Source organism: Centruroides vittatus, unplaced genomic scaffold, assembly GCF_030686945.1.
Source record: "Centruroides vittatus isolate TY-2023 unplaced genomic scaffold, ASM3068694v2 contig_724, whole genome shotgun sequence".
Lineage (NCBI taxonomy): Eukaryota > Metazoa > Arthropoda > Arachnida > Scorpiones > Buthidae > Centruroides > Centruroides vittatus.
Genome location: NW_027122462.1, coordinates 1 through 69,519, shown reverse-complemented (window position 1 = coordinate 69,519; position 69,519 = coordinate 1). Strand labels below are relative to the sequence as shown.

At 31.3% G+C, this 69,519-nt stretch overlaps 2 protein-coding genes across 2 annotated transcripts; both read left to right on the top strand.

Moving 5' to 3' along the window:
• Positions 1-23,418: 23,418 nt before the first annotated feature.
• On the top strand, positions 23,419-31,165 carry LOC136980786 (cytochrome P450 4c3-like). Its single transcript, XM_067276980.1, has 11 exons — positions 23,419-23,536; positions 23,653-23,766; positions 23,833-23,918; positions 23,985-24,175; positions 24,764-24,833; positions 26,484-26,610; positions 26,672-26,869; positions 26,940-27,113; positions 30,619-30,685; positions 30,765-30,944; positions 31,008-31,165. The coding sequence occupies exons 3-11, from the start codon at positions 23,872-23,874 to the stop codon at positions 31,163-31,165; spliced, it is 1,212 nt and encodes a 403-aa protein (XP_067133081.1). The 5' UTR covers positions 23,419-23,536; positions 23,653-23,766; positions 23,833-23,871.
• Positions 31,166-43,767: 12,602 nt separating this feature from the next.
• Positions 43,768-44,865, top strand: LOC136980793 (general transcription factor II-I repeat domain-containing protein 2-like). The gene is made up of 2 exons (XM_067276988.1): positions 43,768-43,990; positions 44,084-44,865. The coding sequence occupies exons 1-2, from the start codon at positions 43,768-43,770 to the stop codon at positions 44,863-44,865; spliced, it is 1,005 nt and encodes a 334-aa protein (XP_067133089.1).
• The last annotated feature ends 24,654 nt before the right edge of the window (positions 44,866-69,519 follow it).

Here is a 69,519-nt window from a genome sequence, read left to right as displayed (position 1 = left end):
ATCAGTGGCTGAATGGATAACAACACTGACCACTGGTAGCCGTTTCTAGACAAATAGATAACATACTGTCTAATTGTGATACGAATTAGATCAAAATATAAAAAATGACAGTAGAATTAACAATGTAAAAAAATAAAAACTGTTCTCAAATCAAACGGTATGAATAAGTACAAAATATTATAGTAATCGAATTGTGTAAAATTTGTTAGTTTTGAACTAACCTTGCTTATTTCTGCTTTGTTATAGGAAAGCTGGACACTAATCCAGCATTTTCTATAACAAATAGTCTTCAAAACACAGATCAATTATAACGGGCACGAAAATAACATTCATATTTTAACAAGATGTGAATTTTCAAAAAGATGCAATTATAAAATATGTATCTTATTTTTGTTGTCAACATTACGCTCTACTCAGTAAAAGAAAGTATTTACACGTTTCCTGATAGCAACTATCGTTCACTACAGCTTAAAGTCACGTTAATGAAAAAAAAGCAGCAGAACGATGGCATGCCTTCAAAGCAAAAATTTTCGTAATATATTAACCTAAGTTTCCTACATTACTCATAATAAATTTTACGAACTCTATAAAATCATTAGAACATAATCACTAATACATAACGTAATACTATTTCGGTACTTTACAATTGTCACGTCTTTTTAATATTAGTAGTACAGAGCAGCAAGCATCTAGTGTAAAAACGTTCGTCGCTGTATAAGTGACATAAAAGAGGCGTATAAAAAATTTAATGACGAGTGTTTACTATATGCACACTGTCTAAACCCCTAGACCAGAGACATTAAAAAGAATGCGTATAAAACGCAATTATAGCTGGAGACACATTCCTACATTTGTGATGGTGGTAGTATAGAGCAGCCAGCATCTAGGATAAAACCGTTCGTCGCTGTATAAAAACATAAAAGAAGCGTAAAAAGACTTTAATGACGAGTGTGTACTATACACACACTGTTTAAACCCCTAGACAAGAGACATTGAAAAAGAATGCGTATAAAACGCAATTATAGCTGGAGACCTTTTCCTTTACTTGTGATGGTGGTAGTACAGAGCAGCCAGCATCTAGGATAAAACCGTTCGTCGCTGTATAAAAACATAAAAGAAGCGTAAAAAGGATTTAATGACGAGTGTGTACAATGCACACACTGTTTAAACCCCTAGACGAAAGACATTAAAAAAGAATGCGTATAGAACACAATTATAGGTAGAGACCTTTTCCTTCATTTGTGATGGTGGTAGTACATAGCAGCAAGAAACTAGGGTAATAGCGTTCGTCGCTGTATAAGTGACATAAAAGAGACGTAGGAAGGCTTTAATGACAAGTCTGTACTATATGCATACATTAACATATAAGGGCACTATACTATGGCACCATCCAGTGTGTAGCACAAACAGAAAGTTTGGTTCTTGAATGAAATTAGACTAAAATTGTTATACCTGTGCGCTTACTGTTTTTAGCAGTGACTGTAGAAACGTTTAAAATATATAGACCCGGTCTTACTGGCAAATGTTTTAACCGCAAAGATGCCACAGAATTATCATAGGCATAAAAATGTTTGATCAATAATAACGCAGTAAAATATAAAACGTAACGCGCACTTTGTTCGTGTAATTAGGTATATTGTATATTTCAGAATACACAAATAGGTATATAGTGTTAATATATTTGTATTTTATTTTACTTTATTCAATTTATTCTAATTGGTTCAATTTATAGTTAAAAAAAAACAAAAGTGTAGAAAAACATCTTTCTCTGTTTTCTAGATGACAAAACTGAAATTATTTAAAATCATTTAAAATCATTGATTCATCCTAACCTAGATCAGGTAATAAAAATTGTTAAATGTTTTGGTAGTAGAATCAGCATTTCAAAACTTTTTACAATATGTTTGTAAATCTAATCTCGAGTATGTTGATCTGACCATTCTTCCCCCTGACATATAAAATTTGAATTTTTTAATATAATTACAGATTTTGAAAAGGATTGTAGAGTTTGATTTGTTATTAGTCTTAAAGTAATAATGTATAAATGTATAGATAGAGAAGATAAATATGAGTTTAAACATTTTTTTTTACAAGTTATGTTAAATGAATTTTATTTTCATCTCTAGCTTGGAGAAATATTGAGAATGCCATAAAAAAATTCTAGGAGATATATCAATCGCTTTTATATTAGGTAGCAGATGGATAATTTATAAATTAGATTTTATAGATGTTCTTAGATTGGGATATGATGGATATAACGGAGGCCGTAGGTCTATAATTTTACCCAGAAAATTAGTAAACAAAAAATGTCTTTTAAATATTAAATGTAAAGACGATAAATGTTTTTCGTTTATTGCATTCTTGCATCTATTTTTCTATTAGCAAATAATAAAAATAATGTATCTAATTATAAAAAATATTTACAATTTACTAATTGTTTGAATTAAAATTTTTTCCTGTTTCATTATATCAAATATTTGTGTGAGATGAGCAGGGGGTCAGGGGCTAATCCCTTCCTGACCACTTGATCTGCACGGAATGGTGAAGCTTGATCTCGGAGTAGTTGAATTGCTAGGAGGGCAAAAAGTGAGTGGGGAGTGCGGCAGTAAGTTGACAGGTGTCCTTAGAGTGACAGGAAACAGGTTAACAAATAAAACATTTACTGATTGACTAAAATAATATACAAAGGCAGTTACAAGACTATTCTAAAACTAGTAAGTTCTATGCGATTATATGCGGTTAAATATGACAAAATGTACGGCTTTACAAATTTTACAAACAGGCGGCTATGAACTACGCCTAACGCCATTCTAGGGAAAAGAGAGTTCACAAAGTTCTAATAAAATAGATCTTGGTGTGAGATTGAACGATATAACTCGAAGTAGGGCGGTCGCCGACGATATAGAAGAGTCGCTGAAGGTCTTCTCCGGCGGGATTCTGGTCTTGGACGTGGAGAATGGTAGACACAAATATAGAAACAACTTTCTAGTGCAAGCGTACTAAGTTTCTGGTGGCACAAGCTTTTATAGCATTAGTGTGGGAAAGCAGTCTATTGTTGATGATGACTGGCACTTCTTGACAGCTAAGTGTCAATTTTCCCACCTAACTGTTGATTGTTAATGGAGACCGCTGCTTCAATTCTCTCCGAGGAGTTTTTTTTTCAACCAGGGATGATTAAAACAATTTCCGAATGAAAAATGAAAGTTTACTTTTATTTACAAAATTTTCCCACTAAAATTTGTGGTCTGACAATTCGTTTTTCAGAAATCAAATGCTGTTTGTATTAATGTATATGGTAATAAAGATATTGTTTTTCCTTATTATACAGTATAAGTAAATTTGAATTTGATAATAATGTAAATTTATTTTTATATCGAAATTATTACTTTTAATTTGAAATTTCAACAGGCTCTTACACGAAAAAACAATTCTCTTTACTACTATTGTAAAAATCGCTTAAACGGTTTTCAACGCGAATTGAATTTAAATTTACATAGAGAAATATGTACAAATTTCAAATTTCAGAGACTGTTAGTTCCTAAAGTCGAAAAATTCTATTTTTAAATTTAGTGATTTTCATAAAATTCTTAAACACCTATTTAGCATACTGTAAGCTTGCCGAGATGGGGGGGGTTTATTCTCAACCGTCGGGATGGCTAAAGGCTATACGTATGCGGGTAGCAGTTTTGAGGAGACAGAAAAGAGTAGCGTCTCACAAAGAAACCGTTTATTTTTGTCAAAAAGTGCATACATAAGTGATTGACAATGTTCTAGATGTCATCCTTCTGGTTGGAGGTCTCTAGGAGTTTTTGTTTTGCAATGATGGAGCCCTGGGGTGATGACGAGATGGAGTTCGCAAAGAGAAGAAACACAAAATATCAGTGAGTTGAAGCACAAAAAAATTTGAAGAGAACGACGATCATAGCAGAAGTATTTTAGCAAGGAAGCTCTCTCTATCCTTGAAGTCAGGGACTTTATAAGTTTTTCGAGAGATCACACTGTTGCTAATCGGGCAGAGTTTTCTTCAGCGTTTTCTAATTAGTCTCCCACCTGCCTCCAGGTGAAATGGCACTTTGTATAGGTTCCGGGAAAGGTCGGCAAGAGATGGTTTACCCGACACCATCTTCTAGTCTCTGCTCACATTTAATCGTTGACTATGACACCTAAGCTCATTTCGATATTTTTTTTTCTAGTTTCGTTTTGCTTTCTAAACTGCGCCTTGAAATTTTAATATTTACCTTTCTAAATTTTCTTTACCTAAAATTCTGTTTCTTCCGTTGCTCTTTATGAGCGTTGACGTCAAAGTCCAGTGTTTACGACTTGATACTTACACAATTTGTTTTCTTTACTGTTGTCCTTAACAAATTCGTACAAATCCTTTTTTGAGGGATATTTCCGGGTTTCACAATACTTTGTGACTTCGAATGTTTAACAGAAATAGTTTCTAATGTGATGCAATTAACGGATACTAGTTTTAGTACTGTTATGCAAATTTATAAACCTATTTGTTATGCGATGATCGTATTAGATAAAAACGAAACAATTATTTATTCTAAATTTTACCGTGGAAAATATGTAATAGATTATTTTCTAAAAACATTAAAACAACAATCAGAACATCTTATTAAAGTAGTAAAACTGAATATTTCATTAGATCGTTGGACAATTCCAAATTCTATTCATCGAGGCAAATGTAATATTTGTAGTAGAAAGTTTTCCCCTAATGATGTAAGCGTAATTAACCATAATCATTTATTATATAGAACGTGCTCAGCAAAATATTAAATAATAATTTAACACCTTTATCGTTGCCGAGAAAGTTTAATTTAAAACAAACGTTTTCGACCTATTCCATAAGCCATCATCAGGTTAAATACGTTATGTTCCATTTGTTGGTTTATTTAACCTGATGATGGCCTATGAAATAGGTCGAAAACGTTTGTTTTAAATTAAACTTTCTCGGCAACGATAAAGGTGTTAGATTATTACATAATCATTTAGATGGGGGTTGAATCGACAGATAGCGCGTCAAAGATATAATTTAAATTTAAAACCCTTTATTTCCGTTGTTCTTCATAATTTTTGTGGTTACGATTCACATCTGATTTTAAAAGATATTTCTAAAAAGTATATAGCTTTTCTTAGAATTATTCCCATCAATATGTTAAAATACACTACATATACTTTAGATTGTTTTAAATATTTAGATAGCTATTACTGTTTAAATTTGTCGTTATCGAGTCTAACTGACAATTTAGTAAATTCAAAGTATGACTTTCCGACGTGATCATAGAAGGGTAAATAACATTAATGCCTATGTAAGTCGGCCGGGATCACAAATACGTGACTACGTAACCGACGAGTGTTGTGTTATCCGGGTGTCGACTTATGCGGACTCGACTGTATTAGTTAGAGAGCTGAAAAATATCTGAAATTCTTTACCTACTTTAAATTCATAAACACTTTCTATTTTGAATAGGACCATTTTCACCAGCATATGTTTTCGATAATAAATTCGCTATAATATATCCGATTCATATTCTGTAGATACTGGAAGGGAAAACAGAAGGGAGGAAATGGAGAAACAAAGAATTTCGTTGAATAAAAAATATAAAATCATGGACTAGTGTTATCATGGTAGATCTGATAAGAACATTTTGGAACAGAAAATCGTTTGCTGTGATTATAGCTGTATGGCAAAGAAAACAGGATTATACGAGGAAGTTGTTATTACACGTTTTTTGATTATTTCTTTGAAATAAATGTAGTTTCATATAAAACATATGCTAGTTTTATTCTTCGTGATGTACAGTACTGTACATACATAATATTCAAATTTTATATTTGAATATTATGTATGTACAGGTTATTATCAAGTATGTTAATTTTCCATTATTATGAAAAATTTTTTCATTTTTTAAAATTTTCTCCATTATTTAATTTTTTAGGTTGGTCAAATAAAAAATCTTTTTAAATACTAAACATTTATTTAGTTAAAATTCAATAATGATTTTAATCATTTTTCTATTAGATATTCGGTAAATATAATAGTAAAAACGAATTTTTCATTAATTTGATTTTAATCTTATAATACAGGCATGGGCAAATGCGGCTCTTTTCGAGTTACATGCGGCTCTTGCTGAAAGTGTTAATTTCTGTTTTTATGATTATTTTTACAATTTTATTTTTGTAGTTTTGTGAAAATATGTTTATTAAAAAATTCAATATTTGTCTTATATTATATTTATATTATATAATAAAATCGCGCGCCTTATCATACTATCATCCATGACAGTACAGAACTGCGGCTTTCATGCATTTTGCAAAACCTACATTTCGGCCTCACTGAACTCTTAATTTCCCACCCCTGTTATAATATAATCAAGAAGGGATGATAATAAAAATCATAATACTAACTGCAGAGCCCAAATAGTTGGGAGTGGATTGTTGAAATTTGGTACACAGTTAGGGTACCTTATAAGAATGTACACTAAGAAGAAATTTTTCAAAATTTCCCCCGCGGGGCCTGAATCCTGAAAAACTCAGCTTCTACTGTATTATTTTAGAAATCGAACATATTTTTAGACCCATCTAAAAATTTTCTAATCAGTCTCGGAAGAGAGTGAACCTAATTCTTGCACCCAGTGAAAACAGGTAAGATCGGCTATAATCTAATTATCTTCATCTAAGCCAGAGGTTTCAAAAGCGTGCGCCGTGGCTTCCTCACAGGAGCGCCAGGAAATATTGTGAAGTTTTCATAATTTACTTCTACTTTCAATTGAATGTGAGAAAACATCTAGCAGACATGCTGCAAAGCATTAACTCAGTAAAAAAATTGACATATAGAATCGCTAAATTTAAAAAGCCTCATACCATTGCTGCAAAACTCGCTCTACCGCTGCGTAGATATGGTGAACATTACGATCGGTGAGTCGACTGGAAAGCAGCTTTCAAAAGTGCCTTTGTCTAATAACACCATGAGTCGTAGAATACAGGACATAGCGAAAAGTCCTCCAATGTTTACTTAACTGAAAAAATAAAAGGCATGGAACTTGGGTTGCAGCTGGATGATGACCATAATAATAATAATGCTCACTTGATTTGTTATGTACTGTAATACAATTTATAGATAGCATTAACATTGTAAAAGACCTTCTCTTCTGTAAAACTATCAATGCTGGTGCTAAGACTCACGACTTGTTCGTGATCCAAATTATTTTCGGACATTTTTATATCCGAAAATAATTTAAAGTGGACCGGATGCTATTGTATCTGTACTGATGGTGTTCGTTCTATGTCCGGGTGTTATGGAAGATCGCAAGTACTTTACCGGAGCAAAGACCCTGATGAACTGCGGACCCATTGCATTATTCACAGGGAAGCACTCGCATGAAAATGTGAAAATTCGAACCCGCCAGAACAAAAATCTAGCAATAAAAATGTTTTATTGTATGTTTCCCACGAAGTCAGGAATGAATCACAAGGAACTACATCCAAAATGTGGTAGTTGGTAAAGAAGAGTAACGTGACCAAGAAGATAAAAGGGGGAACAGAGAGGGAACGAGGCCGGCTACACAGTGTCCGTCTATTCCTATCAAGTCCCGTTACCCAGTGTTCATCCCGAAGAAAGCCGACGCCGGAGACAAAGACCGAGCCGAGAATACTCTTCCGAATTTCATACGAGGACCCATCCACTCGAAAGACGAGGTATGATTCCCCAATCCTTGTGAACTCTCTCTTCGGGTACCCTAGAAATAGGAGAAGGGATGTAGATGATTGTAGATGTAAATTCTAGTCTGTTAATAAATTGTTTATGTCTATTCAATCGATGTCAATTATTCGAATATCGCTGTCGCTCTATTGTCAGACCCATCCTCTTCCTCCACTCTCGTAACAACCCCAAACCGCCATCTTGACCTTGGGCAGGTCTCACCGACCTCTTAGCCGAAAAAAAAGGAGGTACGACTCCGTCCACCTCCCGGTGAACTCACAAAAATATTTGAGTCCTACATTGAACTAGGCCTTAGAATATGTAATAAATGTAGTAAACTTTATAAAACTTGGCCGTTGAAAGCAAGATTTTTCAAAAATCTATACGAGGATATGGAATTCGAGCACACGTACTGTACTACAGCACTTCGAGAATGTTTGAAACATTAGCAAGAGAGAGCGATGACTCTTTCGAGGTAAAGTTTTGTCTCTTACGTTTGATCTGCGACAAAAAATTTGTATTTTTCTTGAAGAGAAAGACCACAGGTATGCCGAAAATTTTGTAAATGAAGAATGTTTTGTGAAACTAGCAGTTATTTGAGTAAATGTGCACTGATCAACAGGCCCATCCATCTCACTAATTATAATCAATTGAATTTGTTCAATTACATTTTTCCGTTTTAAATACGTTTTTTATTTATTCTTTACTCAACGTCCTAACTCTTTAATTTAGAAAATATTGGCTATTTTTCTATTTCGCAAATTCTACTTGTCAGAATTTGAACCATGGGGAAATCTGGATGTAGCAAAGGCAACAAAAATCAAAACACTTTGGGAACAACTGATCTAACAACTGATATCGTTACTGTTTGTCCGAGCAACGCCGGGCTTATCTGCTAGTAAAAAAATACAACCTTTAAACATTGACTTACCTGCAGAAACACAGAATTGTCTCCTTGTGTGATCGAAGACCAATCATTTTCCTGCTGCTTCCTTCTATTTTTCCATTTTTTACAAGAGACTATATCAATACAAGAAAAATAATAATTAAATTTGAAAGAATTTGGAATAATTTAGTACATAAGACATTGAGATTTTAAAAACAGAGCAATCAATTGTTAATAATATTTATGATTGATGCTATTTGTATGGTTTTTGTGCAATTACTGTCCAATTTCTTCAATTTCAAATATAATCCATACATCAGGAAATCAAAATATTTAAACATTTTTGTGTTTACACAAAAGTAAAATTTTACAAAACAGCCGATAACAGTCCGTGTTATTCGTAGAAAAACACAGTGAATAACAATTTTAAAATAATTTTAATGTGAATTCGTTTTAAGAGAAATACTTATTAAACTGGAAAGAAGTTGACAGGAACATGATTCATATTTTTTTTGCTCAGCTATTTGCAAGAGGGTATGAAATAACTACAATATTTATTTGTGCATATATATCTGTGAAAGAATTAGCATGGAACGTACCAATCACAATCGGATCCTTTATACAAATGTACATTCCGAATACTGCCAAGTGAATAGGCGCCGTTATTTGCTTATTAATTTATTTTCAAATTCGATAAGAAAACTTTTTTCACAATTACCGCGACGTTTGTCTCCATAGAGTGAATTTTTTGAAGTCAGCAATTGAAAAGGAACATTAAGGCCGAAATGCATTTTGGATAAGTTAATTAAATACGCTAGGTGTGTAATGAACCGTGTAATGAACCTGTTTGTTAGTCATAAGTAACGAAGTAATTTATAAGATAAGCAAAAGTTTGAAATAAAAATGATGAAACTGGAAGAACCAATCAAGAAGTACAAATGAGATTTACTCTAAAGAGTTAATAAATAAGTCGTGGAAACGGAACTTGGTCCTTTTGTGAGCGCCTGTAATCATTTCTATCGGATTGCTATTATTTTCGCTTTGACAACTTTCTAATTCATTCAATTCGAAATAAAACTAATATCTCAGATAAAAACATTTAATATTGTGAATTATTAAAACGGTATAATCGTTATAAATAACCAATAAGAATACGTTTTATGCATAGGAAAATATAGCGAATAATACTCAAAAAATAATAATACAAAAATATTTTTCATTTAGATATGTCTCGGATGCGTTGCAATCATTAAAAGAGAATTGTCAACTGTGCATTTCAAATTATAATTTTAAGCCGAAAGGGTTTGGAGTTAAATTCATTTTCTTCGTTTTAATATTAGTTAATGTTGCATAAAAAACCAATCAAAATTTAGTTAATCGAAGATTGTTATGAAGTCCTTTTTGTGTTAAATTAACGATACTTTCAAACAATTACTTATTTCCAGATACAAACGAAGACGAATAATTTTCCTGTTGTTTTCTTCCGTTTCTCCATTTTTCCCCAATGAATATATCACTAGAAGAAATATAATAATTAAACTTAACAGAATTTGGAAAGTCGACAGAAACATGGTCAATAATCTTTTTGCTCTGCACTTTCTAGTGTGTACGTCATAATTTTCTGCGTATATATATATATAAAATAATAAGCTTGTAAAAATGCCAATTAAAATAAGGTGTTTTTACGACACGTGATCTACACTTGCAAATTTTTTACGTGTAAACTCGCCACACAAAAAAACCCAGAAGTGCTGTCAAGATTTTTTGGCGGGTGTATAATATAACCTAGAATTTGAAGTATTTACAGAATATTTTCATTAAAAGGTCATCGTAATCTAAGTATATTTTTATAGCAGTTACGTTATTGGGAAATATTTTAAATACGGTAGGTATATTGTTATTTGAGAAGAAAACGACACTTACAACACACCCACTCCGTACCGAGCATCGTGGTTTGGAGAATATCCTGTTTGTTTCTCGGACAGACCCTGTATACATTAGCGGTGCTTTCACGGATGACTGGTACGTAACACGAATTGTCGGGCCAATAGTGCAAAGCAGAGCATACACTGTGTTCTGGCAGAGAATGCCTTACCGCACCTAACACTGCAGGCTCTCACCAGCGCTAATAAATGATAATCTTCGTTCGAAGAAGACAGACAAATAACATTGCCCTGTCTCTTGCCAAGTTCACTGGAATAACAAGATACATTAGGTATTTTTGAGCATCACTCATTTAAAGAAATGATATTATACCTGCTAAACCATTAATACGATATGGAGTACATGTGTAAGGTACTGCACCCAACTACGCATTTAACCACCTACAAGTGGAAAAAAATCGTTACATTCGAGCCATCCGTAACCTATATTTTAGAGTTTCGTTGTCAAAAAATTATTAACATACATAACTGACAGAATTTGTACATTATATATAAAACGAGTTTTGCTGGCGAGCCAAAGATTCGTAGTCGGTAATAAGGATAATAGCTTGGAAATATAATAAGAAAATATCGTAACGTTTCTATCCGAAATATCCTAAGAAATTGCGGTTACTCTCTCCTGTAACTAAGCTTACGGTGGAAAAATCACCATCGATATTTCTGACGAGTATTTCCTAAACTATAGATTGCGATCCTAAATGGGGTGGCAAAGCGAAATGCTGTGGTCACAAAAATTAAATTTAAACTGTTGAATTTCAAACAAAATTAATCGATTTTTTCATTATCGCTAATTAAAACTTTTATATCTATTGTACAATTGAGTTATTAAATCATAATACTAGCCATGTCACCTAGTAAATTGTATTCAGATATTTAAAAATACACCCAAGCGCATGGAAATTGCAAGTTCGCATTGTAATTAGAAGTATAATTTATTTAACAAAGGCAAATGCGTAACTTGAAGCTTTCTGGAAATAAATTCACATGTACGCACAGCTCTAATTGACATTTATAATATTAATCATTTGTCACATAAAGTCCAAGACGAATTTCGCTGAGCTGTCAACTGACTTTATCTTAAACTATAATTTCGATCAAAATCTTTTACTCAATTCTGGATCAATGGTAGAGTTGAATTTCCTACAATTTCCGAAATGGCGTTAAATGTTCTTTTTTGATTCAGTGTTAAATAGCTATGTGAAACGACATTTTTACCATTAACTCTTACTAAATCCGAATATCGTTCAACGTTGAAAAATGTTGTAGTTGCCTAAGTTTCAGCAGTGTCAAATATTGCAGCTACGCTTAAATTGTTATGCTGCAAATAAAACAAGCACATCCGTCTCATTAAACCGCAATTTACTATATAAATAAAAATAAGAAAAAAAAATATCTGAGCGATGCACTTAATTACTTTATTAAATAAAGTTTAAAATAAAATTTGCTTTAAAGTAAATAACTTATTATATTACGATTTCGCTCTAGTATTTTACCTTTAATTGTCATGTATTCGTGAAATGTCAAATGTGATGTTAAAATTATTTTCTGTCAGACATAAATATCAAAACAATTACGAGGAAAGTTACGAACATAAACTGATTTTTTAAGTAAAGCTGATGTCACGTTTATGATTTCAATAACAATTTGTCAAATACAAAACTTATCAATAAGATCTTAAAATAAAAGAAAAGAAAAAAAGAAAATGACAAGAAATTAATGTGCAATTGTCTCGGATTTAATCCATTTAGTTGAGATTTAATTCTGCATTGTTCAAATCGAACAATCAACCATTAACTCCAAATCGATTATTAGCATTCTCTGTAAAGGAAATTTCTGTAATTATGTGTTTTTGTAAATTACTGGTTAAAATTTTTAAATAAATTTATATATAAATTTCGAATACTGAACTCTGTCATGCATTTTCAGTTTTGTAGTTTCGGGAAAATTTTGCATTAATTGCATGTTAAACAATACAACATACTCAGAACACTTTGTAAATTTGTAGCTGTGTTTATTAATAGAATATCTTTTAAAAACGTTCCAAACGCTTGTTCGTTACTGCAAATGTTTTAAGTGTTCGATTTTTTGCTGTTATTTTTTGCTGAAGAAGGTCGTTAAATACGACCGAAAACGTTAGTATCTAATAAACACGGCTGGAAATTTACAAGGTGTTCTGAGTACGCTGTATTGATAAGTAATGCAATCTACGATGAACACGTTAAACATTTTAAGTGGTTCAGAATTCACAGACATAACCGTAAAAATTTCATTCAGAAATTAAACGACGGTAAGTCAAAAATTATACTCGCTAATGCTCTAAAATTTACTTCAATCAATTTTCCGTAATATCAAATAGACTATTTCTCGACACAATCGCCCAGCTGTTCAATACACTTTGTTCATCTTTCAACAAACATTCCTACTCTCTCGTTAATAATGGTATCGGGTGAAGAATAAACTCATCTCGTTGTCACATGAATTTCCTTGCTGGTAAAGCTTCAGTGATGGGAACAAACACTTGATAGTCAGATAGGGCCTGAACAGGACTATAAAGAAGTTACTTTAACATCGAAGTATCCACATTGATATCGAACGTGTGCGGATCACATTATCATTAAACAAAACAATCTTGTTATATATTATTTCTTTAAATTGAATTTTTGTATAAAAGATATAAATTATTAAATCCGAGTAGTTTTCGATTGGTACAGAAAATCCTATTCCTGCATGAGTCTTGCCCAAAAATTTTCATACAGTCTTAGTAGAATTATTACAAAAGTGATTTCCCATATTAAAAAAAAAATAGTAAATAAAATGAATATAATTGTACAAAAGTTATACAACTCGAATAAAATTGAAATAATTTTTAAATTAAAACACATTCAACCCAATTTGCTTTGTATATGATCGGGACAGAATATTTATATAAATTACTGTATTGTTTGTGAGTAAAATGAGGAAAGATACGAAGCTAACTTTCATTTTTTTTCTTTTTTTTTAAAGGGCAGCTAAAATCAAAGTTTTGAATTTAGTAGGGATTTATTTGACGATTAAAAATTTATCAAAAGTTTCAAGGAAGAAGAACAAAACTGAGGAAATTAATCGTTCGAGTTTCTTATTTTCTTTTGATTTCGTGAAGTTGCCAGCAAATTATTCATTTCCTGCTTGTATTTTGACTTCTACTACATTTAATACGAACAATTATCAATAGAAAAGGAAACTTCCACTCAGTAATAATTATTTTTCTAACTTAATATTCAGAAAATGAATTTAATATTACTAAAATAAACTGATTACATTTCGAACTTTATTGCTGTTGTTTTACATTTGCGGTAAATTTATTAGAAAACATGTAAAACGAATTAATTCAGTTAAAATATGGAGCGAAGCAAATAAAAATAATATTTTTTCTTTTTTTTAAATGTGTCATTTGAAATGATATGAAAACATTTTAATGCATATGATTATAAACAAGTGTTAATTGCAATTGTCCCTATTTATAGAACTTATTACTATATCGTTTATGCAGGGTATTTCATTTAACTTGAGACTGAAATATATCGAAAAATACGTATTTTACGAAAAATGTTTGTAGCATCCATCAGTATTTTGGAAGGAGCAGTTAAAAACCGCAGAATTTAGCCCATTTTCCTAAGGTAGGGTGAAAGGCAAATAGATAACGCAGATGCGTGAGCTTCGTTTCTTTTTATTGGGAAACATATTTTTTCCAACATAATGATTTTACGTCGAAGAAAAGTGTTTCCATGCATCTCACCCTCAAAGTGACCTATTGCAGCGCCATATACGTTGATTAAAAACTATATTTAGCCATCGAAGTTTTTTCCCTCTAGTCCAAAATCATTATGCAATAATACACGGGAAAAAACTTAACTAATTTTGACTGATGGCAGCAATATATACAACGGTTCGAAAGAATGTTTCAGAAAAATTCTACATAATTTCAGATTTAGACTTAAAATCTGTTATGAAAAATTGGATTTCCTTTTCGAATTTACAAATTTGTCTTCCACTCTACGTCCGTAGAAATAAGCGAAATTCTGCGGTGTTGAACCCCCTCCAAAATACTGAGCATTTTTTTCGTACGATACGTATTTCTCGAGATATTTCAATCCGAATTTAACTGAAACACCCTGTATAAAAATATAGTAATAACTTCTGTAAGTAGAGAAAAGTGCAATTAATATTTGTTTATAATCGCACGCATTGAAAACTATAATAATTAATTTCGAAATTTATTCACTTTATTTTAGTAATATTAAGTTAGATTTATTTTCTAAATTAAGTTAAAAAAGTAATTATTACCGAGTGGAAATTTCCTTTTCTATTGATAATTGTTCGTATTAAATGAAGTAGAAGTTAAAATAGCAGCACGCAATATATAAATTGCTGGCAACCCACCAAGTCAAAAACACGAATACACGAAAGTTACTTATTTTCCGTTTTCTTAGTTTTCCTTGATCGTTCTGATAAATTTTTAATCGCCAAGCAAATTCCTCCTAAATTTCTAATACCTTGATTTCAGCTTTACTTTAAAAAAAAACGAAAGTTAGATTCGTGAATTTCCTTATTTTATTCACTAACAAGACAGTAATTTCTATAATTTTTTTACCTCAATTAAATACGAATCAAATTCAAATAAAATAAGTTTAGAAAATAATCGAAACATAATCAGTTAGGTTGAACATATTAAGTTTAAAAAATTATTTCAACTTTATTAGAGTTGTTCAACTTTTGTACAATTTGATTTTATTTATCAAATTCTTTAAATACGACAAATAACTTTTATATTAATCACAGTAAGACTCTAAAATGTTTTTGGGCAAGACTCATGCAGGTAGGAAAGTTTCTGTACAAATACAGATCTAATAAATTATATATTTTATACAAAAATTCAATTTAAAGAAATAATATGTAACAACACCTAAAACAACGTTGTGTTGTTTCATGATAACGTGCATCCGCTGTCGATATTTCTCGAAAAATTATCTTTCAGATGTTAAAGTAACTTCTATATAGTCCTGTTTACGCAAAATCGGACTATCGTGTGTTTGTTCCCATCACCGAAGCACCACCACGAGGAAGATTCACGTCTGACGACGAAATGAAAAAAAAATAGTTTATTCTTGGCTCGCAGCTCAGCCGAAAACATTATTAATGAGAGTATGGAAGTTTGTTGACAGATGAAGAAAATAAATTAAACAGCCGTGCGATGGTGTCGAGAAATAGTCTATTTTACTTTTTTGAAAATTGATTAAAATAAATTCTAGAGCATGAGTACGGATAATTTTTGACTCACCCTCGTTTAATTTCTGAATAATTTTTTTCTGTTATGTCTGTGAATTCAGAACCATTTAAAATATTTAACGTGCATTTAATGCAAAATTCTCCCGAAACTACAAAACTGAAAATATGTGATAGAGTTCAGTATTAGAAATTTATATATACAGTAGAGCATCGTTTGTCCGAAACGTCGGTTGACCGAACGCTTTCCAGTCGGACTGTGTCGTACTGAATCGAACGTTTTTGATACTAGATTAACTTCTAAAGTATCATTTTTTTGTTTTTGTATTTTTAAATATATTTATTTTGTTTGTAAAAATAAAGAAATAATTTTTAATGATACAATAGCCTCGATTATTATTATAAAAATTTTTGTTAGACTTAAAATCGACGAAAATTCATGACGAAGCGACACGCAACGGAAAAAAATTTCAACATCGGATAGGTTAATATAATTATGTTTTCGTACACAATCGGTTATCCGAACAACCCATTCCCCAATTGATTCAGATAAACGATGCTCTACTGTATATTTATTTAAAGATCTTAATCTATAATCTGTAGAAATACAGATAATTACAAAAATTACCTTGCAGTGAATGGTAAGTATTGCTTTGGTGTTAATAATCGATTGTCGGATTTGAACAAAGCCAAATGGAATGATTAAATTCGAGACAATTGCACATTAATTTTCCTCAATTTTTTTTGTTTACGTTCGAGACGTAGAGATAAGATTTCTATGTGACAAATAAATTGTTATTGAAATCAAAACCGTGACATCAGTTTTATTGTAAAAAACAATTCGATTTCATAACTTTTCTTAGTAACTTTTCATTGTTTCGAGTTTAATGTCTAAAAAATAGTAATTTCGACAGCAAATTCGACATTTGTCAAACACAATTCAATCAATAGTAAAAAGTCTAGAGCGAAATCGTGATATAACAAGGTATTTAATTCATACATTTTATTTTGAACTTTATTTTACTTGAATTAATTAATGAAGAGCTTCGCTCAAATATTTTATATTTTTATTTATATTCACAAAGAAGACACTGTGGCCATTACTACTTATTCAGGTATCTAAATGTAAACAAGAAACAAAGACAAGAAAATAAAATCACCAAGTATTAAACGGAAAGTAATTAACAAAGCCACCACAAACAAAATTCTTGACATTATTTTTTAAAACCCTGTAACTCGATAGTTCCTTGGATTCGTTACTCAAGTTGATCCACTGTACTGTCATCTGGAACAGTGTTTCCTAAGCTTATTTTTTTCGTGATTCCATTTTATTGTGAGCATTTCTTCGCGACTCCGGGCCGCGTGTTATATTTAAACTGAAGACAAAGAAATATTGCCCGTAACTACTTTATTTATTTGCAAGCAGAAAAATAATAGGTTAATGTTACCTTAGGTAGCCAAGATGACAGCTCGTCTCTAATTCCAGCAAGGAAACAGTGGGACGCACGTTCTAACCTAACCTATTCTAATAATTTAATTGCTAATAATTATGGTAATTTATTAGAATAGGTTAAGTTAGGTTGGGTTAGAACGTGCATCCCACTGTTTCCTTGCTGGAATTAGAGGTGAGCCACCATCTTGGCTACCTAAGGTAACATTAACCGAATAATATACATACATACATAAATAAAAAACCAGTTCTAGGATTTGAATTAAGTATGCAAATATTAATGAAAGTAAATTGCGGTTTAATGAGACGGATGTGCTTATTTTATTTGCAGCATAACAAATTAAGCGTAGCTGCAATATTTGACACTGCTGAAACTTAGGCAACTACAACATTTTTCAACGTTGAACAATATTCGGATTTAGTAAGAGTTAATGGTAAAAATGTCGTTTCACATAGCTATTTGACACTGAATCAAAAAAGAACATTTAACGCCATTTCGGAAATTGTAAGAAATTCAACTCTACCACTGATCCAGAATTGAGTAAAAGATATTGATCGAAATTATAGTTTAAGTTAGAGTCAGTGGACAGCTCAGCGAAATTCGTCTTGGACTTTATGTGACAAATGATTAATATTATAAATGTCAATTAGAGCTGTGCGTACATGTGAATTTATTTCCAGAAAGCTTCAAGTTACGCATTTGCCTTTGTTAAATAAATTATACTTCTAATTACAATGCGAACTTGCAATTTCCATGCGCTTGGGTGTATTTTTAAATATCTGAATACAATTTACTAGGTGACATGGCTAGTATTATGATTTAATAACTCAATTGTACAAAAGATATAAAAGTTTTAATTAGCGATAATGAAAAAATCGATTAATTTTGTTTGAAATTCAACAGTTTAAATTTAATTTTTGTGACCACAGCATTTCGCTTTGCCACCCCATTTAGGATCGCAATCTATAGTTTAGGAAATACTCGTCAGAAATATCGATGGTGATTTTTCCACCGTAAGCTTAGTTACAGGAGAGAGTAACCGCAAGTTCTTCTGGTATTTCGGTTAGAAACATTATTATCCTTAACGAATCTGTGTCTTGCCAGCAAAACTCGTCTTATATACAAGCTACAAACTGTGTTAATTATATTAAGTCGAGAATATTCTGACGCCGAATTTCTAAAATGTATGTTATGGGTGGCTCGAATAAAACGATTTGTACTACTTTTGGTTTGCTTTCTGCGTAACTGGATTCAGTACTCGAAACATATATTCCATAACTTATTTTTGCTCAGCACATGTATATCATTTTTTATATGAATGATGCACAAAAACACCTAATGTATCTTCTTATTCTTCTCAATTTGGCAGGAGACAGGGCAATGTTATTTGTTTGACCGTCACAACGACAGATTACCATCCATTCGCGCTAGTGATATTTCGCGGTGCACCTGCGGTCAAGAAATGTGTCGCCGAAACACCGTGTCGGGTGTAGCTTGCATCACTGCCCTCACAATTAGTGGCCTGTACTGGTTTTCCGTCAGAGCAACGAAAATGTGTATCGGGTTTGACCGCTGATGGAACAACATGCCCCCCGAAATCGCCGTGCCTGGTGTGTCATGAATGGGTAGTAAGTATCGTTTTCATGTTAAATAACAATAAACTTAACTGTATTAAAATAAAATATTTATCTAATTATATAACTCACAGAAAAATATTCTTAGACTATGATTATCTTTTAATCGAAATATTTTGTAAATTATTCAAATTTAAAGTTAAATTATAGACCAGCGAGAAGGAAGTCATGGCTGCTCTTCTGGTTTGCTGTATGGCGAGTTTAAGCGTCAAAGATTGGTGTTTGTAGATCACGTGTCATAAAAACTCTGATTTTAATTGGCATTTTTACAAGCTTATTATTTTACAGAAATATATATAAACGCAGAAAATTATTACGTACACACTAGAAAGTGCAGAGCAAAAAGATTATTGACCATGTTTCTGTCGACTTTCCAAATTCTGTTAAGTTTAATTATTATATTTCTTCTAGTGATATATTCATTGGGGAAAAAATGGAGAAACGGAAGAAAACAACAGGAAAATCATTCGTCTTCGTCTGCATCTGGAGGTAAGTAATTGTTTGAAAGTATCGTTAATTTAACACAAAAAGGACTTAATAACAATCTTCGATTAACTAAATTTTGCTTGGTTTTTTATGCAACATTAACTAATATTAAAACGAGGAAAATGAATTTAACTCCAAACCTTTTCGGCTTAAAATTATAATTTGAAATGCACAGTTCACAATTCTCTTTTAATGATTGCAGCGCATCCGAGACATATCTAAATGAAAAATATTTTGTATTAATATTTTTGAAGTATTACTAGCTTTGTTTTCCTAGAAATAAAACGAATACTTATTGGTTTATTTATAAAAATGAAGATCTGGTCAGGGCAGTAACTGCATTCATTATTACTTTTGATTTTTCGGATGTAGAGGAAGTGATTAATAAGTAAAGAATTGATCTTGGCCTAGTCGATTAAAACGTTAATATAACGATCGGAAATGGTGGCAATGGGCTGTCGTTAAACCAATGTTAGTTATTGTGGTTTGGGTAGTGGCTGCAGATGTTTACTATGTTGTGTTAGTGATCGGAAGTAATGATAGCAGATCTTCGGGGTTTATAAAATTGGTGTTAACTGTGTAAAGAGAATTACTTTTAGCGAGGGCTTTTGTCGTTGATGTCGATAAAAAGGTGGGCAGAAGTCCAGTCAAAGTGCATATGCTTGTTGTGGCTATAGTGGATGTGTTGTTTGTTATGGATGCTGCTGATGATAGTAGAGTATTTGTCATTGTAGTTGTTTATGGAGGAAATGATGAATTTGGAATCGGTGCAAAGAACAGCACTGGTACCTTTGTCGGTAACATATGTGATGGCCTGCGAGATGGCATAGTCCTCGGCGGTGAAGATGATGAAATCCAGCAACTAGTTGCTTAACATTTCTGGCAACATTTGGAGGCACCACCTGTTATCATATTTCATTTTCAAAATTTTATATTTTTAGCTATTATAAAATGGCAAAAAGTTCAATTATAAAAGTGAAGAGGTATTTGAATTCGTTTCAAATTTTTAAAATTCGAAATATTGAATTTTAAATATAATGTTGCATACAAGATTTTTAGTTTTAGATTTAAAAATTAATTATTTTATTAAAGAAACGTTGTCATCAAGTAATTAATTTTTCATTATAATGAAATTATTTCTTATTTTATTTATTTTATAGGTTATTTTATTTTTTATTTTTTCGGTTATTTAAATAAAATACTTTTTTACACAGTAAGAATTCATTTAGATAAAATTCAATAATGATTTTAATCATTTTTTTCATTAGATAATCTGATAAATAAAACAGTGAAAACGAAATTTATCATAAATTTATACCTAATATTATAGTATAATCGAGATGGGTTGATACAAGACCGGATTATCCAATAGACAAATTAGACAAATGTCTAGGGCCCGTAATTCGGAAGGGCCCGGCTTCATTGAAGAATCTTTATCTGTTTTAAAACGAGTTAAAAATTGTTTAAGAAATCTAATAGCACAAGAAAGGGTCAATGCTTACTAACGAAACAATGGTTACTAAAGAAACAGAAACCTTAAATCAGCTTGATCAATTTTCTGAAATGAAAATCTAAAAACGAAAAATTTAAATATTTGAAAGGCTAGTCAATGGCTAAAATTATATACAGTAAGACTTCGCTTATCGCTGATTCGATATAACGCGGTCTGCTTGACGCCGAAAAAACACTCAAAATTTATGCTGATTCACGCGGTATTTCATTGATTCGTATATAATACGATTATTTTGAAACACGAATCAATCAGCAAAAGGTGGAAATTTGTCTTAGCGCTGTACTATGTTTGTTTTGTTCAATTTTGGAAAAAAGATAACATCATAGATGCCATAGGAAATACCGACTTTTCTTGGCAAGAATTAACTGATAAATGCATGAAGGGAATGTGGAAGAAGTTATGGCTGCAGGTATCCAAGAATTTTCATCGAGAAGAGTCTATCGCTGTATCGTTAGGTTGACAAAATTGTCAACTTAATCGATACATATGTAGACGAGCAGGATATTCGGGAGTTACTACAGGTTTCTGGTAAGAGCCTTACCAACGTCTTCAAGAACTGGCAGAACAAAAAATTCGTGTGGAACTGGAAAATAGAGGTTCTGAAGACGAAGAACCAAAGAACTTGCTACATATTTCCTTAGGAAAAGTTTGGTAACGATAACCGAAATCGTTGATCAAATTGTAGCGAATGATCCAGATTTTGATAGGAGTGCCAAAGCAAAACGAGGCATTCTTCATGCGATCTTTTGTAACCGACATTTGCTTAAGGAAAGAAAAAGAAAGCGACCAATGAAACTACAGGACTTCATCGCAAAAAAACAAGTTTGTGTGTTATTTAACATATATTATTATGCGAAAATTTATATAACAATAACTTAAAATTACTTATTTTTTGGTCGCGTGTTCCCCTATCCCTATTTACTCTATATTATAATGGTCTCGTTTAACACTGTTTCGCTTAGCGCTTTGTCGTCTAGGAACGCATTCCCCCGCGTTAAGCGGGGTCTTACTGTACATTTCTCATTGTAGCAGAAACTCTTTTGTTGTACAATTATTATTGTATTAGTGTTTGTATTCTCTATTATTAATAAAAATTTTAAGTGATATTATTTAAGATTTGTTTACAAGAAACTTATTTATATGGAACCCCAATTTAAATTTTGTCTAAAACCCGCTAGAAACTTAATCCGGCGCTGAGTTGATAGTAATAAAAATAGTAAAATTTCGGTTAAAAGTTAAAAATTAAAATTTAGTACACAGGGTATGTCATGAGAATATAGACAAAGAATAAATTTTTCGAAATCCCTCCTTGGGGGAGAAGGAGAAAGTTAAGTATTACCCTGAATTCGGATTTTACTGTACTATTTTCGATGTGATTTTTTTTTTAGCGGAAAATTAAACATATTTTAAATGTATTTAAAAATTCTCAAATTAGTGTCAGAAGAGGGTAAACCTAATTCTTGCACTTGGTAAAAACAGGTAAGATCAGCTATAATCTGATCATCTTAATCTTAGCTATCGTTATTTTGGCCGAGCAACGTCGGGCTCATCTGCTATATTACATTTTAATAAAATCATTCAAATGAATATTTTACTCATTAAATTCGTCAAACCAGTAGTCAGTTATCGGAATTCTTAATAAAGTTATCACAAACTTTCAGAGGGGCAAGTGAAGAAGAGGTTCGAGAAGAAATAATAATACAATACATGTGAAGTAGATGTCACAAATGAATTTTTCTAGAAGAATCTCTTTAATGTTATCCGCTTTTACGTTTCCTTTGTTCTTCACAAATATCACGACAGCTTCATCAATGTGTATTCATTTTCTGTTCCACTTCCGTAAACCGTTTTATAAATGTACCGATCCGTATCTTCTAGTTCTAATATAGCGACTAATTGAATTTGCATAGTGCTAAGTGAGGAGTCGCAACATATTCATTGTTAACAAGTAATGTTTCAAGATTATAAAACATTTCAGATTATTTTGCTTACTTAGACTTTTATAGTTTCTGTTACAAACATTAAACAGATCTTTTAATTTATTAATAAGATCTAGAGCAAAATTGCAAAACGAAAACAACATTTATTTATAGTCAAATTTGAATAATGCATTATGTATGTACATCAAGAAGAATAAAAGGAGTACATGTTTCATTTAAAACTACATTTATGTGAAAAAAATTAATTAAGAAACATAAAATAATAACTTCCTCTTATAATGTTGTTTCAATTTAGCATATAACGATCACCTCGGCAAACGATTTTCTGTTCCAAACTTCTTATCGGCTCTTTAATAATAACACCTGTTCATGATTTTATATTTTCATTCAACGATATTTTTAGTCTCCTGTTTTCCATCTTTCTATTTTTTGCTTCAGTCTCAACCGAAAAACATGAATTTGTTAAATTAAGGCGAATTTGTTATCGTAAACTTAAGACGGTGAAAATGGCCGTATTAAAAATAGAAAGTGTCGATGAATGTAAAGTTTCTAAAGGATTTGAGGTATTTTTTCAGGTCTTTATATATGGAAGAAAATCAGCGAAATCAAATGGAAAAATAAAATACCGAAATATTCCACTTTGCCTATTCTCTGGAATCTGATTTTCTGTCCAGTAAAAGCGCAAGATTATCGAAAACTTTGTGGCACCTGTAAGTATGATTTTATAGTATTAAATTGTATGTTACGATATAAAGTTATTATTTACGAATTTGTTTTCGAATAACGATCAACGAAAGTTAATGCCTTGTTTATTAAATTTTTCTAGATGTAATTCAACTATTGAGTGGTCTATCTATGATATTCGCTGAAGAGAAACTAGTGAAATGTTTCTTGGGGTGGCTATAATTATATTATATTATCTCACCCCGACGTGGCTCAGGTATAATTGCTTTATCACATACTGTTTAAATGTTTTGTAACGTTAACAATTGACTTTTTAATACAGGAAGTACTGAAGAGTTACGCTGTGATCAACAAAGATTGGATGTATAACATTTTTCATCCGTGGCTAGGGACAGGTCTTCTAACAAGGTAAAACTATCATTGCATATTTCACATTGATAAGAGTATTAATTTATTCGTTTACAATGAAAACAGTTCGAACGATAAGTGGAGACATCGAAGGAAATTGTTAACTCCAGCATTTCACTTTCGAATTCTCGAAGACTTTCAAGAAATTTTCAACAACCACTCAAACATCTTAATTGAAAAGTTGAAGAACAAAAAGCAGTGCGAAGAATTTCTTATGGACAATCTAATAAATCTGTGCACTTTAGATATTATTGGAGGTAAGAATTAATTTAGCAATGTTTACTTGTAAGAAAAAATACCTTTTTATAAGCAGAAAAAATGTTTTTAACAATTTTTACGTTTAAAAAATACGGTTAGAAAATGTACTGAAAAATGAAGGAGCAGTTGAAAGTATTTTTTTATCTTGACTCTTCATTACGCTAATTTGAAAATGTTATTTTAAATTAAAATTTTTTTCTTATTTCGAAATGTTTGTTTTTTCTTTTTATTTTGCGAATAACACCATCTGATTTAATCATACACAGTGTATTGTCAACCACTCGGTCAATAGCAAAAGCAAAAATAATTAGGCACAGAGCCGACAGATTCTAAATTAGAGCTAAAGATAACTTCTGATTGCAAGTTCAAATGCGAAATTTCGTAGCGATATGCTGATGAATTGGAATGTGTCATATTCATAATCATGAAAAGAAGGAAAATGTTTCTAATTTGTTTAAACGGTTTCTTTTTCTCAGTACTTTTTGATCTTTATTTTCGAAATTTTTACTGTTAATACGCGCAACTTTACTAAGAAAATTATACAAATTTAATATGTTATTTCATAAATATACTATAATTATTCACAGGTTCAGCAATGGGAGTTCAATTCAACAGTCAAAACAGAGCTGGCAATGATTATGTCGTTGCCACACACGAGTAAGTTGAAAAAAAATATTTAATGACGAATCTGAATAAAACTTATCTGTTCAAAACTATTTATAACTTGCTTTTAAATAACACTAACGATGTTCTAGCTATTTTTTCAATGCCTATGTAATGACTATTTTCGTTGATCTCTGTGTCTATCGATTATTGTACAATAATCTCAGCTTTTTTATTACGAGTAGTTATAATTGCAATAGGTGACAATGAATCAAAGGTGATAAAAAACCTTGTAATTTTAACTGACTGTGAAAAAATCTCATAGCATGGATAAAATTCTTTTCCAGACCACTGATAGTTTCGTGCTATTACACACTTTCGCATAGAATACAAATTAGTTTGTGTGTCCTGTAAATCTATGAAAGAAACGAAATAGTTTCCATTTACGCATACAATCTAATCCTTGCTGCTTCTTCCATAAGATAAAAATACACTAATTATCTTTTAAATACAAGTTTACATTCAACGACGCAATTAAGCATATGAGTGTAACAGTATCAAACTATCTGACTATAAGGTAGTTTTGCAATAAGTAGAAAATAATTTGTTGTTATTTATTGTCACACTTTCATTATTAAGTATTTATTAGAAACCTTCTATTCGTCAAAACATACAAGCAATGATGCTAGTTCCGAATGGTGAAATCTTTTGACTACACTATAAGAAAATCTTAGCGTAAATCTTAGCATTAATTTTACAGGGATTGGACTAATAAAACCGCTTCATTTTTTTCCAAGTAGAGTTAATATTCCAAGTTTTGCCTCTTGCTCAATGGCTCTGAATAACCCTCAAATCAATGGGCGTATTCGAAATCTCACACATACGTTACCGGAAGTGACTCAACTGCTTTCATTCAGAAGAGAAGACAAATGTTGTCCGGTTAAATGTGGAATGAAAAAATGGCAAGAAGGGATAAAGTTATAAATTTTATAAATTTTCGTAAAAGCTATAAATAAATAAATCAATCTTACAATTACACTTTAACAACTAGAACTAATTATGTGAAATTTTACATAACAATACTAGTACAGTATATTAAAGTATTCTATTCATGTACTAACAAATGTAGTCTTAATTTATTCAGGTACATTTAACAAATTAAAGTCGAAATTGTTAACACTGAGTAGAGATTTTACGAGTGTTATTGTGTCTGCCATCTTGTTTGCTGGCATATCGAGCCCCGAAAATCACGTTTGCAGCATTCTGGAAGCAACCAGAAGTTGCTGTTATTTTGGACAGCAGTGATGACAGGTGCTGCCAACAACTGTCGTTAACATATCGTTTTACGAATGAAAATTATAACAATGTACTTGTTTAAAACATAATTTTTTAAACTTTAAAGAATACCGTTTAAAAAACGTATGATTTCGACGATGGCTTCAATGATAGCTAAAAACGTTAGACTAGTAAAAAATAATTGCTGAAATAACCTGTTTATCTATGCATTGTAACAATGAGTAACAAAACTAAGTTCAACTTCTAAAATCATTTTTTTTCTTAGTTTAATGACAAAAGTGTTTTACGAAGTTTAAAAAAAAAAGAAATTTTGATTAAAGATAAAATTTTAAAAAATTTTAAAAATATGAAAAATAATTTAGTTACTTGAAGTATTTATAATATACCACACTGTGTTTCATAATTCAGAATAACATCGGCACTTGTTCAATGGTTCACAAAGCCTTGGTATTGGTTCAGTCCCATTTTCAACTTGAGTCCATTAGGAAAAAAATTTCACAAAGACATCGAAACTGTTCAGGAATTCGACAGAAAGGCAAGTTTATTTGCTTTTATTGTTAAACCATTAAAGTAATTAAAAAATGGAAACAATTTAGGTAATTAGAGAAAAGAAACAGAAACTGATCGAAGAGCTGGAAGACAATCAAACAATCGACAACTTTCAAGAAGAGAAAAAAGTTATAGGGGTGAAGAAGAGGCGAGCATTTCTTGATTTACTACTTAATCATCATTTATCGAATGGAAGTCTCGACGAAAAGGATATCATAGAAGAAGTTAACACTTTCATGTTCGCAGTAAGATCAATTTTATTTCTAAATTCAGAAATGAGAGAATGAGATTGTGTAATAATTCTATTATTTTTAGGGGCACGACACGACTGCGATGGGAATTAGTTGGACTCTTTATTTGCTCGGATTGCATCACGATATACAGGAGAGAGTGTACCAGGAGCTGGAGAAAATTTTTGGTGACGATATAAATAAATCTATTATGTCGGAAGACCTTAGAAAAATGAAGTATCTCGAATGTGTTGTGAAGGTAATGTGGGGGCAGGGGCAGTACAAATTAACTTAATCAATTTTAGGGTAGGACCCTGCCACCAGGTGTGTTTTGTTGGACACACCTCCGATTCAAACCCCACCTCTAAAAAAACGAATAGTTAAGTCGCGAGGATGGTAAGAGCATTCCGATATCCAAGAATGAGCCTCTTATGCGAACGAATACCGAGTTTGTGAACAGAAACAAAGTTCTAAACAAAATTATAAAATCCGAATCAGGAAATTGGCCTACTTCTATCTATAAAACGAGGGGGTACAGTACCTAACGGGGGTATCGAAACTGCGCGAATCGCAACATACATATCAGGAAAAGAGATTTCTTTTTTTTTTCTTCTTTTTTTTTACATAATGTCATTGTTTTCTTCCTTTTTCGTCTGGTAAGTCCACTGTTGGTCAGTCAGTCAGTTCACTTAGATACATATTTCGCTAAACATAAAAAGAAAATGCACAAATTGTAAAGTAAAAGGAACAGAATTAAATGTTTGAAATCATAAATTCAAACACAGAATTAATATATAGCAGGGGTGGCCAACAAGTTGATCGCGATCGACCGGTCGATCACGATGCCAATTTTGGTCGATCGCTCGCGATGTCTTGACTTAATGTGTTACACTTGTAACTGAACGCAACTTGTGAACGTAACGCGCAAAAGCAACAATATGCATGCAGTTATCACTGGACTCGTAGAAAACACAGCTATTTAGCTTGAATATTTGATACTGTCATGCGGTAGCTTTTTTTCTTTAGTATTAACAATATTATTATTATTAATCAATATTATTTATCCACGGTGACAACGTTGAGTTTCAATTTTTCATTTGTTTAAAATGTAAGTACCTGTTCTTTATGTTTTAAATTAAATTATGGCTTTTCTTACCTATCTATTTACTTGATAAGCGAGCGTTTTCGGCAACAGACCTCTATATTTTTAGATTTTTGGAAATGCGTCAATTGAGAAAAATATCCCAGTATCATCAAATGTAGCAAATATATTTATTCCTGTTTCGGAACTACATACTTGTGTGAATTGGCATTTTCATACTTAAAGTTAACGAAAACTAAACATTCTGTCCTGACTGATTCCCATACTGAAGAATCATTATTATTATCTTCGTCAGGATATACACCTAATTATGTTTCCTTGGTAAGAGACTTGAAAACTCAGTCCTCCCATTAATGTAACGTAATAAATAAATTCTAAATCTGTCTTTATCAGTAGCTAATTTAAATTAATAAATATTGTTAATAATTACTCGTGTTGTTTTAATTCCCCTGGACGTGAGTTTTTTTGGCCCGTTAAATAATTACGTTGTTTTTTACGTAGGTAGATATACAGGGTGTTTCAGTACAAAGAGCACTCCCGCCAGCTATTAATAGATTAGCAAAAAATAAGTCTAAAAATCTTATATCATTCTTCCATGATAAATTTTCCTCGCCCAAAAACAAATCGCAAAAGTAAAATCTTATTATCAAATTATCAGCCGTACTGTGCAGTTTTATAAAAACTTTTTCAAGTTTACGAACAAATAGTACCACAATTTATACATTGTAATTGATTAAAAAAAATTAAATTATATTTTAAGTTAATAAAAATCTATCTTAAAAGTGTGGAAAAATCGATTTTTTTTAGATGCCGCCTGTACTGAATGAACTCGTGAATGCAAATATCAAAAGTTGGGTCTGGATATTGATATTCTTTATGAGCTTATATCTTGAAAACTTAATAAGTGACTTAAAAAATAAAAAATAGTTTTGAACATAAATTTTCCTTATCTACCCATAGCTCGCGAAAGTGCACTTCGTACTGAAGCACAGTGTATAAACATAGTATTTCACACTCCCCTCGCCACTTAGACTATGCCTACGACAACAAGTCGATCGCGACACATTTTTAAGATAAAAAGTAGATCTTATGTACACAAAAGTTGGCCACCCCTGATATATAGAATAAGTAAGACAATATTGCTATTGATCTGTAACACGTGTATAAGTTTCATGCTTCTCGATAAATTTCTTTTTCACTTAAATGATCGATATTACAAGTTTTCTTTAAGACATTAAGGTTTTCTAACTTTTTTTCATGCCATGGTTTAATAGGTAGTAGTTATATAAATATGCTGGTATAACCAAATACACTAAAGATAATACAAGCACCGAAAACACACGAACGTTACATAATATGTACTTTTTATACCGAGAGAAATACGAACTCGGGCAGTAAGCAGTGGGCGTTGCAGCTGCAAGCGCATATTTTCACTGCTCGCGCAGTTCGAAAGTAGAAGCTAGTTCGATCTATAGATCTGATATCTTTTCAATTCGAGCGTTTCAACTCGAAAACGTTTAAAGTTCGAGGTATTATTGTAGATTGTTGTTATTAAGTATTCAGAAAACAAAGTAAATTGATACAGTTCAATAAGATTAGAATCAGGAAGTGTATTTACAATAATAATGAACATTAAAGTTAATACATATAAAAGTAAATTAGCACTAATAGCGAACATGAAATACTGGAGTGCAAGCAAATTGTATAATATTTATAAATAATATAGAACATTGAAGAGGTGACAATGAGAGTGTTACTAGAAAAATCATTATTATGAGGCACGATAATTCAACTTGATGAAGACAGCGAATGAGTTTATTCTGTAGCAAGTGTTTCCATGCATTTCTAGACAAAAATACTTATGTAGTTAAATCTATATGTTGCACCGGGTCGATTTGCAATTCGGATACTTCTCTGCAATCAACAGATGACCGATAATTTCAGTTTTTTTCGGCTGTTTACTGATTGGAAGTCAACAATTTCTTAAAATTTTTCCCCATTAAACTCTTTTTGCATGTGAAGAATGGCAACTATTCAACACTGACTTTTAAGTGTAAACAAATAAAACCTTTACATTCGATAGGCTATATATACCCCCTCAGCTTAGTCATTCGTAACAATATGCAGTATATATACTATATGTTTTCGATTTCATCACGTACTGTACACTTAGGCTAATTTTACAGACTTTTACACTTATAACACCAGCGCTACAAAGCAGAAGTTAATGTTTTTTGTTTGTTTGTTTAACCCCCCAATATATTCGGTACAGGACTAAAACAAAAATGTATCAAAATATTGTATAAGTTTATCTCCACATACCTATATATGAATAAAATTTATTTTTTTTTCTATTAATACGAACTTCTTGTACCTTAACAAAAAGTATATAAGAACATCAAACATATTTTTATATTTTGTGAATTCTGTTTAAAAATACAAAAGGTTGAGTGCAGATCGACGTCAAGAATGACTCAGCAATCAGCCGATTGACTCAAATGATTTGATTATCCGAAGCATGAGCCAATCCAGTGTGTTGAAGAAGGTTATGTTGCCCTTTAACTATCAGGATTTTCGTTTCTGGCATGCAAGCCTAGAAGGGGAAATTTAATTAATATCTAAAATATTTGACAATCATTTTGAAATATTGGATTCATTTCAGGAGACACTCAGGATCTATCCTCCGGCTTTCGTCATAGTAAGAAAAAATCCATCCGATTTGAAAGTGGGTATGTACCGCAATTTGAGATTAAATACGCTTTACAGCAACGGCGTAAATTTCATTAAAAACAATTAAATTTCTTTCAGGAAATTATATCTTGCCGGCAAAATCATCCCTTGTAATTAACATTTATGGGATTCATCATAATCCCACCGTCTTCGTAAATCCTGAAATGTTCGATCCGGATCGATTTTTACCTGAAAACTGCCAGAAACGTCACCCCTTTGCCTTTCTACCGTTTTCTGCCGGTCCACGCAATTGCATAGGTGAGTAATTGCGACACCAGACAAAGACTTTCCTGTGTTTTTTATGTATTCACCTTTCTATAGGTCAAAAGTTCGCCATGGCGAAGATGAAGACAGTCTTAGCTAATGTCATTCGACAATTTCGAGTAAAGTCTTTGGACCATAGAGATAAAATTTTCGAATCCGGTGACGTCATTCTTCGCCCGAAATTCGGTATAAGAATGACTATCGAGAAACGATAAAAAAAAAAATATATTGTTTCAGAAAATATAAAATTACTAAATTGCAAAACAAACGTTCATATTACAGTGTTTCTTGTATTTCAGATTATTATCAATATGATAGTCCGCGCAGGAAAAAGATAGACATGATCAGCCTGAGAGTAAGGGTCTATGTTAAATAAAAGGAATGGAAGACAGTCTGTGAACGTTGACATGTATTTCTGATCTCTTTTAGCTCTTTTGTTTTTTACATTGTTAAAACGCTTTTACGCGCCATTTTTCATAAATAATTTATTTTTTTTTTTGTAAATTCTATTACTGTGAATTCTCACTGTGGTCTCACATCCTTGTCATATGGCATAGTTTCTTTTCGTATAGACCGATTAAAGTCAATGTGCCGAGTGTAGTATAATAAATTTCAGTAATAAATTCTTTAAAATTATAATTAAAAACGTTTACTGTATCAATTTACCTTACACAGAGCAGTTGAAATGCTTTTCACCAATTTTGATTTTGGATTTAATGGTATAAAATTTTACACCTCATCTAAGATCGGTATTTTTAAATACTTAAAATTTATAAAAATTATTTATCCCGATTAAAAGTCATTCTTACACGTGATTCTGTATTATAGTATTGTTTGTGAACTTGGCGCATTCACACTTTGTGAGCTACTACTCCAGTTTTAAAACAGATGACAAGAAGAAGTAACACACATCTGCAACACAAACGTAACACTTGTTGTTCATTTTCACACATTAAAAATTGCAGTAACTTATTAAATTAAAGAGTAAATACGAGTAATTATTATATTGTGGCATCATCATAATCAGAGTTGCAATTTTTAAGGCTGTACTATAGATTACCGCCTATGGAATTTCGGGACTTTGAGTATATATTTGAACTCGGGGGACCGAGTCGAGTTCATCGGTACCCTACTTTCGGACCAGAGACAAAAAATAAAAAGTCATGAAAGTTTTTAAGTTATACTTTTTTAATGCTATCATACAGACCGCAACGTAGTTGCTAGCACCGTCATGTTGCGGTAAATTCTGCAAACTATGACGTCGAACTACGGTCATCTCCCGGAGGAATAGGTTAGGTTTGTTGGACAAGCCGCGAAAGCGGCGCGTAGTACTAGTCGACCTGGAGCGATAGCGAGCGTGTCGGCGGCTGAGGAGCCTTCGGCCCCGATATTGAAAAGCGCGAGGGTGTGCGAAAAAAACTTAACTCTAACTGCAGATGATCGGTGTGCTCATGGATTGACATCTACCCCTGTTGAAGGTATATATGGCTGACTTGCCAGACTGCCTGTTAAACATGCGATCGGCTTAGCGGAGAGAGCGACGCTTTTACCGATCATCGCACGATCGCCGCAGAAAGTAGGATAACGTTTTTATTTTTTGTCTCCGGTCCAAAAGTAGAATATCGTTGAACTCGACTTGGTCTCCTCAGTTCAGATATATACTCAAAGTCTCGAAATTACCTGGTGGTAATCTATAGTATTTCCATTTTTAATTATATTTTGAATTTATTTAGCTTAAAATTTGTTCTCTACCTGAAATTAGTAGTGTCTTCCAATGTTTATTATACACTTTCTGTAGGAAACACTGCCGTGCCGTTCATCTATTTAATTTGTATGAGGGTAAACATTTTAATCACATTAACGTAACTTACGTCGCAAATCCGAAGATACTATCATTTTTTGGAATATAGGTATTGTTTATCGAAAGTTAGTACATATGAAATACAGAACTGATTCACTGTACATTTAAAAAACATGTACAGTGAATTATTTTATCGTTTAATTGTTTTAACAGTAATTATATTTATTATTTTATTGTTTTAGCAGTGTCTTTTATTACATATACTGTTCGTTTTATCGTTTTGTTTTAATTACACTGCTGTAATCGTCGAATCAGCACGTTAAATCAGACACCTGTAACCATAATCTGTAATCAATGACTGGAGGGTCGGAGTCTCCTTGACCCCTCTTCAGGATGAGACACCACCGAAGCTCTCAGGACTTGGAAATCGCGACAGGAGGTTATTACGTTAAGGAAGCGGTCGCGGGTGACCGGTTAAGTTCGGAATAGAGATGAGTCGAGAGAAACGGGAAAGTAATTCACTCAAGATCCTTTCTGACTAGTAACAATGATTTAATATTAACAGAAGTAAATATAGTATACATGGAACCGGTCGTAATTAGGTCAATCGGAGAGAGTTTACAAACGAATCGCGGGTTAATAAGTACATAAACAATAATCAAACACCTTTATCGTTGCCGAGAAAGTTTAATTTAAAAGGAATGTTTTTGATCTATTCCATAGTCTATGGAATAGATCGACAACGTTACTTTTAAATTAAACTATCTCGACAACGATAAAAGTGTTTGATTATTGTTTAATATTTCGCTAAGCACGTTCTATATGATGATAAATACCTGGTAACGACTCTTGCTACGATGCCGCCGGATAAATCAAACAGGAGAAAGTTTTCTGTTCTTGGCAGTCCTTCGTTCAGATGCACTACAGGCGAAATGGCTAATCCGTAAGGAAGAACTTGACAAAAGTACAGGCACAGGTAATAATATCGGAAGATAAATCCACAGGTATTGAGTGAAGGACTCGATCTCGGGATTGGCTGCGACTTTCAAGGATCTGCAACTTTTGGAATAGGAAACTGGTGATGACTCTCTGCATTTGTCATCGCCTTCTTTTTATTTGCACCTTCTCGTGAGTTTTCTCCATGAAGCGAGGAGAAGGTGGTTGAGGGTCTGGCGTCCAATAGATGAAGTTTGTATAGAAGGCTCTGGGCATTACACTGGGTGTGTCATTTCTTTAACAAGGCAACAAGTTTGTGAAAATTAATCTTTTTGAGTTTAACTTTGCCTTTTGATGAAATAAGGGTTGAAATTTACGGTAAAATTTACAGTGGTTAAAATTTAAGATGAAATTTTCGTCTCTTTGCCTTTCACAATTTCATAGATGCGGTAGTATCGATTTTATAAATGTTTATATTTTTAAAAAATCTTGATGCGGGGAGAGGTCTGAAATGTATACTTCTTCAAAAAATAGTTATTTTCTAAGGCTTACCTGTGTCCAATGACGGTGTAATAAGTCCAGCAATATAGAAGGCAAACATAGTGCTCACACTTATATCACGACTAGAAAAGAAGCGTGTCTTAGTACAAAAGTACATGCTAATTCATATAATTAGATTTCATTAACTAATACATTCGAGTCTGCATAAGTCAACTCCCAAATAACACGACACTCGTCGGTTACGTAGTCACTTTTTTGTGATTCCGGCCGACTTACATAAGCATTAATGTTATTAACCTTTCTATGATCACGTTGAAAAGTCATAGTTTGAATTTACAAAATTGTCAGTCAGACTGGATAACGACAAATGTAAAAAGTGATAGCTATCTATAAATTTAAAACAATCTAAAGTATATGTAGTGTATCTTCCATATTGATGGGAATAATTCTAATAGAAGCTATATACTTTTTAAAAATATCTTTTAAAATCAAATGTGAATCGTAACCACAAAAATTATGAAGAACAACAAGAGTAAAGGGTTTTTGATTTAAATTTAAATTACATCTTTGACACGCTATTTGTCGATTCAACTTCCATCTAAATGATTATGGTTAATTACGCTCAAATCATTAGGGGAAAACTTTCTACCACAAATATTACATTTTCCTCGATGAATAGAATTTGGAATTGTCCAACGATCTAATGAAATATTCAGTTCTATTTCTTTAATAAGATGTTCTGATTGTTAATTTAACGTTTTTAGAAAATAATCTATTACATATTTTCCCCAGTAAAATTTAGAATAAATAATTGTTCGTTTTTATCTAATACGATCATCGCATAACAAATAGGTTTATAAATTTGCATAACAGTACTAAAACTAGTTTGTACTAAACAGTACTAAACTATCCGTTGGTTGCATCACATTAAAAACTATTTCTGGTAAACATTCGAAGTCACAAAGTATTGTGAAACCCGCAAATATTCCTCAAAAAGAAATATGTACGAATTTGTTAAGGATAACAGTAAAGAAAACAAACTGTGTAAGTATCAAGTCGCCAACACTGGACTTTGACGTCAACGCTCGTAATGAACAACGGGATAAACGAAATTTTTGGTAAAAAAAATTTAGAACGGAAAATATTAAAAATTTAAGGTGCCGTTTAGAAAGCAGAAAGAAACTAGAGAAAAAAATATCGAAATGAGCTTAGATGTCATAGTCAACAATTAAATGTGAGCAGAGTCTAGAATATGGTGTTGGGTAAACTATCTCTAGCCGACCTTTCCCGCAACCTATACAAAGCTCCATTCACACCTGGAGACAAGTAGGAGACCAATTAGAAAGCGCTGAAGAAAAATCTGCCCAATTAGCAACAGTGTGATCTCTCGAAAAACTTATAAAATTACTGACTTCAAGGACAGAGAGAGGTTCTTGCTAACATACTTTTGCTGTAATCGTCGTTCTCTTCAAATTTTTTTTGTGCTTCAACTCACTGATATTTTTTGTTTCTTCACTTTGCAAACTTCATCTCGTCATCACCCCAGGGCTCCATCATTGCAAAACAAAAACTTCTAGAGACCTCCAACCAGAAGAATGACATCCGGAACATTGTCAATCACTTATGTAAGCATTTTTCGACAAAAATAAACGGTTTCTTTGTGAAACGCTTCTCTTTTCTGTTTCATCAAAACTGCTACCCGCGTACGTATAGCCCTTAGTTATCCCGACGGTTAAGAATAAACTTTCCCATCTCGGCAAGCTCACAGTAGGCAAGTTGAGTGTTTAAGAATCTTATGATAATCACTAAATTAAAGAATAGAATTTTTCGACTTTAGGAACTAACAGTCTCTGAAATTTGAAATTTGTACATATTTATCTATGTAAATTTAAATTCAATTCGAGTTAAAAATCGTTTAAGCAATTTTTACAATAGTAGTAAAGAGACTTGTTTTTTTGTGTAAAAGCCTGTTGAAATTTCAAATTAAAAAATAATAATTTCGATATAATAATAAATTTACATTATTATCAAATTCAAATTGACTTATACTGTATAATAAGGAAAAACAATATCTTTATTACCATATACATTAATACAAACAGCATTTGATTTCTGAAAAACGAATTGTGAGACCACAAATTTTAGTAGGAAAATTTTGTAAATAAAAGTAAACTTTTATTTTCATTCGGAAATCGTTTTAAACATCCCTGGTTAGAAAAAACTCCTTGGAGAAAATCGAAGCAGAGGTCTCCATTAACTATCAACAGTTAAGTGGAAAAATTGACACTTAGCTGTCAAGAAGTGCCAGTCATCATCAAGAATAGACTGCTTTCCCACAATAATGCTATAAAAGCTTGTGCCATTAGAAACATAGCACGCTTGCGCTAGGAAGTAGTTTTTATATTTGGGTCTATCATTCTCCATGTTCAAGACCAGAATCCCGCCAAAAAAGACCTTCAGCGACTTTTCTATATCGCGTCGGCAATCGTTCTACTTCGAGTTATATCGTTCAATCTCACACCAAGAGGAATTTTATAAGAACTTTGTGAACTCTCTTCTCACTAGAATGGCATTAGGCGTAGTTTATAGCCGCCTGTTTGTAAAATTTGTAAGGCCGTACATTTAGTATATTTAACCGCATATAATTGAATAGCACTTACTTGAATAGTCTTGTAATTGCCTTTGTATATCATTTTAGTCAATCAGTAAATGTTTTATTTGTTAACCTGTTTCCTGTCACTCTAAGGACACCTGTCAACTTACTGCCACACTCCCCACTCACTTTTTGCCCTCCTAGCCATTCAACAACTCTGAGATCGGGCTTCACCATCCTGTGCAGTTCAAGTCGTCAGGAAGAAATTAGCCCCTGACTCCCTGCTCATTTCACACAAATATTTGATATAATGAAACAAGAAAAATTTAAATTCAAACAATTAATAAATTTTAAATATTGTATATAATTAGATACATTATTTTTATTATTTGCTAATAGAAAAATAGATGAAAAAATGCGATAAACGAAAAACATTTATCGTCTTTACATTTAATATTTAAAAGACATTTTTTGTTTACTAATTTTTTAGGTTAAATTATAAACCTACAGCCTCTGTTATACTTATCATATCCCAATCTAAGAACATCTATGAAATCTAATTTATAAATTACCGATCCACTACCTAATATAACAGCAATTGATATATTTCCTAGAATTTTTTTTATGGCATTCTCAATATTTCTTCAAGCTAGAGATAAAAAATAAAATTCATTTAACATAACTTGTAAAAAAAATGTTCAGACTCATATTTATCTTTTCTATCTATACATTTATACATTATTACTTTAAGACTAATAACAAATCAAACTCTACAATCCTTTTCAAAATCTGTAATTATATTAAAAAATTCAAATTTTATATGTCAGGGGGGAAGAATGGTCAGATCAACATACTCGAGATTAGATTTACAATAATATTGTAAAAAGTTTTGAAATGCTGATTCTACTACCAAAACGTTTAACAATTTTTATTACCTGATCTAGGTTAGGATGAATCAATGATTTTAAATGATTTTAAATAATTTCAGTTTTGTCTTGTTCAAAACATAGAAACATGTTTTTCTACACTTTTTTTTAACTATCAATTAAATTAAATCATTTTTCAAAAAAATTATGTTACAAAAATAGTAAGAATTTACTTACATCTAAGCTTCCAATTTTTTATATGTAGTTCTCTGAATATTTTTGAACAGCATTTCAGACCTAAAAAAATGAATTTTTTTCACTGGAATATTAAATTTATTTTGGATCTTTCCTTTAGTACTAGTTTTTGATAAACTAAAATAATTCTGCTGTCTAAATTTTTTGATTTCTAACTTATAACCATGGGATACATAGACAGAGTATGGTAAGATTGTTTTAAATATTAATTCATCTTTCGAGATTACTAAATCCAATTTTTTCTTTTTTTTCTTGTCACATCGTGGATTTCAGCCAATTTTCGTTTACGAATAGTGATTGTAAATCTATAAAAAAGATGAATAACTATAAAAAATTAATAATTTAATTTTCTTATTTAAAATCAAATCTAGAGAGATTCCAACTTATCTTCCATAGACATCTTTTTTCTTATTTTTAATTCTTAAATGAAAATGTTATATTTTTAATTATTATTGTAACCCATATTTTACATGTTCTTTAGTTTTAATAAAAGAGAGAGAGAAAAAAAATGTTGTTTATTTAATTACTGTCAAAACAAAAAATTAAGAACTGTTTTAATTAAACACAACATATGTCTATATATAGCGTAAAAAATCAATAAGAAAGCAAATAGCAGATTGCATGTTCCAATTAGTGACAGTACATGTTATTTGTTATTTTTTTATTTCGAAGCTAAAAATAATATATTTTAAATATAAAAAATGTTATATATTATTTTTGTCGACAGATGGCGCCACTATGATCTCTTGTATAAGTTTTAAATTATAAAAAATATGTTTTTTTTTGTTAAAGATGATGACTTGTATAAAATATATTAAAAATATGATTATGAGTTCTTTTATATGAAAAATATATTAAAAGCTATATAAAGATATTAGTTTTCTTATATAAATATTTAAATGAATATGAGTTTTTAGAAATCTTCTTTTAATTAAATACATATAACAGTTAAAAAAATAGTCTTTTTATTCCAACAACGCTTATTTAAATCATGTGAAAAAGTATGACCGAAGGAGCATAAAAAAAAGTGTTGTTTCGACGTATATGAGAGTTTTTGAGATAGGAATTATCTCAGAATTACTAGAGTGATTTTACAATTATGCCAGAAACCATTGTATTTTTGTTCCTGCTGCGATGTCTTTACTTTGAAATAATGAACGACTCTGGCATAAGAGTTATAAAATGTTAAACTTTTAACAAATTATTCCAGAATCTCTCATATATATACCACTAGCAGGCAATAAATAAATTGCTACTGACTCCACCAAGTCAAAAACACAAACACATAAAAGTTAAATCTCATACAGACAGATATAATTTTTAGATATCATGTCTTCAAGCATTCATATAGAATGTGACATCAACACACTTTAACAAAGGTGTCGTTTTCAAACAGAAGCGACAAGCAGTTATCCAGTTGTTGAATAGTAAAATTATTGGTGAGAAACCAGGGCTCACTATTTTTAGTGAGCAAGCAAAGAATGGCAACTTTCTACTCACAGAACCAAAAACATTTCACACTACTTTTTCAAGTGTCAAGGTAAAGCTAATGCATTTTTGACATCATAAGAGTTCTATTATAAAACGTTATGTGCTCAGGATATTATCGAATAATAGTGTTACATATTGTGATTATCTTCAAAATTATTTCAAATCTAAAATATGGTTCCAAACGTTGTGTATTGCACACTTCTGGTATAATATTACAGCATTACAATGCGCAATTAAACACACACACCTATTATGACTGTTCAAAGAATTTTGGATCTATATATAAAGTGTATTTTTCATCCTCTTATTCGAATAACCTAGTGCAGAGTGGTTATATCTTTGAAGCACTCAAAAACATTGTTAGTGGACAACAATTCAGTACAGTTAAGCTGAGAACAGTTATGCATGAGCTTTCATGCAAATACTTAAAAGAATGTTTTCTGTGCAATCAAAGCACAACAGACAGCCCTTGATTAACGTGGTTAATTAATTGTAAACTCGTGTGAGCGACATACACCGTAGGTTAATCAGGCCGCTTTATAGCGTTACTTCCCATATATATCGTGTGTTACGTAGTTTTTTGTTTTTTGGATATTTTCGATTTTAGTTATAATAAACTCTCGTTATATATTGTCGTTACTCGAAATAACAGACCCTATCGAAGTCCTCGCGACTTCTCCAATCGATTGTATTAAGTCTCTCCTATTTTAAAGACATCCAGAGATATCGTGAAGCGGGTCTCGCAACCCGTTGCCGACTAAACGGTCTAAAAAGAACCCCCCTTTGCCTAGGGTATCTCACATCAATAATCATTATTATAATACTATGACAACACACACACACACACTTTATGTCTCTGAGAACCAATACTTATTATTTTACAAACATTTTTAACTTGATCTACAGACCATCGTCATGTATTTTCAATTGTCTGGAATATTTTTTTTGTATTGGTTTCAGGTTCGAACGATTATGTGTAAAGAAATTCAAATTTTGATAACTGTTCGAACATGTCGTTGAAACATCAAATATACCAAAAATGTAACAAATAGTATAAATATGTTAAATTGAACCAATTAGAATAAATTGAATAAAGTAAAATAAAATACAAATATATTAACACTATATACCTATTTGTGTATTCTGAAATATACAATATACCTAATTACAAAAACAAAGTGCGCGTTACGTTTTATATTTTACTGCGTTATTATTGTTGAAACATTTTTATGCTTATGGTAATTTTGTGGCATCTTTGCGGTTCAAACATTTGCCAGTAAGACTGGGTCTATATATTTTAAACGTTTCTACAGTCACTGCTAAAAACAGTGGGCGCACAGGTATAAAAATTTTAGTCTCATTTCATTCAAGAACCAAACTTTCTGTTTGTGCTACACTCTGGATAGTGCCATAGTATAGTGCCCTTATATGTAAATGTATGCATATAGTACAGTCTTGTCATTAAAGCCTTCCTACGCCTCTTTTATGTCACTTATACAGCGACAAATGCTTTTACCTTAGATGATGGCTGCTCTGTACTACTAATATTAAAAAGACATGACAATTTTAAAGTACAAAAATAGTATTACGTTATATATGAGTGATTATGTTTTAATGATTTTATAGAGTTCGTAAAATTTATTATGAGTAATGTAGTAAACTTAAGTTAATATATTACGAAAATGTTTGCGTTCAAGGCATGCCAACATTCTGCTGCTTCTTTTATAATGTGACTTTGAGTTGTAGTGAGCGATAGTTGCTATCAGGAAACGTGTAAATACTTTCTTACGCTGAGTAGAGCATAATGTTGACACAAAAACGATATACAAATTTTATAATTGCATTTCTTCCAAAATTCACATCTTGTGAAAATAAGAATGTTGTTTTTCGTTCCAGTTAGAATCGATCTGTGTTTTGAAGACTATTTTTATAGAAAATGCTGGATCAGTGTCCAGCATTCTTTATAACAAAGCAGAAATAAGCAAGGTTAGTTCAAAACTAACAGATTCTACACAATTCGATTACAGTAGAGCGTCGATAAGTGGAACGTCGGTAAGTGGAATGGCCGGAAAATGGAACGATTTTCAGTCAGACTGTGTCGTGCTGAATCGAATGTTTTTGATACTAAATTCACTTCTAAAGTATAATTTTCATGTTTTTTATATTCTTTAATATATTTATTTTGTTTGTAGAAAATGCAGGAATAATTTTTAACGATACGATAGCCTCGATGATTATTATAAAAATTTTCGTTAGGCTTAAAATCGACGAAAATTTAACACAAAGCGACACGCAACGGAGAAAAATTCAACAGGAAGCGATACGCAATGCAGAAAAATTTGAACATCGGACAGGTTAATGTATTTTTTCGTACAAAGTCGGATACTAGAACAAATCATTAACTGGAAGGATTCCAGTCTTCAATTGGTTCCACTTATCGACGCTCTACTGTACTATAATGTTTTGTACTTATTCAAACCGTTTGATTTGAGAACAGTTTTTATTATTTTACATCATGGATGCACAGACCGCGGCCCGCGGGCCGCATGCGGCCCGACGGTCGAATATTGGTGGCCTGTCGACAGCAAAAATAATACTTTCGTACATTCGAAGAATATTTAATTTTATTCCAGAATAAAACCAAAAAAATCTAAAAACTTTATATAAAGTTCAAAATAGTAGAGAAATCAAGAATTTTTTAGTGCGGTGTGAGCAAGCGAGATAGCAATAATCCCGAATTCTTGATTGCTCGCGTAGGTACGAGTAGATACACGAAGCGTAGGAGAATAAGTGCAGTTTAATAGTGTTTTGGGGAGGCAATAGTTCTAGTGTAGATTTTAACTCGACTAGTCGGTGTCATATATTTTGATCCACATTCAACGTAGATTTCCTGTTAACCCGTCAAGTGCCGTATATAATTGTGTTATGAAATCGTAAGTAAAACTCTGTTATTAATAAGTGTTTCCCTACCTATTTAATCAATTTTAATCAAATTTAGCTTTAATGTTGGCCAAATATTAAAATAAAACAAAGAAATTACTATTTTTATCAGAATTTCTCTAACTGTAATAATTACGTCATTATTTCAGATATAAAATGTAGGGATCGCAAAAACGCGTAAAAATGGTGAATAATTATAAAGTTCCGAAGTCGGAAAGTTTCGAGAGTCAAATCGTGTCAGGAACATGTGTTGGTGATGTAAACCAGACACGAAAGAAACTCTCCCAAACTTATCCTAAAACAAACGCGACACGATAATGAACGACCGAGGGGATGTCAACCGAGAGAGAGGGAGCTTTGTCCAGGTGCTCGTGTACGAGTGTCGGAAACGGGAAACAGAGGGGGGTAAATGGCCACCGAAGCATCTGGCGGACCGCGTGAGGTCAAAAACGTCAAAGAGAGGGCCATAACGGCCGGAATATACGAGCACGAAACAAAGACTCCGTCAACACCTCTCGGAACTCTCCCGACCCAGATCGGTCTCCAGTTTCGCCTAGAAACAAAAGAAATGACCAATCGGGGTAAGGGAGAGGAAGAATAGAACCAATCAAAACGGTGAAATTCAGGGGGGAAACTCCTATAAAACTCCCGAGTCGCAAGGTCAAGGTGTGGACCCTCCTTCCGTCGTTCTTGGAAGAAGTGCGGCAGTTCTCCTCTGGACCAGTGTTACCTCATAGACGCCAGAACCTACGTCCGCCAGCTGGTGACCCCCGTCCAAGCCACACGTCCAGTGCAATAGACAGTTCGTCATCCCAGCCCCGGGCACGCATCTTCGGAAGACGGACCGCATCCGACTACCGACAACTGGAGATCTCTATCACCACAAGAGTCGATCTAGATCGCAATTTGTACCAATAATATGTAAGTTAACTTAGTAGTTAGAATAAACGGTTTTGTGTAAGACACTTGTCATCTTTGTCTCCTACCGCCACCACCCACATACGTTTTCGACCCTAGGTTTTCCTGACGCGTGATTAACTGTTTTCCCCTGGAAGTCGGCGGTCTTACAAAAATCTGTATAAAAATCTTAAAATTTCTGAGGAATTTAATCAATTATTTTTGATAATTTAAAAAAGAATGGGTAATTTAAGTAGGTACTGTAATTGTTTTTAGGTGCTGTGTTAATCCTAGCCAAGATTAGAACGCAACATGGAGAAGCCAGGACCTAGTAAAAAACGTAAGGTTTAAGATGAAAATCGGCAGTTTCAAGAAATTTGGACTGAGAAATACTTTTTTGTATGGTCGCATAACAAAGTCGTTTGTTTAATTTGCAAGAATTCTGTTGCGATTGCAAAGGAATATAATGTAAAAAGGCATTATGAAACGCAGCATCCTTTTTTTACCAAGTTTACAGGCGAATTAAGAAAACAAAAAATGTTGTCTTTAAAACGGGAGATTATTGGTCAGCAAGCTATGTTTACAAAACCCATTCAAGATTCAGAAACAGCTACAGAAGTTAGTTATGAAATTTCTCGAATGATAGCAAAGCGAAGTCGCCCCTTCAATGATGGCGATTTTGTAAAAGAATGCATAGAAATTGCCGCTAAGAAAATGTGTCCAGAAGCAGCAAAAAAGTTTGAGAAAATTCAACTGAATCGTATGACTATCCAAAGATGAATTATGTCTTTGTCAGGTAATATTGCGGAACAATTAATTGAAAAAACTAAGATCATTGAATTTTTTTCATTAGCACTCGACGAATCCACTGATATTAGTTCCACAGCTCAACTTCTCATATTCATACGAGGTGTTACTCAAGATTTTGAAGTCTTAGAAGAGTTATTCGGAATGTGTTCATTGAAAGGTCAAACCAAAGGAGTTGATATACTCAATGTACTTTTGGATGAGTGTTCAAAAACTGATTTGGACTTATCAAAATTATCGGGAGTTGCGACTGACGGTGCTCCTTCGATGATTGGTGTCAATTCCGGGCTAGTTACTTTGCTGAAAAAGCATCTGCAAGGAAAAAACATAAACGCTGAAGATCTCATGCAGTTTCACTGCATTATACACCAAGAAACCCTCTGTTCTAAAAAAATTGAATTTCAAAATGTCATGAAAGTGGTAGTTTCGACTGTAAATTTCATAAAATCACGAGGACTCAATCACAGACAATTCAAACAATTCCTTGATGACATCGAAAGCGAATACGGAGATTTACTGTATTATACAGAAGTAAGGTGGCTAAGCCGTGGATTGACACTGGAACGATTTCTAAATTTAATAGAAGAAATTGAAATATTTCTGGCGGAAAAGCAAAGGGATGTCCCGGAACTTAAAAATCCTGATTGGTTGTGTGATTTGGCTTTTTTAGTTGACATTACAAATCATTTGAATGTCTTGAACACATGGCTTCAAGGCAAAAATCAACTGATATCCCAGCTCTACGCTCATGTATCATCCTTTCAATGCAAGCTAACACTTTTCAGATCACAATTGAATTCTGGAAATTACAATCATTTTTTGAATTAAAAGAAAATGGCTGAAAAATTCAACAAAACTGCGATTAATTTCAGTTATGTAGAAAAGCTAGATATTTTGATTCAATCTTTTCAAGACAGATTTTCGAATTTTAAAAAAGTGAAACCTCTGTTGGACATATTCAGCAATCCTTTCACGATTTCAGTTGAAAATGCGCCAGAGTCAATGCAGTTAAAAATTATCGACATTCAAAACGATCAAGATTTACGCAACAAATTCAACGAAGGAGACTTGCTGAACTTTTACCGCTGCATTGATAAAAATATGTACGAAAAGTTGCGCATAAACGCTCTGAAATGTGCCAGCTTATTTAATTCTACCTATATATGTGAACAAACTTTTTCAATACTAAATAATAATAAAACAAAAAATCGAAACCGCCTTGCAAATGAAAGTTTGGAAGCAGTTTTACGTGTTGCTACAAGTAAATTTAAGCCAAATATAAATAAGATTGTAAGCACTATGCAGTGCCACGCTTCAAATTAATAAATTCTTTTTGAATTTTAATAAATTATTATCAATTCTTTATTGTCTTTAATTACCTATACTTCTGGCGGCCGGCCCGCCATTAGTTCATGATTTGCCCGAGTGGCCGCTAGTCTTCATAAGTCTGTGCAACCATGTTTTACATTGTAAATTCTACTGTCATTTTTCATATTTTGATTTAATTCGTATCACAATTAGACAGAACATTATTTCCGAACAGTTAGACAGTGTGTTATCTAATTGTCCAGAAACGGCTGCCGGTGGTCACTTTCGTTATCCTTTCAGCTACTGATAGAGCCAAGTTAATAATAACTTATTTATTGCATACTTTATAATTTTGAATCACCTAAAGTTAGAAGTAACTTGGTTAAATAAGTTAAAATCTACCTCCCATAGTTTATTGTAATTTATTAATAAGTTTAAGTGCAGGCTGCACATAATATAGAAAAAATAACCACAAAAACTTTCAAATGAAGACTTATTTGCCATACACATTTTCAGTCTTTCTAGTTCGTAATGAGATGTCATTAGTTTAACAGATAATTACAACTTCTAGTTTGAACAGAATACTACAAAGTTCTTAAACTTTTAAACTCTGATATTTTATTATTAAAAATGGAAGCCAGAACCAAAAATTTACACATCAATATTTTCTTTCATTAAATAATCATGTTACATTTCATTTTTTTAAAAGTGTACATATTGATATATCTAATAAATTTCAGTAATTTCATTTTATTTTATTTCTTGTAATTTCAGCAAGTGATTATCTATTAAATCTTTTTATGAAGATGTAGAGTTTTCCATTAAGTTTGTTAATATTTACGACAAAGTTGCAAGATCTCACTAGATCGTGTCGAAATTCTTAATGTAAAATTTTGTTACAAAAATATCCCACAAGTCAATAATTTTAACTTTTATTTAAAAAATATTTACTTCTTCTTAAACAACTTTATTTTATCTACAGTACACAACTTGATAATATTTGAATAAATGCAATATGATGAGAACTTTATTAAATATAGTAAATGTTCTACAATATAACGAAGTTTATTTAAAATACTTTACCATTTATAATTTTGTTTTATATCATAAATATCTGTCGCTTTGAAAAATGTCCAAACAGCAGAACTTATTTGCTGTTTTAAACATTAGAAGAGACTTTAATCTCACAGTTACTGTTCTGAATTGTAAAAAACATCATTACCCAGAAGTGAATCCAATTGAATATCCACATAAACACTATCAATATTTTATTAAATTACTTAATACATCAGTTAATGTTACACAAACAATCTACATATAAATAGAAGTTATTTATACATATCATATACATACTGCGAATATGTTGCACAAAAAATCTAGTGTACTATTTCGGGTTAGCTTCTCCTATACAGTATAAGAAAAAATGGAATAACGGTGACTCACTGCTATTAAGCTAATTCGCTTGTGCGTTTCCTGACGATAAAGTTAGGTGTTTTGAAATATTTTAGAGAAACTTGTTAATAAAGTGAACTTTAGTAAAGCAGCTTATTATTTCATTATATTTACTAAACTATATAATCTATCAGAATAAATCAATTTGCTCTAATGCTAAAGAGGAAAAAGTTCTGTTTGTGGGTTTAAATTCGTGTGGGTTTTAAGTACTGAAAGAATGGGACTATAATGCTGTTGATATAATACTACTCTAACTGGCGTATGCTCTGCAAATGCATCATTCGCCAACTGCAGAAAGTCGCCTCTAAAAGTTTCAGATAGTTCTTCTGGATTATTTACTGTTTTTAAAAACATACCTTTACTAGACCTCATCTCTAAATATATGTAAATTGGTCGATCTAATGCTATTGCGCAACTATAAATAGATATAGAATTAGCCCAAATATCTGTGTGCGAAATCGATGGATAATGCTCTTTTGCCATATTAAAAAGTCTATTGCTAACAGTTATTCCGCGGACCATATGATCCAAACTTACCTGCATTTAATTATTTTCAATCAGTGAATGCATGCTGCTTTTATATTTAATGAAATAATATAGGGTGCATAATCTTATTAATTCAACAAAAGTATTATCGCTGAATTTTTATTCTTCCGTGTCAGATAGAGAAACTGACACGGATGAATAAAAACAATCACCGTCACCTAAAACGGAAACAGGATGAAATTCACTTAAAAATAAAAAGTGCAGTATCATATAACTAAGATAATCTATTTTATATTTTACCTTATCAAAAGCACTAATCCGTGTTTACTTTTCTATCGTATTTTTTTGGCTGTCGAAAGAAAACCAAAAAAATACGATACAAACGTACACACGAAGGATATAAAACATGTATATAATACAATTATATAAAACTTTACTGTATATAATTCAAGGTTTATATAAAAAACTTAATTATTTATTATTCTTTCTGCCTTCCAGGTAATAATGACCTCGATAAATTACGCGATTAATATAAACAAATATAAAAATGTAGAACAAAAATGCTGTTTAACGAGTGTAGTAATAAATTCAGAATAAAAAAACGTATTTGATAAAGAAATGATAAACTTCTTTCCTGTATAAAAACATTTTAAATTATTTATTTTATACGAAAACTTATAGCTTTACCATTTACATCTATACTAAATTACTTAGAATTAATAACTGAAAGTCCTTTCACTTCTTATCTATTCGTTGTATAATATAAAATTATATGACAGTAATTTTTTTAACAATATTGTTCAACATATATTGATGATTTTCGGCCCCCTTTCTGAATCTAGGTGATCAGATTAATGTCACGCAACTCATTTAATAACGCTTAGAATATATTTTAAAGCTAAATATTAATATTACTGATAAAACAATGCTTATTACTATTGAAATACTATATTTTATAAATATTTTTTTTCACACGAATTACGTAAAATATATCAAGTTTAATCTACAAAATCCAACTAATTGTCGAACTGATTGTAATTCATCAAACTAATAAATTATGTAGGCTTAATATTTTAAACTTTTGAGTATATTGCCTACCTCGTGTGCCATTTATTTTATTATATATCTAAAATATTGTTTTGAATACATATGAATATGAAATTAGTCAAATTGGGAATAAACTATTAAATGTAAATTATCATTGAACAAATTTTGATCTTTATTAAACAAGTAAAAAATATGATATAATTATGTTACCACTTTCTGTAATGAAATTGCCCAATACTTCAGTCGAATATTGGCACATACTCTCATGCGATTTCTGTCTTTTAATCATTAATTTAATCGATGAATTATTCACAAATCGCCATGAAGTTGTTGAAAACTGCATGGCGATTTTCAATGTTTCTTCAAATAGTTCAGAAAATTTACTTTTTCGAAGTTTACTGTAAGCTTTAAATAGATCACAAACTTAATCAAATTTCATAGAAACATTACTCGTATAATACGTTTTAAGTTTCTGCTTTAAACTTGAAAGTGATCACAAACTATTTCTAAAAACTCATAATCAAAAAAATGTGAAAAAAGTGCAAAATGAATGTCTTTTACATAGAAAAAAATACATCACATCAGTTACTATTAAAACCTCTATATCGCAGGGATAAAAAAATACAGTAGTTAATTTAAGTATGACCGCAGAATACACCTCTTATCATCGCGGACAACAAGTAGAGAAACACTATGACACACAGAAATAATTATTCTGTATGTGGTAATGAAACGTTGTTTAAAATTTTTTTATTTCTTAAAATATCATTAATTTAACACGTTGACTGCCATTTACGAGATGACTCGTAGTTACCGTTTCTGCCTAGGACGCCACCTACTAGTTATATCGTAGTTTGTTTCCTTGCCATATTTGTGCAGCTACGATGTAATTCGTAGTATATCAGTGTAAATATGAATAGATAGCTTCAGGGGCAAGAACAAAAAATCAAGTTTGGCTTACATGAACAGAACATTTATTAATTAATGAACAGAAAATATAATCATAAAAAGTTTATTCAAAATCGAAAGCAAAACAATATTTTTATTGTTTGTGATAATTTATAAAACAAAAATATAAATTTAAACGAACAGAAAATATTATAAAATGTTTATTCAAAATCAAAAGCAAAACGATATTTTTATTGTTTGTGATAATTTTTAAAACAATCTTCTACGCAAAGGGCTGGCTTCTCAAGACAGATTGGACAGAAATAACGCGTTTCTTGGCGTTTTTTAGCTTTGGTACAAATTCGACATGGCTTTGTCGGATTTTGTTTTTTCTGAGTAGATGGGATACTCTGTAAATAGTGAAGCTTCTGCAATTTAATTTTTTTTGAAACTGGTTGAATCTCTTCTCCAATCAACGCTTTGACGAATGCTTCTCTAAACTTTTAGTTTAGAGAAGCATAAGTTTTATTTTAGAGAAAAAGAGAAGCATAAGTTAGCTTATAGAGAAGCATAAGTTTTATTTTAGAAGAAGTTGCTTTTTGAAAGAGTTTGTGCGCATTATGTATATATATTTCTATAATATGTAATGCAACCTTTTTGAGCCATCTAATAGTCTTTCTTAGAGCTGTGTAGTACGATAGCATTTGATCTGATCGTCAATGCCAGACGTTCCATGATTATAATCTTGAATTATATTCGGTTTCATCGAACATTTTCCATCGCGATTGAACACCTCTACCATTTCAACAACGTGCATGTTTGAAATGGTAAGGACTTCTCGTTTGTCTTTTTATTTACATACAGTAACAGGACCATTTCACTGCCAAATAAACTCCCCCATCCTCACCAAAAATTTTGTCAGATTCTGAATCACTTAGATTAGTGTAGTAATCAAGTTGTTTTTTAGTCAGTGGTCTTTTCTTATCCATTTTGGGATATTTATAATTTGATTATAAAAATAAATAAAAAATAACACTCTCAAAAAAGACGTAAATGTGATGTGCTCGCCTCTATATCCGATTTATTACTAATGAATTTAGACGCACATCTCCGATTGGCTGTAGCGAAGTGACAGGACGAATCGTGTCTGTGCACGAATTAACTCGTAGTTTGGCTTTAGCGAAGAGCTTTCTGTTACATAAGCCAACTACGAGATAATTCGTAATACCTTTATTTTAAGAAAAACACATTCTATATGCTATTTGATTATTACTATATACTCTGATTAGAGTTTTTAATAATATAATATAATTAAATTAAGTTGGCGTTTTACAACAGAATCCTTAAAAGTCACATGGCAGTCAACATGTTAATAAGAAAATACGAAATAAGTTATTTTATAACAAAATTCTACAATCAAACGCTTGTGCCATCAATTTTATTAGTTTTTTATTCAGTTTTATAATTACAGATTTTTTTATGTAACCACTGTCAGAGTTCAAATTATTGTATCAATATTATTATATAAATATTATAAAATTATTCAATTAATATAAAGGTAAATAAGTAGGTAGGATATACTATAATAGAATTATTTTAATTTCAGAAAAATGCCACCGAAACAAAAGTATGAAGACAATTATATTAAATTGGGTGTTACTTCAATAGAATAAAATGAGGAGACCAGATCTCAATGCCGAATATGTGCAACTGTTCTTGTCAATGATGCTTCGAAGCCGGCAAAGTTGGAACGTCATTTAAAATTTGTACATTCGAATTATTGTGACCGTCCACAAGAATTCTTCGAGGGAAAACTAATAAATCTAACAAATATTAAACTTGGACCCAATGGAACAAGTTATGCAATATCTGAAAAAACATTGGCTGCGTCATTTGAAATTCCAAAATTGATTGCCAAATCCAAAAAAGCACACACTATCGGCGAATCTCTAATAAAGCCTTGTATACTTGTAACTGCCGAAGAGCTTTTAGGGGAAGAAGCTCAAAAAAAAATTTGTGAAATTCCATTATCAAATGACACGGCGAAGTCGCGTATACAAAAAATGTCAGTAGTATAAGGGAGAGAGACTCTGGGATAATTTTTTAAACTTTTAAGACTTTATAACTTTTATCGTAGTAACGCTCAACATTTCGAGGGAAAGACGTCGACCGGGGGCTAAAAATGGCAAAATCGTTCGAGCGTTTCTACGATATTTGCATTCCAAAAGCTCTCGTAGACATTAAAACCACGCTTATTTTTGTTGCCCCTTCAGATATACTTCACCGCGAAATGTGAGCGAGCGTTTTTACAATACGACGAATGAGCGATTGTAGAATAATTTGCCGATATTTTTGTTATATATTTTTTTAAGAGATTTTTTTTGTTTATATATAGATCTCTTTACAATACGACGAGTCTTAAGAGAAACGATATTTTTTTTGTTTATATATAGATCTCTCTTAAGAGAATCAATTTTCTTTATCTAAGAGAATTAATATTATTATTATATATATAACTTTAATATTTAAGATATTTTTTTCGTTAAGCCAATGCCATCTGTTGGCAAAATATTAAATTTTTTTTGTTAAGTCGAAGGTGCTATCTGTTGGCAAAATATTAAACTTTATTTTTTGTAATTATTTTTTTGGATCCTTCAAAATTTCGAAGGTGATTAAAAAAATAACAAACAGCGCGAACCGTCTGTCGCTATTCAGATCGCGCCATTTGCTATTTGGTTTTATCGATTCTTTTACAATATATATATTTTTTTCTTCTTTCTTTTATTTATTTTTATATTTTTATATATATTTTTATTTTTTTATATTTATATATTTTTTTTATTTTTATATAAGAGAATCAATATTTATATATATTTATATATTTTTATTTTTATAAGTTTTTTTTGTTAAGCTGGCGCCATCTGTCGACAAATGTGTGTCGCGACTACGATTAAATAAACGACACACAATTTTCTCTCTAGTTCTGTTTTATTCGAAAATAGCAAACTAAATGATATTATAATAATTATAAAAACAATTAAATATAAAAATTTATAATAATAAAAAATGCTTATATTGATGACAAATATAGATGAGTCGATGAGATCTCTGTCGAATGTATCTAAAAAAACAATAAATATTATGTTGTATATTTATTTTAAAAAATTTTGATTATAAATAGTTTAAATTAGAAATTAAAAGTAGATTGTAAGGAAAATTTGCAAGAAAAAAAGCAGAGGGCGTTAGTTGTTCTTTTTTTCGAAACAAAGAAGATTGTGAAACAAAGAAAGATGCCTAGTCATTGTGTCTAAATGCAACTGTTGCTTTTAGACTTACAATTGTTTTTTAAATATAAGAGACGATCGATAGGATTAATTGATGTATCACCATCAACTGCGAAGGTAAGAAGTTTAAGATTGAAATTATAAAAAAAGCGTATTAAAAAGTTATAAAAAAAGTTAGTCGTAGAAAGCTTAAATTTATTTCAAATATTAAAAAACTAAAAAAATTTAAATTGAGCTAATGCCTAGACATTCATCTTTCTTCGCCTCGAAAAATCTTGCGGAATATTCTTACATCTATTATTTAAAATTTAAATAAAGTTTTTGAAAAAACTTACTTTTTATTGATCTTCAAATAGTACTATCATCCGCGGTCTCATTTTTATTATTATACGTTTGTACGCTTCAAAAAGAATAATTACATTTTTTTTAAAACCAACGTTTAAATTTGTTGTTTGTGAATAACTTTTTCCATTATGGTAAATGAATTGGGCTTTAAATACTGCTATTGAAATTTCTGATGATATATTTATCGGAATAGATATGACCGGGTTAACGTGATAGATATTATGGGTGGGGATTATTGTTTCTGAAAAAATTATGAAATACATTTTAAAAAAATACAATTAAATAAAAAATTTTTTCTAAAATATAAAAAAGATAATTACCATTATTCTCTAAAATTCTCCACGCTCCTTTGTGGAAGAAGCACACCTGATTTTTTTCATTGAAATTTTTAAGAATTTGCACGTTGTCCCATTTTTCAAAAACCATATGGTTTCCTCTATAAATTCTTCCTTCAAAATTTAAAGTGTATTTAGTAAAAAACTTGGTTTCTAAAATCGTCACAATCGACAGAGATCTCATCTTTGGGGTTAAAAAATTGGGTAAAAGCGAAAGTATTTATACTCTAAGTTCATTAATATATGCGTTCACTTTCGCTAGTCCCCGTCTTAGCCTACGGCATCAAAGTCGCGTCTTATCTGTCCCTCTCTATCTTTTTACATTCTAGGTCAAAGAAAGGCTTCCTAATTCAAAGTCAAGAATTCGAGGTGACCCGATTCTCACACAAAGCGACTAATGTTTTATAGTTTCAATTAAAAAACGCGTTTTTTTTAAAGTTTTTAAAGAAATTTTATTCGAGTAAACTAACGCTACATTGGTTACATTTAATGAATATATTTGGTGGTATTTTACCAAAACGAAAATTATTGCGTACAAAAGCGAATACATAGTTATCATCAAAATATTTAGTATTAGGCTGAAGAATTTTTAAGTCTTGGTTTCTCGATATTTTGTAGAGAAAAAATAGGCAAAAGTATCCGCACGTAGGGCTATACGGACCTTGGAGCATTCTTCGATTCCAGCGCAACTCCTTGGAATTCTGTCTTATGAACTTTATAATTTTCGGGATTTTTGGCGGTAGTCTGTATGAGTCAAAATAATAACAAGTCGAATTTCGGAAAAAAAAGAGCTATCCAGTGTCGTTCGGGATTTTTGCTGTTCTCTGTATTAACGATAAAGCTTCTATTCTTTCCGATTGTTTGAGGTAATAAATCCGAGGGATAAACGCCACCGAATGTCTTGCTAATTTTGGAATCACCTAACGCCAGTTTCCAAAGCGTAATCGTATCCATTAGTTGTTTAGTAGTCGACATAAATGTTTCGCGATCGATCGATTTCTATTGTATTACGATATTCTAAGAAGCATATGACGTTAACTGTTTCTGGCAAAGGTCTTTTGAACTTTAAATCGAAACTAACATTTCCATAGGTTAACACAGAGGTATGATTTTCGGATGCCGCGCGGTTGGGAGTTAGGTCGAATACGTGGAACATGTATCCTTGAGCGTAGTCAAAATACAATATATTAGCGAATTTTCCGTAGGAAATTCCCCCTATTTTTTCGAATAATGTTGCATAACTTTGAGCGTAAGGTTTGGCATCAAAGTCTGGACAGAACGGGTTGGGCGGGATTAAAATCGAATCTTTTATAACAGAAATATAGTTTAAGTCGAAATTTTCAAAATTGAAAGGATTTAAATCGATCTGTCCATTAAAAGCGTTATTTTGCACCAATCCGATTATCAGCGCTGTCCAACTTATCATAGCCCGCGAGCCATATTTTCTTCACCAAACATTTCGGGGGCCAAGAAGGTTGATAAATGAAAAGTCAGTTTATGTTAATTAAAGAAATATTTTATTTATACTAAAAAGAAAACTTTAAAATATTCATAATATATTAATGAGAACATTGTGGCTGTAATTTTCACATAGTAAAATAATTTTAATATTAATAATAATAATTTAGTAACAAATTTATTCATAGTAAAATGTACTCGCGGGCCGTAAAAATAATTTGGTGGGCCGTATACATCCCGCGGGGCGCCAGTTGGACAGCCCTGCGATTAAAATTTTTTTCGGGATTTGACCGATTATCGCATTCGATATATTTGAACTTAAAATCCCTTTACTTAATGTAAATACTTTAATATTAACTTGTCGATAAGGCATTTTAATTACAGAATTTTCTAATGTTTTTTTCATTCCAATTAAGATGCTAGGACTTACTTTTATTCTATTTACTTTTAACGTAATATTCTTTAATCGAATCTGATAAATATCGGCCGTCGCCATTAGAGCGAAAGCGTCTTTCGAACGTTCCAATTTTATCCGAACATCTACGCCGTTTATCAATAATTTAGGTTGATTAATAAAATCGAAATGAAGTCGTCCGTATAAATCTAATACTTGGCTTCTGCTCCTTTTCTTAAACCTGGTGACTAATCCTTCATCCTTGGTGTCTTTAATCGGATTGGTTTCGTTTAAAAATCCGGCAGTGTCTTTGTAGAAGAAAGAGCTGGTTAAATAGGTTTTTTGTGCTTATTCGAAGGAAAATAATAGATTTTCTATTATCGCTCTATATGGGTAATTAACGTGCGTAGATATAGTTTTATCATTAAATATCGTAGTACATTGAAAAAACATCGAATGCAAAAAATTATTCACGGGTGTTACTAAATCGGCATCGAGAGTAGAAGTTCCATTTTGTTTAATAACAGTAACTTGCGCATTAATCGAAATACTGCTCAAATCTATTAAGTTTTCTCCGGAGCCGGGGATTAGAAATTCTATAGGAGATTTCTGATCAGTTATCGAAGCGATGGGATGTAGAATAGCCTCGGTAGTATTTAAAATCGCCAACTGGGTCGGAATAGTTTTAAAAAAATCTACTTCCGATTTTAAACACGGGCAGGAGAAAGGATCCATTTTTTTTAGGAGAAAATATCTACTACTTTCCTCTTCTTAGTATTCTTTCGTTTTATGCTTTTTCTTAGACGTTTTCGTTTTTTACCCGACCCGCTTTAAATTTTTTGAATGACATCATCTTTTATTTCTCAACCTGCTTGATTAATTCTCGATAGAGCCAAGTCTTTTAACGATTTTCCCGTGAGTATATCCGACCCGATATCTTTCGCTATATTTAACGCTTTTTTTCCAATATATCGACCCGCGTGTTTTAATATTGGTATTGCTTCGCAAAAAATTGATCCGAAAAATCCATATCCTCGTTGAATCGGGTGACTTTTAAAGTACGGTCCTCTTCCCCATTGAGGAGTAACATAAGGGGTGTGAGGAAATATAGAATCGGGATATCCCCCCGTCTGCGAACGATAATAACTAATACAGTTTTCTGGTTTAAGCTTCATTTTATCAAATAACCGATTCTTTAATGAATCCGGTTTTATATACTTTTTCGAAGAAAACACAATACCAAAAGTGTTTTTCCCGAAGTAAATATGATGTTTTCACCTGTTGATGTGCATATATCTACGGTTATAGTCTCGATATAATTCGATCGAAGAGGGAAAAATAATGGAGTATTATAAATTTTAACGATTTGTTAATCTTTTTCTTCCATAACTGGAATTACTCGGAATAGTGGAGCCGAAATATCGCCTACGTGATGCGATTCTATTAAATTAGAATATACAAATATTTCTGTTATTTCGGTGTTTAATTCTAAGGGATAAGTTCCCGTAAATTCTCCTTTGGAATATTCTAATCGATCGAATCCTAATATATCTTTTAATTGACTATTAAATTTTACGGTAGTTTCTCGTGGAACTTTCAATAATAACTTTTTATCGGGAAGCGATTTAAAACTGATTGTCTGAAATGATTTAAGAAATTCTCTTTGTCCGTATAATCCAATCGGTATATGCGTCGTATTTTCGACATTTTCGATTTTTACTTTATCTATATATCTATTTTTTTCGATTAATGTAATAAATTCTTCTTTAAAATCGGTAAAAGATGAATTATGTTGAATCTTTTCATTTTTTTCTCTTACAATATATTGTTCTAAATACTATAGATTTAGAGCTGAAAGAAATGTAGGAACATCTTGATTTATGTGTAATTCGCAATCTTGAGCGATCTGAATCGTCACAAAGCTGTCTTCTTTGTTATAAGAAAATTTAATAAGACCATTCTTTCCTAATTCTTTTAAATTATTTGTAATAGTCTCGAATATATTACTTGATTTGTTCTCTCCTATAGGATATAACAGAATTAGTGTAGTCAAATCATCAGTTTTTACTTTAATCAACTTCGTCTCTTTAGAAATTATGTTGTAAGTATTATTTTCGCTAGTTATATTAATATTAAACCACGAACGAGGTATTATTATCTGGGACAATGCCACTTCCCACGACCCGCTTAAATTTATCGGTGGATTAATTTTCGATGTGAAGGACGATTGAGTATTTTTTGGAAAATAGTCCATACTCGCCGTACTGATAAGCGTAACATAAAATTCATCCATTTTTGACTTTCTGCAGTTCTTCGTTATAAAATCGATTCGTAATCGTCTGGTTGTTGTAATCTTTTAACACATAAGTGACGGGGGTCGTTGGAAAATCGGTTTTTTATATAGAAAACCTCTTTACTCCATCCTGCCAAATATCCTCTAGAAAACGTTTTACGTTTCTTAGAAATTCTAACTTTATCATTAATTTTATATTTATATTTTATTTTCGTTTTCGTTTTATCGTAAAGTCGATTAAAAATTTGTAAATGGTGTTTAAGTTTCACCTCGGCCGGAGGCATTCCTATAGTTCGATGTTTACTATAATTATATGCGTTCACCAATTCGTTTAATTTATCGATATATTTATTAGAATTTCGATAGGTAATAAGACGATAAATTTTATAACTATAATAGAACACCTTAATTTTGCTGAGAAACATATATTTTAATCACAAACGTTTTCAACCTGATTAACAGGTCATCCTCAGGTCTACAAAACGATAATGGAACATAAACGTTCCATGTATAGAATATAAATATTTAAATCAAAAATTTAGAACAAGAATTTAAAAAATATACCATAGAAACAGAATAAAACATAAAATTAAAATATATAAGAGAATAAATAAAAATAAAGATAAAGTAAAAAAATTATAACTAATAGTTTTCCAATAACTAATTCTAGCATGAGTTTTCAGTGAACTTTTTAATCATGTATTTCCACGCCGACGACAGGCTCTCAGCATCCCTCGCATTCAAACATCCTTCCCGTAGTCTACACTTATATATTTCAATCTTCTCTGCTGTCATTGATAAAGTGGGGGAAGATACTGGTTTTATAATCGTTGCCTCGTCCCATTTTACTACCGAACCTTGGACTTGCGACATTTGTCATAAAACTGTGGTATTGGATCCTTTATCTTTATTTTTATTTATTCTCTTATATATTTTAATTTTATGTTTTATTCCGTTTCTATGGTATATTTTTTAAATTCTTGTTCTAAATTTTGATTTAAATATTTATATTCTATACATGGAACGTTTATGTTCCATTATCGTTTTGTAGACCTGAGGATGACCTGTTAATCAGGTTGAAAACGTTTGTGATTAAAATATATGTTTCTCAGCAAAATTAAGGTGTTCTATTATAGTTGTTTAATTGCTGAGCTCTTTTAATGATAAATTTTATTTTTTAAAGTTTTATTAAATCGTTCTACGACCGAAGCTTTTGTTTTGGAATGAGTATAATAATGATTTATTTGATGTTTTTTAAATAAATCCTTAATAACAGAATTCATAAACTCTTTCCCTTTATCGGTATGTATCATCCTGGGTATTACTTTTCTAAATATTTTTTGAAATGCTTTTTTTATCGTTTCGGGTTTTTTGTCTTTTCCCGGAATTACATACGCATATTTAGAAAACACGTCGATAGTTGCTAATAAATATTTTATTCTATTATTATCTTTCAAAAATTGTCAAACATCCATAAGATCCGACTGGAGTAGTTCTCCTTGATATAGAGCTTTAGTTTTACGGCGGGTATAATTTTTTCGTACGGGTTTATGCAACGTATACGTATCTTGAGTCGATAGCCATTGTTCGACGGTTTTTCTAGGCAACTTTGTCGCTTTTATTAGTCTCGTTACACCGCCAAACGACGCCGGATGAGATGGATTATAATAAATAGAGCTTAATAATCTTCCATGAAATATGTTTTCTTTTAGACGAGCCAATCCGTTTAGGAATTTTCGTAGACAAAACTGTTTTTTTTCTTCTGCTAGTAATTGATCGTATCGAAGGCGGCAGAATCGATGGCGTTCGAAAACGAAGTATGGGCGATTCTTCTATTCTTAATCGACTCGATAGCGCCTTATTTTCTACCCATTCTTTAGGAATATTAGATTTAATAATCGTTTGATAAAATTCGTTAAATCCGACGGCACGATAGAAGATTTTCGATTGCGAATTAAATGCGACATCAGATTTGCTATATGGGAATTAATTATCGGCTCATTATTTACGAGAAATTCTCCTTTTTCGTTCCAATCGTATTGATATTGCTTTAGTAATTGAATGATATGCGGAACATATTTTTGATATCCCAGCGGGACAGAAACTGATATCTGATCTTCGATAGTCGACGGTTTTGTCGGTTCTAACGATGGTTGCGATTCTTCGATCGATTCTGATACCATCGAGACTCGAATTGGTTCTTTCGGTGCGTGAATAGTTTGTTTAAATCTCGAAATTAGTTGACTTAATAATTTAACTTTCAAATCATCGGATAAAGTACTTTCTTCTAATAAATCTTGGATATTATCGTGCAATCGTATTTCCGGTTTTTGCAGTTGATATTTAGGTACTAATTCGGGAGGTACTAACGCCATTCGTTGAGCCATTTTTTTTATAATCCAAAAATTCTTTTAGCTAATGATATTATTGGATCTAAAATTGCGCCTAAAAATCCTCCCGATTGATTTATCAAAATATTCTTTTTTGCTTGGAGACCTATTTTTTATATGCGAGTTTTCGAATACATTTTTTATATTTTTTTAATTTATTAATGTTTACTGGTACTCGGCCTTGCAGCGTATTATCGCAAATTTCGCATATGACTTTTATTTGATCGGGCGATGCTTTTTTTAACAAAGCTTTTTTCTGAGCGGGTGTTGCCTTTGCTAGCACATTTAACAAATGATAATTTTTTCTGATATTCTTCATTTTTGTGGAATATAAACCCAATACACGCCTTGGTTGTTGGGGAAACACGAATCTCGTAAACACAATTTATTATCGGTAGACAGATGGAAATCGATAAACAAATAACCGTACGGTTTGGATGTCGCGCTTAAATATGCATCTTTGAAGTAGGGCATTTTGCCTATAAACGCTTGACGAGCGAGACAGTTGATTTGGCTTTCATCTCTATTATTCTTAAATAAAATCAAATAATGAGTATTTAAACTAATATCTTCCATTACTTTATTACGAGGAAATAAATTCTGCATTATCAATATAACACTTATATTTTTATGATGCGATTGAACAGTAAATAATTCCGCAATTTTTTCGGTTATAGAATGCATTAAATCGTCTATAATTATTAAATCTACATTTTCGTTGATACTTTCGGGAATACCGCATTTAAAATGAATATTTTTCTCTTCCACGAACCAAGGTTGATACATCGAGTAACACCATAAAATGCGATTTAATCGTTTTTCATAGATATTTTCATGTAGCATTTTCCGAACTAAAGAAGTTTTTCCAGATTGAGACGGGCCCACGACGATACAACTGGACAAATGTTTTAAACGCATTTTCTGCACAGTAAGTTAAATTCGTTTTTTAATAATTGTACACCATTATATTTGTGAGGCAATCCATCACTCGAAAATCTTCGAATGTCGTATACAGTTCTTCCAGCATTCGTACATTTATGTAAATAAAAGTTTCTACCTAAATGTAAAGAATATTCACAAGTAGTGTTTTTTATATTAATTTCTTTAAAATCCGATCCTTTTAATAAAACTATAAAAGAAATTGTTAGCGAAAATATTTCTATACAGCTTATAATAATAAAAGCGAGTACTATTTTGCGAGACATGATGATCTAAAATAGCAATTAAGCCGAAATAACTGCTTATTAAATAAAACCAAAAACACTACTGCACATGCGCGAAAACATAAAAACCACAATCGCGAATTAAAAAATTATTTTATTCGAAAAGATGGAAGCACGCGAGTATACAATACCTGCAATTCGCTGGACCGCGTTTTTTCCAGTCAATGAGAAAGTATTTATTCCATACGATGTCTCTAGAACTTGGTATCTTTGCATCGAGATGGCCGAAAGATCTATCAAAACAACTGCTATAGAAGAAAAGTTTCCTTTGACCATTAAATTTCTATACTCAGTTGATTTTTGACCGTGGCTTAAGCCAAAAACGAAACATTTCCGTTGGGTGCTCACATCAAAAGAATCTTACCAAACTCCCGCCATACTCATTGAAGAGAAATCTAACAAAACATTTACTAACTTGGACGATTGCGCTTCCGACGCTCTAGAAAATGACCTCCACCGCGGACTCAATGAAAAGAATATTCCAAAAATGTATTTTTAATACGAAATTAAAAATAAATAAAATTGCATTTTTTTCTCGAAAATTTGTGTTTTATTTAATAATAGCGCAAACCATTAATTGTAAATAATATATATTTTTTAAATTCGTTGATCTAAAAACAAATTGTAGTGTGAGAAAAAATTCGCTGACCTACAAAACAAATTATAACGTAATAAATTCGTTGACCTAAAAAATAAAATGGGTGTGTGAGAAAAAATTCGGCTGACCTAAAAAATAAATGATCACGTGAAAAAAAATTAATTCTGTTAATAACGATATTAAAAAAACATGTCGCAACACGAAAAAATATATAAAAGTTCGAATAATATTTATAAAAAACATGTTGCAACATGAAAAAAAATATAAAAAGTTCATTTGTCTAAACGATTGCATCATAAAAAAAGCTTATTAGTCTAAAACAAAACTAATTGATTGCGTCATACAAATTGATTTCGTTATATAAAGCGCTACAAACTAAAATTAAATTAGTATTATATTAATATCGGAAGAAGACAACTCGATCCTTTCATACAAAATGGAGACAAGAAAAATAGCCCTGCTCTCTGACGAATTAAATTCGTTGGTTGATTGGAAAGATTTCTCTAAATTAAATTTAACAGAAGATGTAATAAAACGACTTCAAGATAAAGTTGATTGGGATATTATTTCTAAAAAAAATCTTAGTGATGAATTTATTGAGGATTTCCAAGATAAATTAAATTGGAATAAAATATGGAAAAGCAGACATTACTCTCCTACTTTTTTAAACAAGTATAATCATTGAATTAATTGGGATGATGTTTGTCGTTATCAGCAGTTAACAGAAACATTTTTGTGTGAATATTCTGATTATCTAAACTGGGATCTCGTATCTCAATATCAAAAACTGAGTCCTCATTTCATTATAAGTTTTAAAGATTCACTCAATATGCCGCTTGTTTGTAAATATCAGCGATTGAGCGAAGAAACTATTAAAGAACTTGAAAACCATGTGGATTGGGAGATTATTTCAGAATATCAAGATTTATCCGAAAAATTTATGGAAGATTTTAAACATAAATTAGATTGGTGTAGTCTCATTAGTAATCAGAAACAATTAACAACCAAATTTATAACCGATAATTATCAATTTGTTCTAATTCGTGTTTTGGCAAAAATATGCGAAAGACTTTAATTTTTTTAAATATAATTAATACATTTATACACGTATTTTGTATACTTACTTCTTAATTGATGTAAATGTTTTTTATTTCAATAAAAAAAATGAATTGAATTGAATATTTCTATTGTATTTTTTTTCATATGCTACATCATTTTTTAATTACTTAACACGAATCGCTTATAATGTATACTCCTCCCCGGTGTTGGCCTCACATCCGGTTCGTTCACTCTTTTTACAAAACGAGGTCAAATCAACTCCCCCCAACAATATAAAGACGGGAGGTTTACTTTCTTTAGCTAATTCTTTATCAAGTTTTTTCTCTGCACACGAAAAATATTATTATTTGAAGAAGGAGAAGAAAATCAATAGAAAGTAAGTTTTTTCAAAAAACTTTATATAAATTTTAAATAATAGATATAAGAATATTTTTGCAAGATTTTTTTTTTCGAGAAAGATGAGTGTCTAGGCATTAACTCAATTTAAATTTTTTAGGTTTTTTTTAATATTCGGAATAAATTTAAGCTAATGCTTCCTACAACTAACTCTTAAACTTTTTTTTAATAACTTTAATTCGCTTTTATAATTTCAATCTTAAGCTTTTTTTTCTTGCGAATTTTCTTTAAAAAACTGCTTTCAGTTTTTCAAAATTTCTAATTTAGACTATTTATAATAAATATGCATCATAATATTTATTGTTTTTTAGATGCCCTACTATGTTATAAATCCTACTGAATCCCACTCTACCGAAGTTTAACGACGTTGATCATAAAAGAACTTCACGCATTCTATGGAGCCAATTGTCATATCTTATAATTATTTTAAATTTCATTATTTCTAATAAAAAAAAGAGAGAGATGTCGTCGTTTATTTAATTGTTGATGCCGCACAAAAAATATATAACGTAAAAGAATCGATAAAAAGCAAATATCGCGATTCGATTAGCGAGGGTTTGTGGTGTTTATTTTTTTAATACCTATCTAATTTCGAAGAAAAAAATAGTATATTAAAAAAAAAGGAGTTTAATATTTTGTTGACAGATGAATTCAGCTTAACCAAAAAAACTTATATCTCTCTTAAATATTAAAGTTATATATATAAATATTAATTCTCTTAAATAAAACTTTAAAATATTGATTCCCTTAAGAGCTGTATATATATATATATAAAGAAACTCAACAAAAAATACGTATATATATAAATCTCTTAAAGTTATATATATATATATATATATATATACATATATATATATATAAATATTGATTTTCTTAAGATGTATAAAAAACAGCGAATCTCTACGTATATATAAAAAAACCGACCTATATAAAAAACACCTTTTCCTAATTTCAAAGGGAAAAAAAATATTTTGTCAACAGTTGGTGCGAGCTTAACAAAAAACTTATATATAAAAATAAAAATATATAAATATAAAAAAATAAAATAAAAATATTGATTCTCTTAAGATGAGTTAACAAAAAAAAACTTATATAAAGTATACTAATAAAAGAAAGAAAAAATCGATGAAAAAAATATATATATCGTAAAAGAATCGATAAAAAGCAAACAGCATTCGTGATCGTCGTCGTTTACTTAATCGTCGTAGTGACACACATTAATTTGTCGACAGATGGTGCCGGCTTAACGAAAAAAACTTATAAAAATATATAAATATAAAAAAATAAAAATATATAAATATATATAAATATTGATTCTCTTATATAAAAATAAAAAAAATATATAAATATAAAAAAATATAAATATATATATAAATATAAAAATAAATAAAAAAAGACAAAAATATATATATATATATCGTAATAAAAATAAATAAAAAAAGAGAAAAAAATATATATATATCGTAAAAAAATCAATAAAAACCAAATAGCAAATGGCGCGATTCAAATAGCAACAAACAGTTCGCGCTGTATTTATTTTTTTAATCGCCTTCGAAATTTCGAAGGATCCAAAATAATAATTTTAAAAAAATGAAGTTTAACATTTTGCCAACAGATGGCACCTTCGACTTAACAAAAAAAATTAATATTTTGCCAACAGATGGCATTGGCTTAACCAGAAAAATAATTTAAATATTAAAGTTATATATATAATAATAATATTAATTCTCTTAAATAAAGAAAATTGATTCTCTTAAGAGAGATCTATATATAAACAAAAAAAATCTCTTAAAAAAAAATATCGTTTCTCTTAAGACTAGTCGTATCGTAAAGAGATAAACAAAAAAAATCTCTTAAAAAAATATATAACAAAAATATCGGCAAATTATTCTACAGTCGCTCGTTCGTCGTATTGTAAAAACGCTCGCTCACATTTCGCAGTGAAGTATATTCGAGAGGGCAACAAAAATGGTCGTGGTTTTAATGTCTACGAGAGCTTTTGGAATGCAAATATCGTAGAAACGCTCGAACGATTTAACAGTTTTTGCCATTTTTAGCCCCTGGTCGACGTCTTTCCTTCGGAATGTTGAGCGTTACTACGATAAAAGTTATAAAGTCTTAAAAGTTTAACAAATTATCCCAGAGTCTCTCTCCCTTAAACTACTAATGTCAATTGACATCGAAGAACAAATTCTTGACAAGATAAAATGTAGTCCACGTTTGGCGCTACAATGTGATAAATCTACTGACATTTTACAATGTTGTCAATTATTTGTATTTGTCCGACTTTTAAACGACAATATAACATTTAAAGAAGAGTTACTATTTTTTCAAAAACTGGAAACGACGTCGCGTGGTGCAGATGTTATGGACGTAATAAGTCTATATTTAGAGAAAGATGGGCTCATGTGGCAAAAGCTTGCTGGGTTTGGTACGGGCGGTGCTCCTGCTACGCTCGGATCCAACTCTGGTCTTTCAGCTTTGATTAAAAAGAAAGAATCCATCTGCAAAAACGACGCACTGCATTATTCATCGTCGAGCATCGGCTGCTAAATCGCTCCCAGAATGCTTCGCTATTACGATGAAAACAGCTATAAAAGTAGTCAACTTTATTAAAAAAAGTGTACTTAATACTCGTCTCTTCAGAAAGTGATATGAACTCTGATACGAACTCTGAAGTGACATGAACTCTGAACACGAAACGCTGCTTTTTTACACCGAAGCGCGATGGCTTTCCGAAAGAAAATATGCTGTCGAGAGAACTGAGAGAAGAAGTAAAATTATTCTTATCTAATAAGGAAAACAAAGAGTTGCTGTCTGTGTTCTGTCAGTTCAAATTTCAAATATATTTTGGTTATTTAGTACATTTTTTTTCGCAATTTAATAAATTGAACCTTTAACTCTAAAGCCTGGTACTCACATGCGGAATCGGACGACGAAAACCGTTGACGGAAGCGGTCGCCGTTCCGTCTTCGTTTCGTATCGCGTGTACTCACATGCGGAAAATACCCTACAATTGAAACGCGCCATCTGCCAGCCGTGAATATAAACAAGCTACTACAGTAGGAAGGCCACGTGCCAGTAGTGGAAAATGGCTCCTACCGGGATTGCTTTGTTATATCAATTAAACTTTTTAAGTTTGGCTTTGATCTTATCGCAAATAAAAAACCTTCAAAAACGAATAATTTGGTTAGGTAAAATATTCTAAATCGTCGAAAGTTAGCTTTCGTCACCGAATTTCGATTACGCCATTCCCAATACTTTACGCAGTAAGTTACATCTATTTGACATTAATATTTAAATTGGATAGTAATATAGCGTATAAATGAAATATATTAGCGTATTAGTGTACAAATAAAGCTTTCTAGCTTGCTGACCATCATAGTTCGAATGCTATCGTCCCACGTGATCTTTATGACGACATTGCTAAACGGTCTTCCTATTGGTCTAATTTTTGCCGTTCCGCTTTCCGCGACGGCAAAAGTTGTAAGTTTTCAACTTCGTATTCCGTCCGTTTCGACGGCATAAGTGACGTCATATTGCCGTTCTGTCGACAGTTTCCGTCGTCCGTTGCCGCATGTGAGTACCAGGCTTAAAGGTCGGGAAATATGAAACTGGAATGCACTAGCATTTGAAGATAAAATCAGTGCGTTTATCGCTAAAATCGACCTATGCATCAGCAAAGTCGTAAGGAAGAATTTTTCTGCGTTTGATACATTGAACCAAATTATTGACGAACAGTGTGCTGAGATTAATGGACAAATACAAAAGAACATTACGTTCCATTTGCAAAACTTGAAAAATAAATTCAATTCCTATTTACCTGACTGCAAGGACAAAGGTATTCAGAAACTGATCCGCAATCCTCTCATAGTCAATATTTTTGAGCTGCCGGATAAAATACAAGAAGAGTTAATTGAGATGCAACACGATAGTAACTGCGAGGATACATTCCAGCTTTCGGAGCCAAAAAGCTATTGCTTTCCCTAAAATTCGAGAAATTGCTTTACGGTGCGTAACTTTATTTTTAACCATATATTTTTGCGAGCGAAGATTCTCAGTGCTTTTGATAATTAAAAATAAACATCGAAATCGGTTGTATGCCAGTGCCGACACGCGTATGGATTTGGGTAGCACCGAACCACGAATTCAGCAGTTGGTAAACAGTATGCAGTCACAAAAATCGCACTAAAATAATAAAATTAAGGTAACATTTTCGCAAATGATATAAAACTCTTGGTTCCGAATAATTTTATACCTGTTTAATTTATAGAACAACCTTATAAAAACTTATATTACTGCCAAACAGTTTGTGGTCCATGACGAGACAAAAATTATGATAAACGGTCCCTAATGAAATCCCTCATCACTGCCTTAGGCAGATCGTTTAAGTGTTGCGTTACCATAACTTAACTAAACGAATGTAAAGAAAATATTTTTTTATTTTTCAATATAAAGTTCTAACACGTTTATAAGGTACTAATATTATTTTGCTGCTTAGAGAATTTTTACTCTGTAATTTATATGTTTTCATGTTATATGCTCAATATGGAACCTTTTATCAAATATTTTATAAGTATTTTAGAATCACTCATTTTAGAAGGAAAGTATTTTTCTAAAATTCTTAAAAAAAACCTCTAACCAAGGTTGTCAATGTCAATAGGAATGTCTTACTTGAATAGAAATCTATCGATACCATCAAGGAAACATAAGAAAGCGAAAGTAATTATTATGCAATTAACTCCTTATCAGTTTCTTATATCTCTGTGATTTCTTGCCATTTCCACGAATTTATTCATGCCTTTTACAATTAAATGTCTACTTTACTGTAGACAAACAACAATAAATATTAATGGAAATTTCCTCCGAGTTATAATTATTATTCTTAATTTTTTAATTTATGTATTTACATATTTTGTTACTTTATATCATACTTAAAAATGCGTTATAAATCGTCCTATTATGCAGGAATTTTTATACAGGTTTACATTTATTAATTATCATTTTAATCATTTCGTATAAATTTCCTATTTTAAATATTTGTCTCGCGCATAGACACGATGTTAATTTAAAACAATTTCTTATTTTATAAACAAATTCTCATTCGTAAATATTTTTATAAATATTTATTTTTTTTTCGAAAACAATTAAAATACAAATTACATCATAAACAGAATTAATACAAACGACAACACGCATTTATCGCAAAACGAATTCATATCGTTCATTCACTTCTCTTTGATCGGAGTCGGCGAGTGAGATTTTAAATAGAATTTTCATTGTTTTCTGTCTGCAGAAAATAATAAAGTTTCGGATGTATTTAGCTATGATAGAGGTATTAATAATATGAGCTATTTACTGTCAATCACGTGGCCGGTAGTTCTGGCATATAATGACACAATAAAGTTACTGTTTCACTTTGAATGTTTAATGATGTTCATCCACTCGGCCACCGGTTGACACTAAAACCGTTAATTGAATCAAAATATACTCGAAGTAGTTAAAATTTTCGAATAAATCTTCGAAAAGCGAGAAAAATAATAGCAGTATTTTCCGGTTAGCGTAGTGTGATATTTAACTTCTACGATTGGCAGACAACAGATCGACGTCATAAAACTCCGTTTCTTATTGGCATTTGCCTATTTTTTAATAGTAATATACAAGTAGATAGTGAATTATTACGTACCACTTTGGATAGTGCCGAGCAAAACGTATATTAATCATGGTTCTGTCAACTTTTCAATTTCTTTTAAGTTTGGTTATTATTTGTCTTGTGTTGATTTATACACTAGTGAAGAAATGGAGAAACAGAAAACAACGAGCGAATGATTCCAGTTTAATATCGCATGGAAAGACTTCATCTGTGTCTGGAAGTAAGTAAATGTTTAAAAGTTTTCATTATTATTTTTTAAAAGTATTATTACTTTAAGACGAATATCTTAAAAAAGACGATTTTATAAGAGAATTCGTAAACCATATTTTAATTGAATAACAATCCGCAATATTATAAAGACGAAAACGAATTTTTCTTATAGATATATTTCTCTTACAATCAAAATTTCCTTTTACTTTCCGGGCTCTATTATATATAACAGAAGGAAACTATGTGGGGTCAATAGATTTTTACATTTTTCGACTCTAGGCAGATTGAAACATCGATAAATGCAAAAACATTTCGGTTTGTTTTTCGTATGTACGGATTTTAGTGTGTGTGGCATTTTGTTCATTATATTTCAAGCATAATAACTCCAGTGTTTTTATCGAATATTTCTGAAATTTTGAACGACGGTTTGTGTGTTTGGTGAATTTATGTTGTTAAATTTTGGTGGTTACAGGTTGAGTGTATAAAAGGTCGTGTATCGTAATGAACTTAATGGTCGAGTTTAATGAAAGTTTTCTTCGTTGTTAGCATTTACAGTTTCTTTTTTAATGAAACCTATTTCTACTCTGATAGAAAGCGTTTTGCTATTTAATAATAAAGATATATTATTTTTTTAAAAAAACGTTTAATATCATAACAGAAGGT

Bases quoted from the DNA above. Each gene is read 5' to 3' on its own strand.
- LOC136980786 (XM_067276980.1), top strand. From the start codon at position 23,872: ATGTATAACATTTTTCATCCGTGGCTAGGGACAGGTCTTCTAACAAG. The intron at 26,611-26,671 runs GCAAGTTTATTT...GAAACAATTTAG, and splicing joins TTCAGGAATTCGACAGAAAG to GTAATTAGAGAAAAGAAACA. The intron at 30,945-31,007 runs GTGAGTAATTGC...ACCTTTCTATAG, and splicing joins CGGTCCACGCAATTGCATAG to GTCAAAAGTTCGCCATGGCG.
- LOC136980793 (XM_067276988.1), top strand. From the start codon at position 43,768: ATGTTGTCTTTAAAACGGGAGATTATTGGTCAGCAAGCTATGTTTACA. The intron at 43,991-44,083 runs GTATGACTATCC...TTTTTTCATTAG, and splicing joins TGAGAAAATTCAACTGAATC to CACTCGACGAATCCACTGAT.